Genomic DNA, 72,089 nt, shown 5'->3' on the forward strand with positions numbered 1-72,089 from the left:
TTTGGCTGAGAGCCACTGATATCCCCCTCCATGTGTGGCATAACAATACTTCTAGACAGATTGGTGAGACCTGTGGCAATTTCTTTGCGGTCCATTGGAAGTCTTTTAAATTTCTCCCACTGGACACCATTCAGTTGCTCATTGCAGTCGTAGATCCTCTGCTCATACTTTCCAAGTCATGGCTTGCCATAAAGGCCACTTTTTTTGGGTTCATATTGCTTGGTATACTAGCTGACCCCAAAATAGTTGGGATAAAGCTGGGACAAAGATGATGATAGCCTCGCATTCTACATGATATACTCTTGGCAGCCATGGGCAGAACCATGGTGTAAAGTTGAAGAGGGACTATTTTAAGGTCCATTTAGAACAGACAACAGAAGTCCATGAAGGGTGGACTGCTGTAATCCATAAACACCAAGGAGAGCTATTGTTACTATCGAATGGTAAATTTTGGGGGTCCTCATGTTCGTACCACCTCAGTTTATATTCTAGATGCGAATGCATCTCAACATTGACGCCCCCTAATCTCTTTTGTGTAGCGCTGACACATGCCCTAGTGAGCTCTCCCCCCCCCCCCCCCCCCCCCCCCCCCCAACACCTCCACTTCAAGACTACCATCATTATGTGTGCTGAAAAGCCTGCTAGTTCATGTAGAGGGATGATCAACTTGCCATCCTGGACCTATCGATCTTCCCTACAACCAATACATGAGACAACTGGCTCCCCTAATCCCATTTGCCCATCACGTGATATTCCACCACATATCTTCGATACAATCGAAGGCTGTAGTTTCATGGGATTGTGACACCTGTTCCCCCAACCTTGTCCTCTCATGTTTCCATTCGACCTATTTCTTTGATTGTCACTTGTCAACTAACTCACCCTTCCCCACCTCTCTTGAGTAAAGAGTTGCGCGTGCTACTGTGGGAGGCACCCTCTAGCCATCTCCAATGTCATGTCAATCCCCTGTCACCGAACTCATCACCACCTCCCTCTCATCCACATGTACTCTCCCCTAGGGCTCTACTTTCCCACAATCAATGCAAGTTCTGACCCCCCTCCTTTCCTAAGTAAATCCACCACACCACCTCTCATCCCCCATCTTACCTCTACCATCTCTCATCCTGCATAACAGGATGTCCCCCACCTATTGGCCCCCATTCCGCTTGCAGACCTGAAAAGATCAATCCCACCAACCCAATCACAATTTGCACACCAACCTCCCTACAAAAAAGCATCCAGGACTTATAGGCGTCAAAACACAAGAAAGTGTTTCATACCAGAAGCCTTATCCGCCTTTTATTGATCAAATCCCATTCCCTATCAAATACAAAAAAAGGAGATTGTCGGTCTTTGATGGCACTGGTTCGCCTCAACAGTACGTGGCCCACTGCATGTTCGCATGCCCTCTTTCTCTAACTTCTTTCTCCCGTCCCTCTCTCTCCCTTTCTAAACCCATAAAATCCTTCTCTCTCACTCTCTCAAACTTCTTTCTTCTATCTTTCCTCCCAACCCACCTCTACTTGTCAATGATAAAATTTAGATAATATATATCATCTTATATATTCACGAGGACCATGGGTTTGCATGATTAATACTGTAAAAATATGAACTTCAGAGTAAAAGCATCACAAAGAAGGAAAGGGATAAATGCATAATTTTTTCCACTTTGTTTTTTCAATGCAGTGAGAGTTGAATTCCACGATTTTCCATTTTTCGATGAAATGAGTTGACTTCCAGGATTTTTTAAAGATTGTGCGATGTTGTGAATTTCAAATTTCAGGTATAATATTGTAAACTTTACAAAATAGAAAAATAAATATCAGAAATTTCCTAAGGGCACACAAAAACCACTATTGTTGAATCAAGCAAAGTGGGATAAAAGCCTACTTTTAGTTTTACTTGTTTTTTCTCTTTATCGATTTTTCAGATATTGCGCGATATAGTGAAAGTTTCAGAGATTGTGCGATGTAGTGAGAGTAGAAGGAGAGTATGACGATTTAACAAAGAAGAGAATTGCCAGGTATAAAGTAAAATGGATAAAATGGAGTAAAGAGAATGAGGAAAGAGAGGAAATGAAGGAGACTTGAAAATATCAATATCATACGTTTTATAATATTAGCGGTAGTTATGAGATGTTTATAAATGACATATCTTTTGGTGGAAAGGTATCTTTGTAATATTTTACAAAAAAAGAGGGAGGTGACCCATTCCATAAAAATAGGGCAAGTCCTCTTAAGAAAGAGGGAGATAACGGTGTAGTTTTCTATTTTTAAGGATGGGGAGAAAATGACGTATCTTTGGTGGAAAAGCATCTTTGTGATATCCATAGCTACTAATCTCCCGAAAAAAGAGATGGGGAAGAAATGACATATGTTTTGGTAGAAAGGTATCTTTATGATATTCATAACTACTAATTAAAAAAAAACAAAAAACAAAAACTAAGAGGGAGATGACAATATCATAAAAATAGTGCAGGTTCTCTTCTAGTTTAAGATATAGTAGATAGATAGATGGATAGATAGATAGATAAGGGAAAGGTTTATCGTGACAAGAGTCTTTAAACAATCAAATTGTGCCTCTCTCAAAAATTTTAGTAGAAGAGGTTGTTTTGATGCCCAAGTATCATCAAATTGATCATCTCGAAATTAGACATGAGAAAAAAATAGATTTCAAGTTTTGAAAATAATGTATTTTATAAAGCATTTTTGATAGTCAATTTTCAAGATTTTCATATATTTGTCCATCTACACTATTTTTAAGCTTTAAAAAAAGATGAAAATATTATTTTAAAAATAAAATGACAATTGTCCAATTGAAATACAGCGTTAGGGCCTAGCCGGCATCCAAAGGGGGCATGATGTAGTCGCTGATGCATATTTCTTCTTCCCTATTTTATTCTGACTTGTGAGGATGGAGATGAGCACAAGATTGGGTTTGCATACAATGGAAACAGAAAAAGGGAGGGCAAGCCTTGTATTCAGTCATGGAAGTAGGGAATTTCAAGGGGAGAGAGCAGGAGCAGGTGTCAATTCCTTGCAAAAATTCCATCTCAACTCCACCTCCCAAAGACCATCTCCCTCTATACAAACATCGACCTCCACTCCATTTAATTCTTTCTTCACTGATTCCACGTCGCTTGGCGGTGAGCTTTCTTTTTATTTTCTCTCCTTTCATTCTTTCGGATTCTTGACTACATTTTGATTGTAACTTTTTGTGTTTCCCTCTTTGTTTTTCTCATATCAGATGTTTCTTTTGTTAGGAACATCCTGTTTTATCAAAACTTGTGTGTGATGACCTGATTCATAGGCTTTCTTTTCATTTTGTGTTTTTTCTTTATGATGAACTTATGCGTGGTGAGGATATGATAGATTGGTGACAATGATGGTTGAGGAGGTTCCATTTCTGTTTTTTCTTTATGATGAACTTATGCGTGGTGAGGATATGATAGATTGGTGACAATGATGGCAGAGGAGGTTCCATGAAATGCCCCCAAACAGATAAGAAACCTCGGAACCTGAACACTCTATGTATTCTTCTATGCTGGTTGTGTTCTCATTGTCCTCTTTTATGCCCATGGGGCAATGATACAAATTCAGGACCTGACTGCCGTTACCAATTACACTGATGTTGGAACCTAAATGCTTGTTTTTTTTTATAAAAATGATGTGTTTTCAGTTCTAACAGAATTGTGATGTCAATATAATCAGCATCTCTGCTCTATGCTCTTTTTGATCCGAGATGGGTCGTGTAGACTCTTCCAGGGATAATCTGTCCATGTTTGAGTAGTCACGAAATGAGATGTTAAGAGCGCATTCTGTACCAAGAACTTGTATTTTGACTTGAATTGTTTAATGATGAACTCATTGGTTATTTTTATGATCAATCCATTTGTTTGTGCTTGAATCCTTTTATGTAGGTGCCTGCTACCAGTTATCTCTAGTGCCGGGTTTGCTAGGACTTAGATGCATTTCAGTTGTTTTCTACTAATTAATTTTTATTGTATGAGGTGATTTTATGTGTTGTCTAGGGCTGGAGGCATTGATTGTTCTGGATGACATTCATGGATAATTTATTGTTTTTGATAATTTTTAATTGGGGTGCTTTTATGTTTTTGACGAGAAAAGAGTGTTAAGTGCCATTTGTATTGTCAATCATATGTGCTTTTCTCATTCTAATTCTAAGTATAATTGGGCTCTTTTATAGGCTAGAATGTGAAGTTAATAGCATCGCTTTGAGAGTCAGTAACCATTGAATTTTGTGTCTTGTTATATTGATGATGACTAAGTTTCTTAAGAAGTGAGTCATCATGGTATGTTTTCATTGCCAATGTTTGATATCCATCCTAGATGCTGCAGTAGTGGTGGTACCTGGTAGGTGTAACATTGTTGGAAGCTATTAAGGTTTATCTTTGGCTTTTTCACTTGGATTTTTCTGTTATGCCCCTGCATAGCATAGATTAATGTGGTAGAGCTGGACTGTTAACCTTGTGCTTGAAAGAATTTAATAATTAGCTCCATGGAAATCAACTATTTTTTTTCCCTAAAGGACTCTATAGTAACTACTACCATTTAATCCACTTGTTATTCACAATTTTCAGGCACTAATGACAGCCTCAGCCCTCTATTATTCCTGCATGATTCCCATATAGATGGTATAGTGTGGTCTAGATGGACACTAATAGTGGTGTTTGAAGGAGCTGGATAATTAGCTCTATGGACATCAACTATTTAAAGGAAAAACAAATCTTAAAGGAAATTCCTAGTGCTCTTCAATTACCATATGTGTTTCTTAGTTGGTGGAGACCACCCTGTATTGTTTGCAATTCAATTTAATAGCAACCATTAATTCTTTACAAGGAAACGAACAAAAATTTGAATTACCCTCATGAGTTCCTCCCTTGATATATCTTCTTCGAATAAAAAAATAATAAATTTCTTTCTTTTCTTCCCAAAAATCCTCCCATCTCTCTCTCCCCCCTCCCTCTCTCTCCCCTAGATATCCAACTATATAAGGGATTTAAATTTCAACAATCAATTTCTCTTCTATACTCTTAAATAAAATCTGTCACATATCGGCTCTTATTAAATCTCTTTTAGTCACATTCCCCCTCTCTTTAACTCTTCTTCCATAAAGAGGAACTGAATAATAGTTTCTTTTTTTCTTTGCATACATGTTGCATTATCGTCTCAGTTGCATGTGGATTGATTTATATCAATCCCATATCTTGATACAATAGATAGGGTGGTAAAAAATAATTCACATAAAAGTGCTTAACATGTGCTTTTTGGAATCAATGTAATTGATGGTTTGATAACTTCAATCTAGGTTACATGGATTCTTCTGTTTGGGTACTGCAAGGGTGTCAGAGAAATATTAAGACCCATACCAGCATGGATTATTTGTTAGGTAGATTGCTCGCCTGGTGTGCGCTAGTGGCATACGGTGCAGTTCCTATGGTGGCATTTGGATCAGTGTTTAAAAAATCGTCGACCCAATCCAGAGTCGGGCGATTCGGATCGGGTATCGTTCAGGCCATCCCGGATACACTAATAAAACAGGATCCTGCATTTTTCTACAGTGAATCATCATGATGATGTTATGATTCGGAAATGAATCGCTATTATGACAACATGGTTCGGACACCTCACATGTCCGTACTGTTCTGATGCCATCTCTAAAAGAGTTTTTTATACAAATGGACCCCGAGCATTAAGTGGCTTCCATCCGTAAACACGTGTACTGATCATGAGGGCTTTTTCCTGTTATAGAGCTTCACGCCTTTTAGATTTCCCAATGTGGGATAATTATCCCAAGTCTTCGTGGCACACAACAATCATCTCTCATCCATAAATAAAAATCAATAGCTTCGATGCCCTTCCATACCCCCTTTGTCTCTCTCATCAACCGTCAGTACACTCCAGTCTCCAAACTCCCATCTCTCTTTCTCGCTTCAATATTCATCTTCCTCAGTACACCCATCTCTCTCTTCAATATTTAGATCTCTCTCTCATCAATGCTCATCTCTCTCTACCTCTATTTTACATTGCAGTCAACACTCTTTTCCCCACCCTCTATCTACTCCTATCTTTCTCTCTCTTTAATAAGACTCACATAACCTTTTGGACCCCTTTCTCTCTGTATAAAATTAGCATTCCCCTACATTACAAACTCCACCACCCAAAACCAAATCTCCCAAAAACCCAACCCAAACTAAAGCTGGAAAAACTGATAAAAATGGCCGTAACAGAAGCCCTGCCTTCAAAACCAGATACTCTAAAGAGATTGCTCTCCGTCTCTTTGTAGTAATTTGTAGGCAGATCGATCGATCTTTTTTTTTTTTTTTACCTAGTTTATCCTCTCCCTCTCTCTCCCCCCGTTAGCATCCGTCTCCTTATCTCTCTCTCTCTCTCTTCGTAGCTATTTGGGCCACAAAGTGGCGATTTTGATAACTTAATTTTTTCGGATATACATATTTAATGTCATAACATTAAAATAGGGTGAGCATGAAGGATGGACAAGCTTCGGGGATTTTGGATTATGAGCGCAACAAAACACTAACACTCAGGGAGTTAGGTATAGTCAGGTGCCCACTAATTTGGATGATTCGTTTCTACATCGATTCAATGAATTGTCATGCGAATTCAATCGATGGCACCAGTGTGACCAAGATGAAGAACGACACCGTCTTTCATTTTGATATTAGGTCATATTTTACGAATTGTATGCTTTATTGTAGCCCATGTATGACAATATACTACATCTATGATACTTTTATGCTTCTCCTTTTGTGTGATGTAAATTTAATGGCTAACAGTAGTTCATACAGAGAAAGAACATCTCAATATTTGCAAAAAAAAATGAAAGTTTTTAATGGAGTACCCCCATTTCTTATTGGATTCCCAAAAAACAACATTTATAATGATTTTAATATATTTTTTAATATTCGTTTTTGGATTTTTTCAAGCCGAATCCGATCGATTCGGTCAATTCCTGATCCGAATCGTTGTTTCACCGATTCAAATGGGTTTTTGGGTGCTCGATCCGGGGCACAGATCCGTTTTTTAAACCACTGATCTGGATTATATTTTTTCCAAACCTAATCTTGTCCAGTGTCTAATTTCCATATAACATTTATGCTTAACCCTCGAATGACTTCAAGTGGACCTCCATTGCAATTAATCAAGAATTAGACATGTACTGATGACTCACCCCACACACCCCACTCGCCCCCCACAAAATATAAAAGAAAAGCTTTGAATTGTTTCAAATGGCAGAAGGTCGTTTTCAAATGGCGGAAGGTCGATGTCGCCAACGTCTTCCTCATCGCCACCGTCTTCCCTATTTCTTATGGAATGAAATTTACGCGTTATACCCAATAACCCACCTTCGCACCTCCCACCAGAAGAGACTTTCGCCTCCATCTCTGTCCATCTCTCAGTCCTATGCTCGAGTTGCATCTTCCCCCCCTCCTATTCTACTGGAGAAGAAGCATCAGGAGTCTTCCACCCTTACCGCGTTTTCTCAAATTTCCCCTTTTTTACCTTACTGTATTACCACAATCCGAGAAGAGACTGATAAACTAGTCAGGAAACTTTTAGCATCCTTGGTCAGGAGTTTTTACCCGGGGCGAGATGACTCAACCGGGATCGAGAAGTGGGCCAGAACCCTATGGGGGGAGCCCTATCTTATCAGTAGACGGCTCTCTAATGGAGACTACTCTCCTTCGCCTCTCAGGAACAGGCTAACCACGCCCTACTCAAAGAACCTAACCCTTCCTTCAAAGGTGTTCCCTGCTCTCTGCGCCGTTGGTCTCCTAAAGAAAGTTCCTACGGGAAGCAAAGGGTATGGCTTACCCTTCATCATATCCCATTGCATGCTTGGTATCTAGAAACCTTTAAGAGACTGGCGGCATCCTATGGTAACCTAGTTTCCATCCACTGGATCGTGCTGGAGTCCTTGCCTTTGGGCTCCATTCGCCTCTTGGTCGAGGTCCTGGACACCACAAAGATTCCGAGCACGCTTTGGCTGGATGTCAACGAACTCTTCTACCCTATTTCGATCTCATGGTCCTCTGCTTCGCCTCCCTCCCCCGATTTCCGTCACCAACCTATCGGGGATTCTCTTCCGGCTACCTCTTCTCAGCAGTGGGTGGTGGTGACAAAGAAGAAACACAAACGTTTGAGACCTCGTCGGAGACCCCCAGAAATGCTGCATCAACAAACTTGGCGCCCTCGCCGGTCGAATCATACTCAGAAAACGGCTAGGAAATCCTCTTTGATCCTGGTAAGGGATTCACAGGAAGGCCAAACTCAGTTTGACTCGCTTACCTCTCAGGAATCGGTGATGGACTAGATGGTGTCTCCGAGACCTTTGGAAGACGCGAGTGTTGTCACCGACTTGAATCGATGCCTGGGGAAAGAGGTAATCGTGGACAACATGCCTCAAAACTGTTCGGGGTTAGGCGATCGACCCGGCCCATCGTCCCCCCTTCCCCCTCTTTTGCTTCGCAAGTCTCCGGGTCGTCCCTTCTACCCGACCCATCCTACCTCATTCCCCTCATCTCCCCTTCTCACTTTGCCTCTCTCTCCTCTCTTGAGGCTACCATGTGCCCCACTCCCCCACCTACCCCCTCACATATGTTGCATGCCTTGGAACCCACGCGGCCGCCTCAGCTGACTACCTCCTCTCGTGTGGCATCAGATAGCTCTTCGCAGCAGAGGGAGCAACCCGAGGCCATCCCCTGTCCCTGCTTCAGGCTGCCTCCTCAGCCTCTCTCCCCCAGGTGTCACCTTCCGACAACTCTGACCCCTCACCTACCCCATGTCCTTTCCCCCTTAGTGGCGAGCCTCAGCTCGACCCGCCATCCCTTGCTCTACCCCTCTCTCATCCCCCATAGAAGGGCCCGTTACCCGATGTTATTGCAATGGTCCTCTGTCGCTTGATCCCAGCCAGCTGGCCATCATCCAGCCTTTGTTCGAGAAGGCCCTGTCGAATAGTATTGACGTACCTCCTACGGAGCATTCATCAAGAGGCTCTGTTACTCCACCAATCTCCTCCCTTATATGTCCCTCCTCTCAACCACCTCACCTTGAATCTGGGTCTGTCTCCCTTCATACCTCCATCTCATCCATTGATTCTGGGGTGGTGCAGCACGTCGAATCTAGCCTTGTTTCGCCCCAATCTGCTACCTGGTGGGTTGGTCCTCATCTTCACTCTACCTTCCTCTCTCTTTCTTTCTATCTGCTAAACCTTGACTCCCTCTCTCTCGTGGGCTCCAGACCTTCCCCCGCACAGAAGATGGACAACGATCTCTTCTCAGTTGGCATCGTCACCGCCCAATCGCTGGACCCCTCCCCTCTCGATCTTGCTTCAGTCGCAGACATCCTGGCCCCCCACATTTCCTTTACCCCTCACCTTGTTCATATCCAAAGAACCCAGATCATCCACTATGTGTGGCCCCCAAACTCCCCTTACCCTCTGTCCTCCTACACCTCCATCCAGACTTACCAATTCCTGACCTATATTCCTGCCTTCTCCTTCCTACTGATAATGCCTTCCCCTATCTCGGCTAACCCTACTACTCCTAATGTTCAAGACCTGGAAAACACTCCGGTTGATAACTCTCCACTATACCCCATTCCGAATAGTTCCTCTGGTCAACCTCCCCATCCTTCGGCTCACGACATTGACCCTGTGTTGACCTTCTCTCCTCCCGCTCATACTAGCTCTAGCTCCCCTCCTCTTCCAACCCTACCCTCTGACCTTTACCCGTCGGCCCAGCCCTTCAATTCTTCCTCTGAAAATCTTGTTGAACCTAGGTCCCAGCGTGCCGAGGACGCAGAAGAAAATTTAGAAGATAGGTCTAATCGAGAGGAAGATAGGATGAGAACAATGTACAGGATAATGGGTTTTGAGTACAATGGACCTGAAGGACCAGCACAGGTTCATCACGGCTGACGCAGAAAGCAGAATGTAGGTGAGAATCAAAGGACAAAGAGAGTTAAGCAACTTATTTTCTTCCTTTCTCTTCCCAGGGAAAGTAACTGATTTTAGCCCTTCCCCATCCATTCTTGGTCGCCCGAGGAGGTCCCCCAAACTGTCATCCTCCCCTGCTATCACCTATCACAAATGAAACGGCTAATTTGGAATATCAGAGGCCTTGGTCAGGACTCTAAGAAAGACGCCGTCAAAGCCTTAACCCTGAAACTCTCCCCAACTATTCTTGCCCTTCTCGACCCTGACCTAAAGCTTGTTCGTCAGGTCTGGGGCAGGAGACCTTGCCAATGGGTCTCTCTGCCGTCTATTGGAGCCTCAGGAGGAATATGGGTGATTTGGCATCCATCAGACCTTTCTCTCATCTAACATTTCGTTGGGAATTTTCTATGACTCTCCTCCTTTCTAATAATTCAGATGGAATCCCCTAGAAATTTTTGCCTGTCTATGGCCCGAACTCAAACACCATTAGACAAAGATTGTGGGCTGAGTTGGATCACATTGCCTCCCTTCCACATCCCATTTGGTGTGTTGGGGGAGATTTTAATGTGGTCCGCTGGTCCCACGAGAGGAACTCCTCGTCTTCAATCACCCAAGAAATGAGGGATTTCTTAGAGTTTATTAACCGTAATCAGTTGATAGATATCCCTCTTCAAGGCTGCAAATACACATGGTCCAACCACAACTTAATAAGTTCTTGATTCAGCAAATTGGGAGGAACATTTCCCTAGATTGCTATCTTTGGCCCTACCTAAACCTACTTCGAACCACTGTCCCATCCTTCTCAACACGAATCCTGTAAATAGGGGCACTCGACCTTTCAGATTCGAACTGCATTGGCTCCTAGAGAAGGACCTCCCAGCCCTTGTTAAATCCTGGTGGACTTCCTTCGATTCTCAGGTCTAGGGGAGAGCGGGATTTATCCTCCAAAGGAAAATTCAGCTTCTCAAAGGAGCTCTCAAATCTTAGAGCAAAACCATTCCCGAGAACTTCGCGCAAGTATAGTCCTCTTTACTGGAAACCATCAACAACCTTGATGATATTGAAGAGACCAGACCCTTAGATGTCTCAGAACAGGATCTTAGGTCTAAGACTAAGATGGAGTATCTCGCCACCCTAAAAAAAGAAGAAATCTTTTGGTTCCAGAGATCCAGAGTTTCGTGGTTGAAAGCAGGGGATCATAACACTTGCTTTTTCATCAGATAGAACGCTATCATGACAATAAAAGTCAACAATACTTACCTTACCCAAGCTGGTGATATTCAACAAGCCATCCAACAGTTATTTCAGAACTTATACTCAGCTCCCCCTTAACCCAGACTCAGATTCTCGACCTTAGACTTCCTTTCACTCAATGAAGGCCAAGCAGCTTGGCTAGAGCGACCTTTTTCTGAACCTGAGATTCTTAAAGCGGTCAATGCTTAGCAAGTGACAAGGCCCCTTGGCCTGATGGCTTCCCGATTGCCCCCTTCAAGGAGTATTGGGACGTAGTCAGCCATGACTTCGTCAAATTTTTTGAGGATTTCTTCCATAGGGGCATTTTAAATACAGCCATGACTGCCACTTTCCTAGCCTTGGTGCCCAAAAAAGAAGGAGTTTAGGAAATTAAAGACTTTCGGCGTATCAGTCCCCTCAACTCTTCCTACAAGATCCTGGCAATGGTTTTAGCGTTTAGACAGCAACATGTTTTGCCTTCCATCATCTCTAACCCACAATCTGCCTTTATCAAAGGTAGACAAATTCTGGATGGGGCCCTTGTGGCCCACGGATGTGTCCATTCGAGACACATTTCCAAACAACCAGTCTCATCTTCAAAGACTAGGAGAAGGCATATGATCATGTGGATTGGTCAGTCTTGGATGCGACTATGGCCAGAATGGGTTTTAGGGAGAGATGGAGGAATGGATGAGGGGCTGCTATTCGAACCCTCACTTCTCCATCTTCATCAATGGAACCCCTCTAGGCTACTTCCCCTCTTCTAGGGATCTCAGACAAGGAGACCCCCTTTCCCCCTTCCTTTTTGACATAACTGTTGAAGTCTTTAGCCATTCCATTGCTCGGGTCTACCAAGCAGGCCTTATTATAGGTTTCAAAACTAGTAGACAAGGGCCCACTATCACTCACCTACAGTACGCGGACGACACTTTAGTCTTCCTGGAAGCTACTGCTGCTGAGGCAAAAAATCTAAAAACTTTCCTCAGCTGTTTCCAATTAGCTATTGGGTTCAAGATTAATGTGGAAAATCTTGTATGCTGGGGGTGGCTTTGTCACTTGGTGAGATTAGGGATCTCATTTCAGATTGGGAATGTAAAGTCCAAAACCTGCCTACAACCTACTTGGGCCTTTCCTTGGGTGTTGGTAAGCCAAGAAAGTAGCTTTGGTCCCTAGTACTGGACAAGATCAATCAACGATTGGCCGGGTGGAAGGGTAGATACCTTTTCTTTGCAGGAAGAACTACCTTGATAAAAGCTACCATAGCAAACTCCCCAATCTACCTCATGTCCCTTTACCATATGCCTGCTCATGTGGCGAACCGCCTGAATCAACTCATGAGGAATTTCCTTTGGTCTGGGCAAGAAGACGAGGAGATACCACTTTGTTGCTTGGAACAAGGTTTGCCAACCAAAAGTACAGGGAGGTCTTGGGATAAAGGTACTGCGCAATCACAATGCAGCCTTGCTTGAGAAATGGTGGTGGCGCTTAGCCACTCAGCCAAACGCCCTTTGGGCGCAGCTCTTAAAACTCAAGTATAAGATTCCATCAGAAAATTGGCTCCCGGGAAGAGCCCAAGTCCATAATACCTCAGGGGCCTGGAAGCCGCTTTTAACAGTCTTGTCCTCTTTCAAGATACACATTAGGTTCCACCTGAGAGAAAGGTCGAGAGTTAAATTTTGGCAAGATATATGGCTAGGGACTTCCCCTCTTCGTGAGGCCTTCCCAACTCCCTTCTCTCTCGCACAAAACCAAGATTCTTCTGTGGCCCAGGAACTTAGCACCTTGGGAGGCTGCAGAGTTTGGAATCCTTCCTTTAGAAGGAGCCTAAACGAAGTCAAGACGGCAGATTTCCAGCGACTATTGAACTCCCTGCACTCTCTCTTCTTCATTTCTCAAGGAAGAGATGATATCATTTGGACCTTAACTCCCTCGGGCAAATTATCTGTGGCTTCACTCTACAAAAACCTTTCCTCCTTCCCCTCCCCATCCGAACACTTCTCTAGAATTTGGTCCACTATTGCACCACCCAAAGTACAGGCCTTCAACTGGCTCGCCTTCTCACAAAAAGCTCTCTCAGTTGATCAAGTACAAAGAAGAGGGGTGCCCATTCTGAATAAGTGTGTTTTGTGTGAATGTGAGGAGGAAACAAACTCCCATTTGTTCCTGCTTTGTGCCTTCTCTTCAGACTTATGGGGCAGGGTACAACTTTTTGGCTTACAATGGGTTACCCCACCCTTGGTAAAAGCCCTCCTTACCATCAATTTTGAATCAAGCTGGCCAAAGGTAGGTAGAATCCTGTGGAAAGCGACCTTAGCTGCTACCATTTGGCTCGTATGGATGGAAAGAAACTCCAGATTTTTTCGAGGGACTAAGCTTTCAATTCCGGCCATTTTTCAAAAGGTAACCACCCTGGTGACCTTTTGGGCATCCAACATGAAGTTCTTAGCTGGAATTCCAAGATCCTTCTTCCTTTCCCAATGGGGAAATATCCTTTATCACCAACCAGCAGGGGCAGCTAGGCCAAGTCTCTGGTTACCATCGAACGATGGGTGCTTCTTGAGGAACCCTGGCCCAGCAGGGTCAGGAGGGGTTTTAAGAGACTTTGAAGGCAATATTCTCATCACCTTCTCCGATTACCTCGGCATCAAGGACTCTCACGATGCGGAAGCCTTTAGCCCTCCTCCTTGCTCTAAAAAAATTCAACTCCTCCTAGGGCTCTAGCTTGATAGTGGAAGGTGATGCCAAGCATGTCATCTCATGGGCTAGTAGGACATGTGATCCTCCATGGTACTTGATCCAAGTTTTTAACGAGGTTCAATAAATTTGCAGGGCTATGTACTTCTCATGGCAGCATACCTAGCGGATGTCCAACGACTTCGCGGATTGGTTGGCGAAGGAGGGTGCTAGAAGACAGGGTGAGGCAGTTCAAATTGGGTCCACCTTCTTTTTTGCTTTGGACCAGTGAAGCCCCTTTTTAATTTTTTGGGCCCTTTTATTTTTCCTTGTCATTGTGCATCTGAAGGTGGGGTGGGGGGGGGGGGGGGGGGGGGGGGGGATTTTATAAAGCCCTATCCTAGCCTCTTTTTGTAAACCGCACTTATGGGGGAAATCCTATTACTGTACATGGGTTTTCGATCTTCTTTTTACCGGGTCGTCTAGAGGACTCTCCCCGGAGAGAGAATATACTGTAATTCCCTTTCTCAGCAATACAAATGTTAACATTATAAAAAAAAAAAAATTTGTGGTGTGTAGGTGGTGACGTCTATGTCATAAGTTGGTATTTTGAATATAATAATGGTGGCTTACATCTAGCTGATAGGCTTCTCTTCCCATGTGTCTAAGCATAACCTCATACACCTCTAACTCAATAGTGCCTCTTTCACTTGGTCAAATTACCTCGTCAACCACACCTTAATGAAGCTCGATCCACTTATGTTCAGCGTGGATTGGGAGGCCGCTTTCCAAGGTGTTCACACTAGAACCTTGCGCAAAACTTTAGCAGACAACGCCGCAGTCATCCTAGACTCTGAACCGGTCTTCAATGGACCTTGATCTTTTCGGTTTAGAAACGATGTGGCTGGAGGACAAATGTTTTCATCAATTGATCCCCCAATGGTGGTTGTCTTTTGCGGTTAAAGATGTGCTGATTTTTGGCTTTCTAGAAAACAACAGTGGCTGAAAGAAAGACCATGAATACTTTCGTGAAGTCGATATAAAGAATGAAGCTTTGATGCTTAACATTGAGGATATAGATCTGTTGGTTTCATCATGAAACCAAAGTTCAAGAGTCGTTAGAGAGGACCAAGAGAACCATTGCCAAGCCAATATACAAAATACTAAGCAAGAAATACTTTATTGGCAACGAAGATTGAGATGCAAATTGTAAAAGCAGAGACAACTCCTCTAAATCAAAGACGGGCAGAATTTATGATGACCTTTAGTAGTTATTTCTGAAAGATTTTCTCGGTAGAAGAGGTGGAGCTAATCTCCAGTTCCGAAGAATCACTAACAGTTATGAAGCATGGCTAGAGTGGCCATTTTTGGAGTTTGAAGTACTTAAAGCTATCACAAAGCTTGGCCAAGACAAAGCCCTGGCTTAAGGTATTCCCAATTGCCACTTTTGGGAGTCTTTGGGGCCTGATGTGATGGGGATCTTTACCCCTCTTCATCCTGATGTGATGGAGATGTTTGCCAAATTACACCAAAGAGTTATCATTTACAAAGGCCCTAAACCCCAAGCTTGAAGTTGCTTAAGAAATTTAAACTTCAGACTATAAGCTTATTGAATGATTCCTACAAAAGTCTTAGCCAAGGTTGTTGCATCCAGGCTTCGCCTGCTTAACGAGGTTGTTTCTCCACCCCAAGGTACTTTTGGACAAGGTATGCAAATCTTGGATGCAGCCATCATTGCTAACAAGTGAACTGATAAAAGGCATAAGCCTGGAAGCCGCCTACATTGATATATTAATTGGGCCTTGAAAAGGCAGACGACCATGTTAACTGGGATATGTGGGACCTAGTTATGACAAATATGTTGTTTGATTATGATTGGGGAACATGGATGACTAGTTCCATATCAAGTGTTCATTTCTCATTCCTCATTCCTCATAAATGGATGTCCCCATGAATGTATCCCATCTGTTAGGGGCTTGAGTCAAGGTGACCAAGTGTCATTTTTCCTTCTCAATCATAACCAATGTGTTCAAGAGAGGTGAAGAAGTACAAAAATGTCTCTTAAAAGGAGAGCAATATTGGGCCAAATGTCTACTAGGCTTCGAGTTATATGTTCTCAGTGGGAGTTGTATCTCTCCAACGGCTTTAGGGAAGTGGGTTGGTTTCCTCTATTTAATGGCCTAAGGGTGGTTTTGGTATTTTGATGTTTTCTATTTAAGGTTAGGGTTTGTTGGGAATTGTGGTTAATGGGCTTGGGTTAAGGTTCTCTCTCTGTGGAGGTTTCTTTCTCAAACCCCATGGAGATAGTGTCGAGGCTTCAAATATGTTCTACACGTCGAGCGCTTTCCAATGCAGTGTATTTTGTGGGCATTTTCTTGCAGGAATGTGGTTTATTTTTAGAAAGAAATTGAGATTTTTTAGCATCATGCAATCTTCAAGTTTCATGATCTATGCTCGGTTTTTCGGTGATTTCTCACCATCTGGGAGGAGATTTTCGATGAAATGAATCGGGATTCCACAACTGTTCTTTTCATAAATATCAAGCCACGATCAACCCAGAGATGGGAGGTGATTTTGGGGCCTATCTATGTCTAGCTTTTGGCTTGGACACCTTCAATGACCAATAACTCATCGGGTTTGAGGAGTTTTGGGGTGACTCTTGCTGCAAATCATTGCAGGATCGAGCTCTACAATTCTAGGGCAACAGAATAAAGAAGAAGACATGTATGGAAAGTGGCATGTTGCTGATATTTTGATGTTCATCCATAAAAGACTCAAAATCCCTTCAAAGCTTGAAGTCTTTTATTCAAATTTGTTGCAAAACAATTGTTACGTGACTCTCTACAATTTGGTGGTGTCCAATCATTTGTTTGATAGTAAGTGCCTGTATGGGTATGGGTTAAACCAAGTTTTCCAAGGACAAATATAGATATTCTGGGCATTTTTATGTCAAGAAAATTGCCCTTTTTGCATCATAACGGGACAAAAAGGTGATAATTCAGCCATGTAAGGCCCATACTTTAAATAATCCATCCATGGTTCAAGGCATCTCTATAAAATCCTGGTGGGGACAATGGTTGGAAGCTATTTGCATTGTTTGGACTGTTTACAACAGTTAGAAAACCATCGAAATGGGCCATTTTGCTGTATTTCCTACCTAAAAACAATAGTTGCATGAAATTAACTTTTCAATAGTTTGCTATGACACATTACCTTTAGTAAATGTGGTCAAATGGCGTCGGATTGATGTTAAATTTTAAAGTTATGGGTTTTTAGCCTCGTGCTACTATTTTCGAAAGTCTCGGGCCCGTCAGGTTCCAATTTCTGGTTGTTCTTTTGTAACTTTGCTATCTTTTGTGTGCTTCATAGGCGATGTACTATAGTCTGAGAATAGTTCTCCCTATTTCTCATCATCAAGCATCCTTTTGAGCTGATTTTTAGGGGATATCTTAGGGGTATCTTGGATTAGATTTGAGTCATGCTTTTGTCATGCTCTATTACTGACCATCTGATGATAGATCTGGGTCATAACTGACTTCATAACTCATGGCTTTTATTTGTTGGGCCTTCCATCATCCAAAATGATCCCTTGAATTTAGGCCCAATACGTATCTCTTTGGGGTCCCCTCTACCATCTTTGGTATGTCCGGCTTTTTCCGATGCATACTATCATATTGCTATCAGACTGGACTACCATTAGTTTGTTTGCAATCTGTCGGCTGCCTTAGACTGGGAAACATCATCTACCATACTTCTCAAGGATTTTGGGTACAATGTGGCCTGGATACCCGTCCTCTGGTTTCAAACTGGCATTTTGCTACAGGTTTGCCATGTGTGGTCTACCAGGTGCTATATGGTGTAACAATAGGCTCGAACAAATGTGTGCAAGATTCATTTGATAGGAATAGGTTTCAAAGTGGAGGCTTGGAGAGTGGGCGAAACGAATGAAATAAAGGATATAGGACAATTTTTTGGAACAAATGTATTGGTCTTCACTAATGTGTAGGTAAACCCAATAAAGCTCAATGGCATTGATTATAGGAAGGTCCCAAAGAAGGTCGGCATCATGGAAAAGCTTATTCTTATTCCTGGAAGGTTGTCTTACGCGCATTAAAGCCACCCTTTAAAGCATTCCCATTTTCTACATGTCCTTGATTCATAAGCCTATGAGCATAAACATGAATGACTGATGTGTTAGTTCCTCTGGAGCACGCCTAGAGACCTACATGAATTCCATTTGCTGAACTGGTAAAAGGCTTGCTAACTCAAGGAGCCATTTGGTCAGGGGATCAGGAGGTAAAGAGTGTATCAAGCTAGGGAAATGGTGGTGGTTCACAGTGCACCTTGACCACATTTGGCTTATCCATCATCCAACCATAGTTATGCAACAGAACCTTCATGAAGGTTTCCTAGAAGACCATCTACGTCTCGGACATCAGGCTCATGGAAGGGTATCAATTTTCTTCGCCATTCCTCTACTCATACCATGTTCATTTCATTGCCAAGTCAGGTGGAGAAACCTGATTTTTGAGAGCTTGTAGCTTAACCAACAGACTTGGAGGTCCACTTTCTTTGTAACCCGTGTTGCACATGGTGTGGAACAGTTTTTGTAGGGTGCTGGGGGGTGCTCTGCGGGCATGGGAGGGGGACATAACAAGTTTGAGCTCCTCTCTTTTGTCATAATTGGGATGATGAAGAGGTGAATTTGGAGGCTCTAAGAAGCCATTTCATCCCCTTTAGAGGCGGCTGAGATTATTTGGTGCCCCACCTCAGCAGGTGCCTTCTCTGTATCCTCCTCCTAAAGAGTCCTCACTTCACAGCACTGGCTCGTGAACCATTAATTGTCCGAAGAGTCTGGTCCATCCCTGCCTTGTCAAAGTTGCACGCATTAAATTGGCTTGCTGAATCCAACAATCCTTTGACCATCTGACGCAATAAAAATAGAGGCATCCTGCTTTCAAACTGCTATATCATGTGCATACATGGAGAAACGGTCAACCACCTTCTACTACGTTTCCAGTTTGCCTCACAGGTATGGTCCTTTCTTGGTATTTCCGAGTGGCAATAGGTCACCGCTGTGCCTTTAGAGGGCCTTTTCCAAAGTCGGCTATTGCCACAAGAAAAACAAACCCCTCTCCCCTAAACACAAACACACATAAAAAAAAACAAAGGAAAAAAAGCAAAGAAAAGGAGAAAATTCCTTTCTGGCCTGGGTGTTGCTAGCATGGCATTTCACTTTCCTAGGCATAATTTGCTCTTTACTGGTTGTGCATTCTGTCTTCTATTTGGTGGTCTTATTCAGGATGGAGAGGGGGAAAATCTGTAAGTTTTTCCCAAGGCCTTTGTGCATTTGTGATTGGGTTTGCAGAAGCAAAGTGCTGCTCAGAGGTTTAATGTTTAAACATTTCAGTTAGGCTTCCATTATTGAAAAGGATTGTCTTAATGTCACTAGCCAATCGTGGAGACAAAAAGAAATTCCTAGTGGTTCAAGATGGGCGGTGACCCTTTTACCTTTATGAACAACGCTTGCATTTGTTTTCCAATTGGAATTTTGTTATAGATAAAAAAATCCAATTGAATCATTTTGTCATTTTCATAGTTTGGTCTCATTGATGCTGATGGGGGTGCTTCCATATACCAGCAGTTTTAGGTCATGTAAATTATTTAGCATATGATAGATGTAATCCTAAAATTCCTGAGTCTATTCAGCTCTTGAGAGTGGCTAATTTGGAATTTGAGATGCGTTAGCCATGTCATACTAGATATTCGTTTTGATTGGTGCATGTAGGGCTAGGTTTCTATAGTCAGAATATTGACAAAATGAAGTTTTGTCACGATGATATGCCTTGTTATTCCAGTGCTTCTCTAACACAATCTATGCTTCTCAGTGTTTGATGCATCAGATTTCTCATGTTATTTTTTTTTCGTTATGCCTAGGTCAGAAATTTCAAAGTCTTGAGTACAACACAGACATAAAACTTCTCTTGCTTTGCACTTTCCTTGCCCTTTCTAGGATGTTTATTATTCCTTCAATTTGCATTTATTTCTCTTTTGAATGAATGCCCATTATTCTCTAAAACTTTGTGTTTCTTGTAGTTACTATAGAATAAGTTTCTTTTACTTCTATAAGTGTTTTTCATTTTTCTTTTGAGGGATCAGTATGTACTGAGGCTAAAACTGGATAAGTTATTAATAACATCTTAATATGTAGTCTCTACATTATTCATTGCAGGGTTACATACTGGAAGCAGGAGACCTAGAAGTCTAGTTGCCTTATGTCTTGGAGTTCTTGGCAAACATTTGGAGGATATCATTGTTGATCTATGTGAGGTTTCTTCGATCTTTCCACCAGACATCAAGGTGAGTACTTGATTATCGAAGCCATTTGAATATCCAAGCTTAGATTTTCAAGTTGCACGTCTTTAGCATTCATTCTTCTCATTTTAAGAGGATTCTATTGTGTGAGGTCATCATTCCTTGATAAGTGATATGTCCAATCATTTTCTTTTGTAAATAATTTATGCCTGTGCATTCTTTTTACTTTTCTTTGGTGCATGAAAATAGGAGAGAAATGATTTAAATGATGATAATTCTATGTATTTCCCTAGAATCTATATTTAATAATTTAAAAATCCTTCTTGTCTCTATAAATCTTTCATTGTGTAAAATAATAGATCATATTTTTGTTGTTCAGGGTCTATTATATGTGTGATGGAAAGAGTTTAAGCTGGAAAAAATTGCATTTGTTTTTTTTGATTGACCAGATCAAGTCATGTCACCCCATTGGCTGTTGACAGCATGGGGTCTGCATCCTGCATTTTAAAACACTGCACAAGAGTTGAGAGGAATCTGCTGCTCCCATAGAAGATACTTGACCTGTCCACTTGATGTGCTTTGTGCATCATCATTCTCCTTTGGGTTGAGGAGAACTCACCCTCGACTTGGAACCGTCATCTTCATCTATCCCTAGCCCAAGATACTCAGACAAATCAGTAATGTTGAAGATATCCGAAGTCTCCATATTGAAGGCAAAACGACCTTGTATGCGTTGCTGCCCATCTTCAAACCGTAAACAACCCTATCGTGTGGTAATTCAACTTGTTGTATTTGCCTGTGGGATACCTTTCATCTGCTCAACCAACTCGTCAACAGTAGCATGACCCTTCATTATAAAAAAGAAGAAGCAGTAGCATGTCCCTTCCATTAGTCTAGATAGGAACAAAGTCAAGCTAATGGATTCAGTTCTTCCTATATACCACCTCGAGCGAAATCTTACGAGTTGACTTGCTATGAGCACTGTTATAGGCAAACTTGGCTTGAGGCAATGCTAGATCCCACTGTTTCTTCTTTTTCCTCACAATACTTCGGAGAAGATTTCCAAGATTTGCCAGTTCAGTCTGCCCATTTGTCTGTGCATGATAGGCACTACTGAACGACAATCGAGTATCCAATTTCTTCTACAAAATTCCCCCAAAATGGCTGGGAAACTTAGTATCCTCATATGAAATTATCATTTTCAGAACATTATGCAAACTCACTACCTTTCTGAAGTATAAATTTGCAATATGTGTGGCATCCAAGGTCTTCTTGCATGCTATAAAATGAGTCACAAATATAGAATCCATACCTTGTTGAGAACCGTGGAAGTCCTAGCATGAAATCCATGCCAACATTTTCCTAAGATGCATTGGGAATTGGAAGTGGAGAATAAAGCCCTAGCCCGCTGCCCTTTGTGTGAGAGTGATATATTTTATTGTTGCCCCTAAATGAGCTGATACGTATGACATTTTCTTGACAAACTGCATAATATCCCTCTTCAATTTTGGCAACTAATACTTGACTCCAATGCTTTGGCTTCATTTTAACTAAAATGTCCGTCAATACCTCCTTCATGAAGTTCTATTGCAAGGGTCTCTCTAGGGGAACTTGCAACTATAATCCTTTAAAGAGAGATTTGTCTTAGAATAAGAAAATCCCCACTAACTCTATCATGGCACCAAACGAATATCTCCTTGAAGTTAACACAGTAATAGCATCCGGCATGGTAGCCGACTAGGCCGATTTTCTACTCAAGGTGCCTGCCACTCTGTTTTGATTCCCTGCCTTATGCTGAATGACGAAAGTAAACTCCTGCAAATAGGCTACCCACTGAGCATGTTATTGATTTAGTTTATGTTGCCCACTAATATATTTCAGCACTTCATGATCTAAGAAAAAAAGAAGTTCCCTTTGGATCACATATTGGTACCAATGTCTTGAGGCTTGAATAGTAGCATAAAACTCCACGTCATATGCGGAATATCGGTGCTGGGTGTCATTGAAGAAGGCAATAGGACTCCCCTTTGAACTTAACATTGCACCAACTGAAAACTCTTCTTGGCCTTATCAATTGATGCAAACACCCCCTTCTTAAGCAATCTGTGATAATTTCTATGATTGAACTGAAGCCCCTGACGAACCTCTTGTATAAAGTAGCCAATCCATGAAAACTGCGAACATCAAGCACTGCAGTAGGCTAATCCTTGATGGCTGCTACCTTTTTCTTTTCAACTTTAATGCCCTTAACCGAGACAACATAACCAAGAAATATTAAGTTGTTTGTCATTAACTCGCACTTTTTAAGATTCGCCTACATTTGCTTTTCCCGTAACAAGTCAAATGCCAATCGCAAGTGCTCCGTATGCACTTGCTCACTTATGCTGTATACTAGAATATCATCAAAGTAGACCACCGCAAATTTACCGATTAGAGGTTTGAAGACCTTTAATCACCGTCATAAAAATACTAGAAGCGTTGGAGAGGCCAAGTGGCATCACCAACCACTTGTAAAGGCTCTCTCATGTTTTGAACACTGTCTTCCATGCATCCCCTGGACAAGTACGGTTCTGATGGTATCCACTTCTCAAATCTTCATTCGAAAGCATAGTAACACCAGCTAGCATATCCGAGATATTTTTGAGATGCAGAATTGAGGCGGTACTTGAGTGTTATCTTGTTAATAGACTTACTGTCCACATGCATGTGCCAAGTCCCATCCTCTTGAGGTGTCAATGAGGCTGGGATAGTGCATGGACTCATGCTCTCTCGAATGAACCCCTTCTATTGAAGCTTTTTGACTTGTCTCTACAATTTTTCATGCTCCTTTAATCTCATTCTGTATGCAGCCTTGTTCAGTAGGCTAGACCTTGTTCAAGGTCTATGTGATATTGGATGTCCCTCATAGGTTGTAATCCCTAAGGAAGCTCATTGGGGATGACATCACAAAAATCTCTCATAAATGGCTGCAACCCTTCTACTTAGACCACTGCATAAAAACATCTTGGACTCCTCCAATCCATCCACATCCTGAACCAAGCCATCTTGTATGGCTTTGGGTGGTTTTCCATCTTCAATTTCAACTTTCACCATCTCTTAAGACATATTTTTTTCACAATGCCCCCTGCCAATCATGATTACAAACCTTCCCATAGGTGGTGCATCAGGTGTGAAAGATATTAGTGCGCAACCAATTTGCCTCCTCTACTTCTTGGGGTAGAATCATACTACCCTGGATCACCAAAGCTTCCCCTTGATCTCTAAATGTCACTTCAAGCTCTTCTTTCTCTAGGCTACTAGAACTTAAATAATGTTGGTTTTTGGGCTATTTAGGCTACTAGAACTGCCCCCAACACTCGCAATATCCTAATGTTTGGATGAACTAACACGCTGTGAGGTCTGTCGAGCTACCAAATTCCCACTCTTTTCTCTACATTCGCTTATGCTGGCAGTTGTACTGCCTAGGCTGCAGCCCACTTTAGCTGCAAGGTTGTAAGCTTCATCTAAAGTCCAGTAACATTATATGACCACCACATCTTGTATAGGTGTTCTTTGCCCCTCCTACTTAATGAGCTAGGACTGTTCCTCTTTTTCAACCACGTCACTTCGAGCCATCAACTGATGAAATTCATTGTTGTACTCTTCTATACTCTTTTCTCCTTGACGAAGGTTATTCGTCTTATGATAAAGGGATTGTAGATGATTTTCATGTAGGTATTTTTCCTTTAATTTCTTTTTCATCATCTCCTTGGCATTAATTTTTGGCTTTGCCATTCTTTCCCTTCTAGACCTAAGTTTTTTCCTACCATGCCAAGGCACCCTTCTTCAATTTTATAGTAACAATTTTTACTTTTTTATTTTTGAGAACTTCCTTGTAATCAAGAACCCTTCTTACAGTATTTAACCAATCTATAAACCCCTTGGGTTGAGGATTACTGTCAAAATCAGGAATATCAACCTTCATGTCGAAACCGTAGATTGGTGCCTCCCTGGTGTCTAGGCCTTCCATTGCTGTCTGTATCACTTGACTTCACTCCAGGAGCGGGATGGTGAAAGAGATTAAATTTGGCTTCTTCGTGGGCAAATAAATCCCATCTTGCCCATGAGTGATGTCCGCACACTTCTGTGTAAGCTGCTGGACTTGCCTTTTGAGGTCTTCAATTGCCTCTTCTTTGGGGTCATGGGCAACATCTAGGAGAGCTCCCTTTCCTTAGTGCCTTTTCGCGGCTATGGGTTCACCGAAATCACAAGCCTAGATAATCAATGTTATCTAGCAGAAATCAACAAGTTATAGGCAAAATTTGGCAAACCTTGGGATGAGATCAGTAAACTTTTGGATGAAATTAACAAAACATGGCCCAAAATCAACAAAACACCCTAGACTTGGTTATAGTTCTCTGGTCTTGTTGTTGAAGAAACTTGGGCTCCCACACGAAATTGATGTGGGAAACTTTTTAGAGAACAACAATATCAGCAAATTTCAGGCCAAGCACAAGCATCAAAATAGGAGCCTAGGGTTTCTTATTAAAGCACAATTAGAGCTCCCAAAAGCCCAAGCTTTCTGTCTTTTTCATTCTGAAAAGTCACGTGAATGGCTGTCCATAGCCCCACACACCTCTTAAATATTATTACTTAATGATCAGACATTAAATGTCCATAGAATAAATGAAATAACCCAAAAGTCCTAAACTTAAGTGATTTTTAAAATAAATGACCTTGCAAATAAACTGAAAATCCCCAACTGGTTCAGAAAATAAAAACCGTTAAAATAATTTGAAAATCATCCTAAGCAATTCTTGCCCTTATTGTTCTTCGTAGTAGCTTTACATCCCCCAAATTATACACAAGAGTTAGGAGGAATCTGCTGCTCCCATGGAAGATACATGCCACCCTGTCCACTTGATGCACTTTGTGCATCATCACATATAATGATATGTCACCTTCTTATCATGCTTTCTATCATCTTTTGCCTACCGTTAGCATTCCATCCCATGTAACAGAGGCTCTATCACAACCTCAATTGAAGGCTGTAATGTGGGAGGTACGGCAAGTTCTTGAAAAGAGCAATACTTGGGAGATCCGTAAGCTTCATAAAGGAAAGGTGTTAGGATGCAAATGGGTGTTTATAGTGAAATACGAGGCGGATGACATGATTTACGGATACAATGCTAGGTTGGTTGCAAAAGGTTTTACTCATGGTATAGATTACAAAGAGATTTTTGCCCCTGTGGCGAAGTTAAATACTGTTTAGAATCATGCACTTATTGGCTGCAAAAAAATCTTGGTCCTTGCATCAGCTAGATATGAAAAATGCCTTTTTATGTAGGGATCGTCATGAGGAAGAGTGTATGCCCATGCCTTTAGGTTTTCAACTTCAATTGGAGATAGGAAGGGTGTGCAGATTGAAAAAGGCAATATGTGGACTTAAACTATCATTGAGAGTTTGGTTTTGACGAATACAATTAAGCCTTAGTAAAAATTGTATTTAGAAGGAGTCAAGTTGATCATACACTATTTGTGAGGAGAATAATGTTGGGATTATAACACTCATATTGTAAATAATATTTTAGTGACGGGATAGCTTGGCACTCATCAAAAAACTTAAATGTTATCTAAGTGTTTGAAATAAAAGATTCGGGTCCACTGAGATATTTTTTGGATATTGAAATGTTAAGATCAACGAAGGGAATAACTATTTCCTGGAGGAAGTATGTGCTAAATCTGTTACAACAAACTGGAATGTTGGGTGCCAAATCAATGGATACACCTATGCGAACCAATCATAGACTTCATGAACAGATGGGAGAGTTACTGAAGGATTCTTGTCAATAGCAAAGGTTACTGGGCGTTACATGTCTCACAATTATGCAGCCAGATATATCTTATGCGGTTTATGTAGTTAGTATTCATGCATGCCCCTCAAAAACCTTATTTAGATGTCTACTATATCCTAAAGTATCTAAAGTCATCTACTAGTAGAGGGTTGTTGTTTATTACTCATGGTCATATGGGTGTTGCAATCTACACTGAGGCAGATTGGGCTGGTTCACAGATTGATAAGAGGCCAATTACAGGCTATTGTACCTTGTTGATAGGAATTTTGGTTTCATGGAAGAGTAAAAAAACTAAATGTGGCCAAACCAAGTGTTGAAGTTGAATATAGAGCTATAGCACATGGAACATGTGAAGTCATGTGGGTGGAAACTATCTTGGCTGATCCGGGAGTTGAAGTTCAGTTACCTGTGACCCTTTATTTTGACAATGAAGCAGTTATTCACATTGTTAAGAACCTTGTTTTTCATGATAGAACAAAGCGTATTGAGGTATATTATTTTTTCACAAGGGAAAAACTTGCAGCCAGAATTATTTGTACTCATGTGAAAAATCAAGAGATCATTTGGAAGATATCTTCAACAAAATAGTTGTCTGTGACAGACTGCAAAATAGTGTTCTCAAGCTGGGCATAATTGATGTCTGTGCTCCATATTGAGGGGAAGTGTCGAAAGTACAGCAGTAAGGTAGGGATCTAAATAGAATAATTGATTCTATATGTCATGTATTCAATGTACAATTGTAAGTTAGGGACATAAATGGAATAATTGATTCAATAGGGTTATGTGTGATTTATAAAGTCACACCAAGATACCATGTGTAATCTTTAATAATATAAACATATGGTGGATTCCAAAAAAATGGGTCATGTCATTCTCCTCTCTCTCTCTCTCACACACACCTCTGTTTCTTTCTTCACTTCATTCCCCTTCCACCATCAAATACTTGTTGATGAGTGTAGATTTAATATTTTATATTTTTCAACTAGAGCTTTATAGCCTCATAGGGGTTTTGTTCACGAGCCAATTTGCAGGTTGGGAAGCACCCAGCTGTATAAATTTGCTTGTGTGAATGAAAGCACCATATTTGTGACTCGTTGTGCCTAGTCACTTTTTTATGTGGTAGAAATACAAAAGCCAGGTATGGTGTATGTTGCCAATTATTCTCATATTTTTTCTGTGTAGATCTGGGCAATATGAAAACAAAATGAAGCATGATGGCAAAGCCAATATGTAGTACTTTTTCAAGGAGATCAACAAGGTAATACCTTTAATGCTGATGAAAGAGTGTAAGTTTTTATTGCGAAGCCAGAAAAGAAGCCAACATGTGCCTTGATTACTTGCCAGTCATTTTATGAAAAGTTAAAGCTGGCCACTCTGCTCCACCAGGAAGTTAAAGATGCCTATGGCATACAGACAGTTGAGCAGTAGCCCTAATTTCATCTCACTTGTGGGTAGTGGACTATCACTACAAGGCATTTATCTTTTGGTCATGACTAATTTGGACTTAAAAAGAAGTCGCGCTTTCTTTAATAAATATATTACATGTAGAGGCCCTCAAACTTTTATAGTAAGGTTGGCACATTAGTGGGAATTTAGTTTGAGCAGAAACACCATGTTTTCGTGTGTCAGACTGCCCTTAAACCAACATATGAGGAACAAGTAACGTGACAACGTACTCAAGATTCTGTGAAAGAAATGGAGAGATGACGTTACTCTCCAAAAAAATAGAAATGGACAGTTGAAGTTTATCCCTCATACATACAAGTTTACACCCACCCAACAGAAATAAGAAAAAGAAAGAAAAGAGGGAAAAATAGAATATTCTTCCCAATGATTTTCTGTATCTGTTGAAGATCTAGGTTATGTATGCTTCATGAGGTTCTTGCTTTGTGGGGTTTTGTTTGTCCCTGCCGTGCAATCATTGCGTATAGTTGTGGGGTTTTGTTTGTCCCTGCAGTGCAATCATTGCGTATATGGTTCCTTTATTTTCGAGAAACACTTCTGATTGTCTTGCAACTGTGGTTTATTCCTTCGATGAGTACCTTGCAGTAGGAGTTATTGCCTTGTATTTGCTCCTTTAATGAGACTTGTAACTGTGTTTTAACTGTTTGAATAGTTACTTTATGGGAGTTTTGTTGGTCACTGCAATGCAATTATGGCATATATGATTACTTTATTTTCGAGAAGCACTTCTGATTGTCTTGTAACTGTGTTTTGTTCCTTTGATGAGTATGGGCTTGTGTTTGGAATCATAGCCTTGCGTTTTGTTCGTTTGATGAGTCATGTAATTGTGTTTTTATTGTTTGCTGGAGTCTCTTTCTATCTTGCAACTCGCTATGATTCTGGTTTATAAAATGATATATTTGTGTTTCTTGTAAACAAGTAAACATCTGGAATGTGCTTCTGGTCTTCTAAATTTATTTGTGGCTTAAAAATCACAACCTCATCTTGTTTGATGTCTCATGAACTGCAGATGGCAATATTGAGCATCTTAAGGAGAAGGAAGTTACTAGATGATTACAGCCTCATTGCCCTAGCAGACACCTCATGGGAGCTATTGGATATTTCGGGGTCTGCTGTCAGCAATGTTGGCTTGGAAAGGGTCCCAGGCATCTGTCCCAATCTGAAAGCTCTCGATATAAGGTTTGGAACAGGAAACCAGATCTCAGAATAATGAGACCTTTATTTATTTTTATTTTGATAAATAAAATAATTTTTATAGATAACAGATAAAAACATGAAGAAAGAATAATGTTTACTGACAAAAAAATAAATGCAAAAATGAATTGCAAAGAGAAAATAAGCTTAGTGCTTAATCATGTAAGGAAATATTTTTTGGCCCAAATGGACACATCAGAGTACAACACAGTCTGACTCTAAAATGGGATCAAACCTGTTGGCTGGGATTTTGTCTCCATTACTAAGTTCCTCAGATCCACAACTGAGGAGGATGCTCTAAAGACCAACCATTCTGTTGTGTTAGCCACCCAAAGTCTTGGATCACATGATCAATGTGCTTTCTGGGTGCCCTGAAAAGGGGGAAACTGTAGGTATTCAATGTAACACTTCTAGACTAACCACCAGGAGGAGGATAGACCTACACTCATGATCTATGAAAATAATTACTTGCCTCTTCCATCAAAGCACCCTAACTACTTGGCTAACGAGTGTAAGGGAACATGTTATCCCAAGTAATATAGAGTTACTGCTAGAAATCAGCAAACTGAGCAAAAGAGAAGGGGCTAAAATCAGTTATAAAAACCCAAAATCAAATTAGAAATAAAACCCTAAACCAACAGCAAACCAGCTAAACCAACCCCACCCCTGGCCCCGGCTCCCGCCCCCCCTCCCAAAAAAAATCCTAAACTAGAAAAATCAACAATAAAAGAGAAATGCCCTAAATTAAAAACACAAAATATTAATAGAGGTGAGAGAGAGCGAGAGCTTGGCAAGCGGCTCTTTTGGGGATTCATATTCCACCTTTTTTTGAGGAGGTGTGGTCTCATTTTTGGCCCCAAAATAAGGAGACGCTTCTCTCAGCGAGATGTATCTCTGCTGCATTTTTGTGAGCCAAACGTCTGAGATCGCTAATCATCTTGGAGAGGCATCTCCTGGTGCCCAAACAGACCCTTAGTTTCTTTAGTAAGGAGCTTTCTAAAGCACTCCAGAGCGATGAGAAATAAGTAGGGAAAGAGTGTGTTGTCTTGTCCTGTTCCATTCTTGCCTTTGGAAGCTCCAAATGAGTCATTGATGATAACAGAAAATCCAGGGGAGGTGAAACACATTCGTATGCAATTGTTAAAGGTTTCTCCAAAGAAAGACATCAGTTTAGGTAATTGAAGGATTTTCAATTACCTTCGTCCTTTTGAAGATCTATCTTAAAACAAAACGCATTCTCTAGTTGTTCATTGCACAGGCTGTGAACAATTTCATGGCCAACAATAGCTTGCTTGAATATGCCTCTGTTTTAGCAAAGGCATCTTGTATTGATTGATGATCAATCTAGCTTTTGCGCTGATATAACTAATTAGCAATGATTTTGAAAATCTTCTAAAGCAGATTACGAAGGTCTATCGGTTTAGAAGCAATCACAGAAATTGCACCTATTTTCTTTAGAATGAAGGTGATAAATGTTGATCTAAGAGATCTCATGATGGAGTTAAGATGGAGAGCGCTATGATGGATTGATGGTTAGCCATATTTCATCACTCATTATATGCCACGGTTTGTGGAAAAATTGGGTTGGGAACTATTTGAGTGGGGAGATTTATTTGTGCTGAGGTTCATGAGGGTAGAGGCAATCTCCTCATTGCTGACTTTCCTCCCTAATTACAATTTTCTATTTAATTATTTTGGTGTCACTAGGTGTGGGAGGTGTGACGGAAATTGGCTGAATGGTGCCGGGCGATTCCTCGAAAAACAAAAAAAGTTAATTTCATTGATGATCTCTTGTTTTTGTGAAGTGATGGATCCATCTGAATCGTTTAAGTTTGGATATGGTTGTACTAGACTTGGGGGCCATGGTTCTGTAAAGGAGAGAACTTGGTGCAAGAATCGCCTTGCCAGTTTGGCCTTGAGGCAAGAATCCCCAAATGAAAGAGGAAATGAAGGTTGAGGATGCAAAGGGCTAGAATTCCATGAGATGGTGAGGCAAGTGTCGTGCTCCAAGGGATAAGTCGGCTTCGACTTGCTTCAATGTTGGAAGACTGGCCACATATGAAAAGAAAACTGAGTTCAAACCCACAATTTAATGATGACTAGGATGTCATAAAAATGGACAAAAGATGAAAAGAAAATTAGTAGGATTTATATTTCAATCATTATCATCAATTTCTTCATAATCATTGGCTTTATCCCTATCTCCTCCATCCGATTCCAAACCATCATTAGAATCATCATCATCTTCAACATAATGGTCCTCCTCAGTTTCTTGTGAATTGGCCTCCTCTTCCTCACCTCTCTTTCCTCCTCCTTTGTGTACTAGTAGTGGTGGTCATTAGCCCTCCTATGGGTGGAAGCTGGTCCTAAACTTCCTCGACCATATCCCAGGTCAACCCTCACTAAGGATCTTCAACCAACCACGCTTTTGGCATCATCCAAGTCTTTGGATGAAATGGGATCTCTCTTTGGGATCTTAAAAATGCTCATCTATAGCATCAGATTATGCTTGACAAAGACTAAATTATTGAGCCTCTTTTTCTCAAGCTGGTTCCTTCTTTTGTGTGGAACTGTAGTAAAATATATGAGCCATAATTCAGACTTATAAAACTAAGATAATACCCTAATAATATGAATCACTAAATCTATGATAGTCTTAAATTTTTACCATATCAAAGGAACTCCAAATTTAATATCTAAATTCATATGAAACCATGCAAAATTAATAAATACTAAGGAAATTACCTACATTTGATTTAGTCCTTGGTCTCACCACCATTTCCTTCACAAATGATTTCAAAGTACACTTATACAAAAGTAACTCGTTAGCATATATCTTATCTTGGATATCATTGTGTAGATCTAGCCTCTCAAGACATTCATTAACGGCAAAGCCTTCCATAATTGCATCCTTTTTCTCAATACGTAAGTTTGTGCAGAAGAACTTCAGGTTCAAAACCTCAAATAGTACAATTTCAGGTAATGACTGATGAAGCTGCCTAAGAAAAAGGGTCGGTTGGCTAAATATGCCACTCCTGCCCTTCGAAGTTGGGTGCTGTATGGATATCAAGGCATATGGGCGACACAATTTCTGGGCTGATGAAGCTGCCTATCCCATTTTGTAATCTATTATCTCCCATATTGAGCAATACGTACTCTCATCATTGACGAAAGCCTTTGCTACCTCCATCTAGTGCATCATATTTAGAGCCCATAATGGGCTTCACGTCACCATTAACCTATTTTTAAAATTCACTAAGGGTAGAAAGACTTTAACCGAGTAGACTACCCACTTGACAAACTCTTAAACACACTGTCACATGCCCTTTCCCCTTTAGCACATCTAGGCCACTTACGTCTAGATAACTCTTCTAAAGTTAACATCAAACTCAATTGCTTTCTCTTCTGCAATATTCTTTGTAAACTTAGAAAAGAAGTGGCAAATCCGGTTACCCCAGCCCTTGCTATATTGCTCTTCTAAGCGATCTTGTGCATCATGCTTAAGGCAATGGTGTGACTATATATGAACATTGTCACGACTGTAGCCTTAGGAAGTGTACCTGATACCCTAGGCAGTTCACTAATAGCGTTAAGCATGGGTCTATGCACTTTGCTAAACATGGAGTTCAAAAGTTACAAGGCCGCTTTTAGTCCAATAAATTAGGAATAACCATATTTGCTGCAGCATTATCAATTACCACTTGAATACCATTCTCTTCCCCAACCTCATTGAACTTGTCAATTAAAGTAAAAAGGAATTGTGCATCCTGTACATTATCAAACGCATCAACAAAATTTAGAATTCGTGTGCTTGAAGGACAATTCACCTTTATGTTCATTACACTTCTGTTAACATCACTCCATGTAGCTGTCATAATCATGATCCTGTGATCCTGTATTGGATGCTCGCATCCTTGTGGGTTTGGGGCACTCCTTTGTGAGTTGTACCTCCTTATGTTATTGTTTGAAAAAACAGCCTTCCCAGTGCCTAGGAGGCTGTCTCGCCTAGGCCTGGGCAGGCCTTCCCGAGCGGAAGTTCTTAGGCGTCCGCCCTAGCAAGCTAGGTGGGTGCTTAGGAACATTCATAAAAACGGCATTTTTTTTTTGCATGTTTGGGGCCATTTTGGGTCATTTTGACCCATGAAAGGGGGTATTCTAACGCCTTAAAGTAAAAAGAAAAAAAGAAAAAAAAAGAAAAGAAAGTCGTACCAGTGTTTCAAAGTGCGCTAGGTGGGTCCCAGGTGGCCTGAGAGGTCCAGGCCACCCAGTGCCTAGGCAAGCACCTAGAACCTGGGCAGCCCAGTTGAATCCAAAAAGGATTCTACAGTTATATATTGTATAAAATATAAGAATTAGGTATTTGGGGCACATCAGAATTCAAAGTATAGTACACATTAGCACACACTCCATAAGCATAACCATAAGTCGGTCCATAATCCATATCCAATTAAAACTTAAAATTTACCATTCATAGTTCAATCAAAGTTCAAAGTTTAATAATTATTCAACATTCATCATTCATCATCAGAAAAATTAGGGTCAGCTGCATTGGTATCATATTCATCGGAGTTGTCATCCTCGTCGACATATTGGTCGTCCTCATCTATCTCTTATGAATCTGCCTTTTCTTCCTCCACCCTCGTTCACTGTGCAGAAGATCTAGTGGCCCTAGGAAGGTCAGCTGATGTCCCTGAAGCATCTATAACCATGTCCCATGTCAATCCTTCATACCTCTCGACCTCATCATCATCAACTAGCCCCTCCATAGCGTTGTCCATATTTTTTTATTTAATGGGGTCTCTCTTAGCAAATATGTCCTTCAAGAATCGATTACACTTGACATAGACTAGGTCATTAAACCTCTTTGATTCAAGCTTGTTCCTTCTCTTTGTATGAATCTAACAAAATCAAATGAAACTAATTAAAGTCTATGGTTCATGTATTATTAATACAATTATGCAAATTTCCTTTACAACCTTACCCCTTCAAAAGCACTCCAATTGCGCTGACAACCAGATGAGGAAGTGGTTAGGTTTAAGATCTGAATGATCAACTTTTGTAAATTTGGAGAACTACACCCATGTTGGCTCCACCAATTGGCTGCAAAGATATAGAATAAAATCATAAATAAATAATAGAATTATAAAAATGAAACTTGATTACGTGAACTTGATGAGCTTAAGAATATTATTACTGCTTGGATCAATTTTGGTCCTTTACCTCATTGCCATTGGACTCCCAAAAGACTTTAATGAGCACTTGTAATTTATCAGCTCATCAGCGCATATAATATCTTGGATATCAGCATCAAGGACTAGCACATCTACAGACTTATTAAATCCAATCATAATTGTGTCATTTGTGTGTATATCTTTGTCAACATAAAACAAAGCTGGGTTCAAATAATAACCAGCTGCATGCAATGGCCAATGTAGCTACGTATCTCACTTCTCATCAATAATCTCCCAAACAGGGTTATAGCAGTTCTCATCATCATCAAAATTTTGAGCTCTCTTTCTTGCATTTCTCCATAGCCTCATATATATAGCCCATATAAGGCTTGTCACTATCAACCATGCGAAGGACTTTGACAAGAGGAAAAAATACCTTAAGAGCGGCCCTTCACCTCTCGCCAAAAAGCCTTAGAAAGGATAATATCTCTCACCTTTTTCCCAACTTGATCCTTGGACCACTTGCATGCTCTCCAGTCATCCGAGGTAAACATCTGCCTTAACTGCACTCTCCTCGAATGTATGCTATCTAGGCATAAGTACCAGGTCGCAAAACTTGTGACCCCAGGCTTCACAATCTCTTTCTTCCTTGTAAATCTACGCATCATGCTGAGGATGGGATGGTGGCAATAAATGAAATTTGTAATTGACTTTGCCTTCTTCACTGCACCTGATATCTCGGTTAAACTGCCAAGAGCCTCAAGCATGAGGTCTATATAATGTGCTGCACATATTGTCTAAAAGATTTTAGGATAAGCTATGCGCAACAAATTAGCTGCAACAACATTAGGAGCAACATTGTCTTGACAACCTGTACAACATGATGCTCCCCAACCTCCTTCATTCCCTTCTCGAAGACTTGGAATATGTAATGAGCATCATGGATATGATCAGAGGCATCAATAGACCTCAAAAAAACAGTCCCTAAAGGACAATTCATAAGCTAATTCATCTGATTTCTTCTCTGAAAGTTGGGGTTGGGGGTTTCATCCCAGGCCCAAATTGGCCAATTGCCTCTACCGCGGCATAGAAGTTGCTTAAGCGAGCGGTATTGAAAGGAATGCTCTCCTCATAAAATCATGTAGCAAGATAATAAGTAGCTCTCTCTCACTCTTCCTTTGTCATTCTATTTTCAATGGTGGTTTGCTTCTTTGTTTTCTCTCTTGCAACCTCAAGGTCAGACCAAGGCTAAAAACTATCCATAGGGCCCATAACCCGAGGCTTCTTACTCCCAGAACCCGAACCAGAAAAAATTACGACTCCCTTTCCCTTTCCACTAAATGATTGTTCGACTTCTACCTCTTGACATTCCTCCCCAATCCCATCCTCATCACTATCATCATCATCATCATAATTGACCCAAGCCCCAGACCTAATCTCTGCTATGGAGGCAAATCTCTCATCTTTTTTCATTTTTACCATATTAAAAAATTGGTTATTTCTTCTTTAACAACATCAGCAGTCTTTTTACATGGGGCAACATCCCCCCTGGTACTAGCAAGATGTTTCTTGAACCAGTTTATGCCCCCTTTTGTATCCTTCTCAAAAAAATTGCATCTTATGCAATTTTTATCATTAGGATCTAGGTTGTAGCCATATTTCCAACCGGGATCGCCACTCTTATGAGATCCCGAAGAAGACATCTCAAAATAATGCAATTTATACAAGCAATAAAAAAAAAATCACTTACTTTGAGTTTGATTGCTCAATCTTCAAACTTCCACCTCAAAGATGCTTCTAAGGACTCAAAATCTTCTAAAAAACCCCCCAATAGATTTATAAAACATCAAAAATTAAGTCTAATATCAATGGGTGATGTTTTGATCAATTTCTCATAACTTTGAGAAACCCTTCGATCTCAAAGAAATCACGAAAAACTAGTTTTTTGGGGGCTTTCTCTCTCTTAAATGGGCTCCAGTAAGTTTTAGGTTTCAAATGGACCTAAAACCCATAAAAAAAAAATGGACAAAAAATACCAACACCGAAAGCAATTTCCGCCTCTGGGCGGGGCGCTGGACCTTGGCTCCGCCCAAGTCTTGGGCCTAGGCGGCCGCCTTGGCGGTTTTCTGGGCTCGTAGGCTGACGCCCAAGGACCACCGCTTTTTTTGGGCACCTAGGCTTGGGTGATGTGCAAAGGCTCCCAGATCCACCTAGGCAGTTGCCCAAGTGGGTGGTTTGCTTTTTGGAACACTGAGCCGTACCATATCTTAATGTGACTTTTTTGGAAATGCGATTTTTTTTGGATTTTGTTGGATTTTGCTATGTTTTGGGAATGCAAAATTTTGAAATATATTATTGCAATAAATTTTAAGGTCCAAATGAAGTTCTTACAAAGATCTTTGGGGTAATTCTGAGCTTGTTAGACAATAAAAAAATTGAGCATAAAACATCGAAAATATTGAATAATTAGAGATCTCTTTCTTTTCATTTGCAAGCCATTTTTTTTACAGCATCATTTTGTATTGGTATTTGGTCTCATTGGACACTTGGAGTCCATAAGCATGATTGTTTGAAATATGGACTGCTGAGTATGCTGCATGGACACTAAAGGACTAGTACATCATGTACTTGTTTTGTTTCTTCTTCTTTTGTTCACTTTTTTAATTATTTAGGCAAAAGTTTTAGTGATTTGAAAGTGTCAACATTCACACACAAATTTGCATAAAAAAGGTGGTTAGAATAGTTATAAATGTATAAATACGCATAGGCATATATGTGCGTTTAGAGAGCACATATATGCATATATGTGCATGTTTCAAACCTCTGGGCACCTGAGGTTCTAGGTAGCTCGCTTGGGTGCTGGGCACTCGAGACAACCCCCCCCCCCCTGCAGGGCGCCTTGGGACCGCCTAGTGTTTTTCTAAACCTTGCTTATGAAGCAATGGCTTCTTAAGCTTATGAGGATTGGGCCCTTCAACCCTGGTCCAAAATTGCTTCCAATATTGTATAAAAGCTACTTAAGTGAGATGCATTAAGGGCAATACCTGTCTGATAAACAACCGATCAATATAGTAAACTTCTGTCTTGAACCTATTTTTGATCGTAACTTGCTTTTTCTATTTCTCAACTGCATCGTTGGGATTGGGGGGCAAAGGCATCCATTGGCTCCTTCATACAAGGCTTCTTCATCTACAAGCCTCTCCTCTTTTGCTTCCTTCTTCCCTTTTTCGGCATCCATATTCTCAAGAATATCCTTCCTAACTTCTCTGAGGACCTCCTTACATGGGGCAATATCCCCCTTAGTACTAATGAAGTGTTATTTAAATTAATTACAACAAAAATTGCAATGGATTTTGTTGTCATTTTGTCCTGAGCAAAAACCATATTTCCATCCTGAATCTCCACTCCAATTAGAACCTGTTGTAGACTTTTGGAGAAATTAAGAAATATCAAATGTAGAGATAAGAACGAACCTTGTGCGATCTTCGATCTGCAATGTTTTGGATGAGTATGAACCTTTAAATCACCTTAAAATAACCCTTATTACTTTTTTGTGTTCCACAATGCTTCATATAAAAGAGACAAAGTTTGAGATGATTCAAGCTTGGAAAAATTCTTTGATAAAAAAAAAATCCAAAATTTATGGTTGTTTTTCTAAATTTTTGGGTTTCAATGCCTCTAAAATTATTTTAAGGTAATATTCAAAAGAAAAAAATTACTTAAGGGAGGTTGGAAACACACCTAAGCCTCTTTTCTTCCCTTATTAAGGAGGAATTTTTGTGGAAATGCTCGAGGGCATTTTCTACCGTTGGGCAAGGGCAAAACCTAGGCGGACGCCCTGGTCTAGGCATTGGGAGCTCGCTTAGGCGACGTCCAATCTGCTTGGGGCGGCGCCAAGGCCTCCCAGGGGCACCCCACCTTGATAGATTGGCTGTTTTCTCTTTCCTTGGTTGATTGCTTCAAGAGATTTACGTTGGAGGTTTGAGATTCAGTCAAGGAAAATAAGTAAAGTTCTTAGAAGTGATCGGGGATACAAATACACCCTTAACTGTTTGGTAAGTCCAATGCGGATCAAGGGATAGGTTCCGTAAGAAACGATATCCTATGCTCAGCATCAAAATGGTATCGCAAAAGGTAGGAATTTTTTCCTAATTTACAAGGGAGTTCCATGATGGCAGAAACACATATCGTATTGACCTTTTGTTTGGGAGATGCTTTGTTGACTGTTATGTACATTTTTACTAGAATTCCTTCAAAACCTGTGCCTAAAATCTCTTATGAGTTGTGGACTAGTAGAAAACTTGGTCTATCACATCCCATAGGACTAGTAATCTAGATTAAAGGTCCATGGAATGTCCTTTCATATGATATGTTACTTCAAAGGTATATCCTAATCTATGATTTTGAAATGGGTGGAATCTCATGATGTGAACTTCATTTTGTCGAAGTACTTAAGCACTGAGAGGTCTGTGGGATCTTAAATAGGGAATGGTGAAGCGATTCCTCTACTAAAGGGCTATAGTGTGAGTATTCCTATAGTCGTCAAGAATAGTGGGAATGAACCGCCATTCATTCTCAAGCATCAAAGGAGTGCAAGTGACAGAGTTCCCCATAGACATTTTGAGATTGAAGGGGAATGCCTGACATGCATCTCCATTAATGAGGATGAATCAGGTCTATATCAGGAAAGCACTGCAATTCTTTGTTGTAGCCAATTGGATTGCCACAATGTCCCAAGAGATTAGTTCCATGGCTATGGTCGCTCAAGGATATTTTTTCACGCTTGGAGTGGGAGCGCTTTTCCGGTATAATAAGAAGCAGACGTGTTTGCTATTGACGTCCTTAGAGGCGATGGACATTGCTTATTGTGTAGCATTTGCTGGAGGGCTGATGGCCTAGGAGGTTCTTGCAATGTTAGGGTTCGGATCAAGTGCTAGAGAGCCTGTTGCCGTGTGTTGTACCAACTCGACAACACTAGCTTCTATAAAGAATGCAAAGTATCACAATAAGTGAAAGCACTTGGAGATAAAAAATTATCTTGTGTGAAATGTTATTGAGAAGAAATAGGTTTTCTTGACATAAATTCCCCTGCGTAGGGTGGTAATAGACTCTCTGTTGTGCATCAACACGCTCCATTTAGCATCCCACTTGATGCATTGCTTGCGACAAGACGCATGAATGTGACTGAATTGAGACATGTTTGGTGAAATCTGATATAGTATCTTGTATTATTTATCATTTACATCATGTAGTTCGACTCATAGTGTGACATGAGTCACACTTGCCGTTATTAGTCATATTGAGGTGCATACGATATTCCCTGCCTCTTGTTATACCGTCGATAATTGCCCGTCACCAAGTGACCTTGAGTGCCTTCATAGATCTGGTGACTAGGTTAAGAATTGGAGACTTGATTGTGCTACTTTAGCATGTCTTCCCTATTTGTTATTTGGGGTTCTCACCCCATAGGTAGGACCTCACCACGGTGACCATTCACCACCTAGTGGCTATTCACCATGGTGGAACAAAACTCCCATATAACTGGGCCCTACAGTGGCCAATTGACCTCGATATTTAGTTAGGAGTCGCTGAGATCAAAATTAGGGGATTTGGAGGCATGAGTGAACTTGTTTTCTTTGGAGTGTTAAATGCCCCGTCTCGGTAAAATTTCGAAGCGCAACGGTTCCGACTAGTACAACTCCAGAATACATCTAGAACAAATATAATATTTTTGAGTCTCTGAGTTGCACACTCAAGGCCCGTACAATATATATATATATATATATATATATATAAGGTTAGCCCACTAGCTAACAGCTATAGTGTTAGCTCAACGACCCATATTGAATCTGGGCCGATCTGATTATCACAACCTCATTTTATAATATAATTTTAATATTTTTCTACAAATCCAAATCACATAAAATTTGAGGTGTCCATTCTTCTCTGTAAGGTGCACTTAATAAAAATATTAAAAAATAATTAGCAAAATATAAATTGATCAAAATACCCCTAAAAGTTTTTGGGGATTTTGGTCAATTTATTTTTTGCGAATTGCTTTTTTGATGTTTTTATTTGATTCTTCTATTTTTAAAGAATAGACGCTCATAATTTCAAGTGATTTGGATTAGTAGAAAAAAAATTAAAATTCAAGTACAAAATGTAATTGGATTGTCCTAGATTCAATATGGGCCATCGGGCTTACGCTGTAGTGTTATAATGACCCTTTTCTTTGTAATTCCAACATATTCTTAGGTCTTTCTTTTTGTTTTTGGATTTTTTAGATTTAAAATTTTTGTTTTTCTTACGGAATTATTTGACTTTATGTTAATGATATTTTTTATGATCTCTAACCAGTAATTTCACCCGTAAGACATCGATTGGGCATGAAATGCAGGAATAAATTTACTTTGATCGGATCAATGGATGATACAAGAAATGATCCAATTAAATGTGTATTGATCAATGGATGATATAAGAAAGGTCTTGAACATTCCCGCACAAAATAGAGTACCAAATATGTGTATTTTTTCCTCATCTCTCTTGATTTTCTCTAATTGCTCATTCTCTCTTTAAATATCAAAAGTTACATACTCAATGGAGATGGATTATTAGAGACAGAGAAATTCCGTCAAGCCCAATGCCATAGTCTGTCTCTCCTATCCGTTCTTCTCTGCATCTTGTGCTTGTTGTATATTTCCAACAAGAGAGGTAAACGAGACAATGTCCAGAAACAAAAGAGAAAGAGTTTTTCTCATATTGTTGAGAGAGAGGGAGAGAGTAAAATAGCCCCTTTCTTAATGCCCCCATAATTAAAGAATTATAAAAAGCTTTCACCCCACTTGGGTAAGGGAGAGAAAAAGATGAGTAATAAAATAACAAATATTAAAGAGGAAATGCCACATCAAAAGAAGGTAGTGAGCATGCTCTTCTTTAATAGATGGAAGACCATTACAGCTATTAAACCACATGAGAATAAAAACAAAGAAGTAATGTATTACATAAAGTAGAGGGGAAAACATGGCTCACATGATAAGAGGTTAAAAAGGGGGAGCTCCATTTAACGAAGGTAGGAAATCACAGTGAAAGAAAAGAATGAGTGCACCAAGTGAGAGAGAAAAAGATTTATGGTCCATAAATTATCATCAGAACCTTTTCCCGACTATTTGGGGTTGGCTATACGAATCTTGGTTAGCCATTCTGTTCTATCAACGATCATACCCTTAATGAGGCTATAAGTCCCCATATCTTTTCTCACTACTTCCAACCATGCCCTTTTAGACCTACCCGTTGTCGTATTTTAGCCTTCCACTTGAACCGACTTGCACCTCCTAACAGGTGTTGTACTGGGTCTACGCTGTACATGACTAGCCCACAAAGTCTACTCTCTCTTTCATCTTATCGCCTGTTGGAGCAACACATAAGTTCTCTCTAATCGTCATCATCATAGTCTTTTCTTAATTAATTGGGGTCAGCTGCACGAATCATGTCCGCGAGTCTGCTCTACTAAAGGCCATACACTCAGTGAGGCCATAAATCCCCATATCTTTTTGGATTACTTCCAACCACGTTATTTTCGGACTACCCCTTGCCCTTTTTAGCCCTTCCACATGAGCTAGCTCACACCTCCTAACAGGTATTGTACTTGGTCAGTGCCACACTAGCCAGCCCATTTAGGTTCTCCCTAATGTATTTATTTTGAATTCTATCCCTTCCTGTCTTGCCAATTATCCATCTCAACATCTTCATCTCAGCTACATTCATCCTATGGATATGTTGTTTCTTGACCGCCAAACATTTTGTCCCATAAAGCAAAGCTGGTATCACAACTGTTCTATAGAACTATGCGGTGATCGCATAAAACTCTGGTTACATATCTCCACTTTGCCCACCTAATTCTAATTTTATGTGCGGCATCTTCCTCTGAAAAAGGAATCCTATAAGATTAGGATAGTTATTTTCTGGATAGCATATTTTGAGAGAATCTTGTTTGAATTGAAAATATGAATCTAGATCTTGGATTTGGATGGATTTCTAGGTTGAAAAGATAACTATCCAGAGTAGGGAATCTTGAAAGGGGGCGTCTCTATATTAGAGAGTTTAGAAAGAGAGGAGATTCTTTTTTATAGAGATCACTTACCAGCCAAAGTGGTACACCCGTCTCTAGGTCCCTCATTCTACCGCCCCATCAAACCACCTTTTTCCCACTTTTCTCTATAGGAAAAAAGAAATTTAACCTTACAATTTTGCAAGAACTCTCGAGCCATCTCCATTGAGGGCCGTGACTTGCTTTGTGAGGTAACCCTGTTGGTTTTTGTAATCAAGGAGGTTGACTGGAGGTTGCGAGCATCAAACTCTCGACCCTTAAAAAGGAGTAGCCACAAGAGCAAAAAGTAAGAGGTCCACAAAAGGGCGATTGGACTTCCAAAGGTATGTAATTTTATCTGATTCTCATTTTTTTTTAATCTTTTTGTGTTTCTGCTGCATTGGGACTTGCCCACAGTTTCCAACCAACATGGGGTAATAATACAAGTGGTAAGGCCTTAAAAGGCCGCAAGACCCAAAAGACAAGCCAACCAGCTCATTCCTCCTACAAACTCAAAAGTATTTTATGCTAGGTTGCAGATTTTGTTTGCCTGCAAAAGATTAATGGCGGCAAAATCACATCCCATGTTCCAAGGGGGAATCTGTCTCTTTCTGGTAAACCAATCTAACATCTTCTTTGTGATTCCTAGATTTCTTGGTGCATATATTGTTGAAGGAAGCCACAATAGTCCAATTTCCCATAGATGGGTGCCAAAAACCTTCTCTTTGTCACCCATCCTAAACCTTGATGACCTTTAGTTATGCATTTGCCATCTCAATATAACATGTTAATCATTTCCAGTCCCTCCTAGAAGTGAGGCTGGAGTTGTAAACAAAATGGTGCAAAAGAAGACTGGTCTGGGAACAATATCTCATGTATTTGTTAAATGGTTGTATGTTGATTTTGCTTTTGGAAATTACCATGAACTATTATTATTCTTTGATTTTCTAATGCCAAATTTATTACAATTGGATTACAGCTTTCAGTTTATTAGGGCAGAGTTCCAGAGTCACCTTTGACTTGGGTTGTTGTTACTTTAGTTTTTTCTTTTTCATTTGTGCAGTCAATGTGACAAAATAACTGCAGATGCTGTTTCACACCTTCTGTTCCAGTGCCATAGATTGGAGATATTGCGTTGTGGGTATGTACTCATCAAAACTTCTTTGTTATGTTACTATTATCGTTGCTCCAGGTTTCAATTCATGAGTAGCAAAATCCTTTAAGGTCCGATATGAAACTGTTGGTAACTGTCAAGTATGGGAGGCTGTTATGGGCCTTGACAAATGACATTCTTGAATCCAGTTTCTGAGATTGAAATATCACATATTTATCTGCAAACACATTTTCAGACATCTTGGTGGTGCTGATTGTTTCACTTTCTTTCATTTTCTTAATTTCTAATGGTAGGTTGTAGCTCATTCAATTAACTTAGTTAACCTTACTGTGAGAATTGCAGAGGCAGTCACAGAAGTGATTTTACAGCATGGAGATGCTTGAAGTTTTTAAAGCCAAGTTTGGAGGTTCTAGAGGAGGAATCATGGGAAGAACTGGATAGCAGTGTTCTAGCCAAAGGTGCCCAGTCTCTACGCTGGTTGATATGGGTATGAGCTTATCATTTCTTTCACATTAGATTCCATTTTTCATATCAGTCATCTGCAAGCATAGAAGATAATCGTTCATGCCCCCTCATTAATCATTAGTTACCTATTATGATCTCATGGCAGATTGCCATATTATGACTGCTTGTTTATCCTAAGAAATTAAATAATATATCAGATTTTTTTGATTAATTGTATTTCCAATGGAATATGTAAATTCCGGTAACCATGAAGGCACCTGATCGTGATTCCATCAAGCTTAACTTTGACGGTTGCTCCCTAGGCAACCCTGGTCCAGCTGGAATAGGCGGTCTGTTCAGGAACCATGAAGGCACTATTCTTGCCTCCTTCTCTAAACCTATTGGTGACTTTGACTTCCACTCGGATGAGGCCCGGGCCCTCCTATAAGGCCTCAAACTCTTCGATCGCAATTGGTCTTCAACCTTTGTAATCGAAGGTGACTCAAAGAATGTAATTTGCTGGGCCTTTGGCACTGCTGCGTACCCTTGGTCCCTAGCGCTCAATTTTGAAGAAATCTCTTGCCTATGTTTGGGTCTCATTGTGTCATGGTGACATGTTTGGTGTAAATGCAACTCTCAGGCAGACTCCTTCGCTAAACAAGGAGCTACAAATTTAGGGGACTAAGTGATTTTTTGTAGCATTGGTCCTTCCGTGCTGCGAGTGGATCACCCCTCTTCTCTCTACCCCTCTGGTCTTTATACACCGTCCCTTTAGGGGAGCCTTTTTTTTTGTTGTATATAGCTCTTGATCTCTTGGGTTGCAATTTTGTACTTTCTTTGTTCTTCAATACAAAATAAACATTTAAAAGAAAAATATGTAAGTTCTATAGGACAATTGTGAGACCAGCTTTGCTCAATGGAGCGGACTGTTGGGCAGTCAAAAACAATATACCCATAGAATGAGCGTAGTAGGGATGAAGATGTTGAGATGGATGAGTAGGAAGACAAGAAGGTATTGAATTCGAAATATATACATTGAGAAAATTTAGGTGTGGCACCAATAATCGATAAGATGAGATAGACTAGACTTAGGTTGTTTGGTCATGTGTGGTGCAGATCCAGTACAACACCTATTAGGAAGTTCAAGTTTGTTAAAGTGGAAGGCTCAAAAAGGGCAAGGGATAGGCCTAAAAGGATATGGTTAGAAGTAATGAGAAAAAATATTGAGATTTATAGCCCCACAGAGGATATGACACTTAATAGAGTAAAATGGTGTATCAGGATTCGTGTAGCCCCGACCCCAATTGGTTGGAAAAAGACTTTGACGATGATGATGATGATGGTCGTCATGTATTTAGGAAGGAGGCAGATTGGCCAGTGCCTTTTCAATGATCCACCCAATGATCTGCTCATTGTTATTTTAATTTGTGATCCAAAAAGATGGGTGACAATACCGATAATCTAGATCTCCTGCGATCACCATTATAATGTTGGATAGATTATTTAAACCCGTAGTTGACTAAGAATAAGGCTTGGAATTTTTCTCTGAGGTACCATGGCACAAGTGCTTTCAAAAACTAATTAAAGGCCTTGGATTGATGTGATGTGTAATGTGGTAGTTGTAAATGCAAGGCCCACTTCAACAATTCTTAAATCATGCTATTTGTGGTATTCAACTGGGTAGTTTGATCTATAGTTGCTATTGTTTAGGTGGTTTTTGTACTCCTCTAAACATTATTTGTAAGGGACTGTTTCATTATAAAATTTTGTCAAATGGAAATTTTCAATTTGTAACTGACCAAATGTCAACTTGGTCAATTATATGTTTGCTCTATCATCGTCATCATCATCATCCAAGCCTTATCTCAACTATTTAGAGTCAGCTATTATGAAAAGGTGTAGCAAAGTTTTATGTTGGCTGCCTTACCTAACACAACCACTTTCCTTTATCTGGGCTTGGGATTGGAATGACCAGCTTGGGACCTCTTTTATCCTTTAATTTTAAAATTGGAATAACAAGTAGTTTTTATGTGGTTTGATAGTGGTGGTGGTGATAGTGATGGTGTGATGGTAGCTGTATAGTGTGGCAGTGATGATGGTGGAGATGCAATGGTGGTGGTGGTTGTGTTGGAGTGTGTAGTAGTGGTGGTGGTGGTGTCCCCGGGTAAGCATTGGAGTGGTGGTAGTGGAGTGACAGTGGTGTTGGTGGTGGCGGCAGAGGGATGGTGGTGGAGTGATGGTGGTGTTGTGGTTATGGTGGTGGCAGGTAGGCAGTGGTAGTGGAGGTATGATGATGGGGGTGGTAGTGTGGTGGTGGCAATGGTGATGTTGGTGGTGGGCGGAGAGCATATGATGATGGGTTGGTAGTGTGGTACTGGCAAAGGTGATGGTGGTGGTGGGTGGAGAGTGACAAAGTGAGGGAGAGAGAGAGAAAGAACCAAGTTGATTTTTGTTGCAAAACAAAAGTTGGTTTTGCAAAAAATTCAATTTGGGGTTTAATTGCAATTGGTAATCAATTCAAATTCGCAAATCATACATTCTTTGAGGCCAAATTGTTGGGAGAAATTTTCAAGTAGGCCCAAATTGCAATTTGTCTACGAAATAAGATGGTACCCAATTGTGTTTCATATACATGTTGTAGATATGTCATGAGAGATGAGTTTCTGTAACACAAAGTCATCATATTATGGCATTGCAAATGCTACATGTGCAAATACGATGTGCATGTTTCCCAATGTTATCGGAACTTGCCCGTACAATGCATATGTTACGAATTGAGATCCTTAAATTTTTGGGCTCTCAATCCCACCTTTTGGGGATCTCCATACTGCCTTTTGGGATCTCAATCTCAACTTTATAGGGGATCTTGCTCCTGAGCTTAAAATAGAATTTCTTTATTTATAGCCAGTAAGCAATGCATAGATATTAAAAGCATAATTGCAATGCTAGTTGGCTATAAATAAAACAAATAATCACTTTGGAGATTGGGTTCCCTAATAACGGGGATCGAGATTCCAAAATTTAAAAATTGAGATCCCATTAAGATTCCTTTCCCAGAGCACCGGAGCAATATTCCAGAGCAGGATCACGACTTGGGTTGGAAGATCCCAACAACTATGGCTTGGAGTAGCCACAATTGCCCATGAGAAAATGTTCGCATTATGCAGATGCCTTAAGTGGTTAGTGTCTAACATGACTCATGGTTCTGACATATAGCCTATCTCTAAAATAGCATATGCCCAATATGGCTCATGTCTTTCACAGATCACTAATATTTTATAAACTGTTCTATCTTGTGACTATCATGATTGCATCCATGGCACACTTTACAAGGCCTATGGGAAACAGCTTATGAGTGTACATGGAAAACTCTCGTCCATATACTGTGACACTGACCTAAATGAGATATCAAGTCAATGATTTGATGCTACCTAAAGGCAACATCACGTCAGCGACTTAACGCTTCATCAAGTCAGCTCTTGCCAGTATCCATTGTTAGAGGAGGTACTTGGATGAAATGTTGAGTTGGAAGACCAGAGTCCCCATGAAAGAAGGAATAGCAGCTAAGATGTGGGAAGTAGCCAAGGAGCACACTTTCCCGAGGACACGTACCCTAATTCTAAAAGTCAAGCACACAGCCCACTTCATCCGGGTTTATATGGTCTCAATAAACTGCCTTTATCCATTCACTACGACAACACCTGTTCGCATTGAGCAACTGTCTCCATTAAGAACCATATCATTGAGCAACTGTCTCCATTAAGAGACCATTGAGCAACTGTCTCCATTAAGAGCCTTACCATTGAGCAACTGTTTCCATTAAGAGCCATACTCTTGAGAATCTATATTGGTGCCTAAGGAAGCTTCATGTGAGGACAATTTGAGTGACAAAGTAGGAGTGAATAAAAGGGAGAAAGAAAAGGAGACAAAGGAGGTGCCTTTTTGCTGAGTAAGGTATAAGGATAATATATATAATGTATTATCTACCACAATTCCATTCGTCTTTTCTTTTAATTACTCTCTCTCTCTCCATTCTAACAATGAAGTCAATTAAACAGAGGTTCTTTGATAGAATGTTGTTTTGGATTTAAAATAAACAGGGTGTCTACTGGTGCCCAAGAACTCTAATCCCAAGAATCCAAATAACAAAAATAATAATAATAATAATAAATCTGTTTTGGTCATATGTGTTTGTATCATTGCAAAAGTTGATGCATATTTTGAGCAAACAGCCAGGTAATAGTATGGGGACGGGGATGGGAATACAGTATAGGTGTCGGTGTGCGAGGGTGAAAAAAGTGTTGGTTACAATACCGGTGTTGGCATGGCTTCTAGAGATGTTACGAGTTCTACATAATTGATGCGTATATGCTGGCAAGTCTAAGAAATGGTTAGCAATAACATTAACAGGTACATAGGTGGCCAAAAAATACACATGAAATGATAGATTATTTACTATTAATTTTTGAAATTATGGTGTAAATACAACTCGCACCTCCTAAATTTGGCCAGAAGTCATCATATTTTTTTTTATTACCTCTAACTATGTTCTTTTGGGCCTACACTTTGCCTTTTTTGAGCCTTCCACGTGAACTAACTCGCACTTCCTAACGGGTGTTGTACTGGGTTTGCGCTATACATGGTCAGTCTGCTTAAGTCTACTCTCTCTCTCATCTTATCGCCTATTGGTGCCACACCTAAAGTTTTTTTGATGTATCCATTACGAATTATATCCCTTCTTGTCTTGCCACTCATCAATCTCATCATCTTTATTTCCGCTACACTCATTCTATAGGTATATTATTTTTCGAGTGCCCCACATTCTGCCCCATAAAGGAAAGTTGATCTCAAAGCTTCATTGGTGTGCAGCGATCACATAAAATTCTAGTTGCACATCTCCATTTCGCCCACCCAGTTCTAATTCTATGTGCGGCATCTTTTCAAATCTCTCCATTTTCTTGGATTATCCACTCAAGATATCGAAAGTTAGCTCTTTTAAGTATTTCTTGGTGGTCAAGCTTAACTACTTCGTTTCTACTCTTATTATTATTAAACTTGCATTTCGTATACTTTGTTTTAGTCCTGCTTTAAAACCTTTAGATTCTAGAGCATCTCTAAGCATACCTAAAAAGATTTTGATTGGGACTGGTATGATTGGTACACGAGATGCTTGGCCCAAAGCATACCTATGTACCAATCAATGGTTTGATCATCATAGTTTTCTAAGATGAGAGATTATGTATATTATTGTTTTATATGAAAGCTTAAACTCTTTAACAGCAAAGTAGGTTATTCAGGATAACCCTTCAGTATTAAACCTTATTGACTGCTTCTCTTTCGTTTTTGCAGGCAAAAATCGATGAAGATTCATTAGACATGCTGAATACAGACTGCCCACGAATTCTGGTTAACCCCGTGCCATCGCAGTTGGGGTTGCGAGGAATACAGGTTCCAAGGGAAGCTCTACCAAATGTAGTCCTGGATGATCCAGTTGTCATTGATGTTGATCCAAGTGCATGGGCAGTTGCTGCAGCCCAAAAAGTGAGGTTTGATGCACGGAGTTCTGATGTTCCAGAGTTGTCACTGGCCGAGAGGTTCAGGATGGCTTTTGTAGAGCGAGATGCACGCCTTGCCCCAAAGAGGGCAAAGAACGCAAGACAACACCAGAGGCGAGCTGAGAGAGAGCGTCTCGTGATGGACATGGGCGCAAAATCTCTTGCCCTTGCATCAAAGCTGAACCGATTCCCTCACAACCGCAGCTAATTGTATATTTTTGTTGGCTTGAAATTGTTGTAATTTAGTTCTTTTTTTGGCTTGTAATTTTCTGTAATTTAGTTGTTTTTATTTCTTCTTTAATGTTTTTTTCTACGTGAATCATTTTTTCTAGGTGAATCGCACATGTTATTAAGGGTCATTTGGGTACCTGAAAATCTATTACAGTAAACATATTACAAGGAAATACGAGATTTATCATATTCGGGTACACGAGATTTAGCATGTTTGGCTACACTTTAACTATAAGAAAATAAAAATAAATTATACAAGATTTCTCCAAAATGTGTAAAATCTATTACGCGCATAATGGTTGTGAAATCTAATTCGTGCATAATGCATAATCTAATCCAACACTCGTCTTTTACCAAAAAATTTATCTATTTCCAACAAAATTTATCTATTTCCTCCAAAAAAAAAACCCTCTTATCTTCGGTCCATCCACTCTCCTGTTATTTTCCCTCTCTTGCGCATATTCATTTCTACTTTTTCTATCTAAATAAACTCCACTTATAAGAAATACATTTCTTCCATTTTTACAATCCAGTATACATCCATTTCTATATCCCTCTATCTTCAATTCAATTTGGGTTGTAGCCCAAGCTGAAGTCATTACTTCTCATATAAAAACAAGAATAATAAAAATAATAATTGGTAATCAATGAGAAATCACACAACATAATTTTCATAAAAAATTAGTAAAAGCTCAATTGAAATAAGATACTTATCGAGTCTCCTCCGATATTTTAAAATTTTTTACAATTACCAAACTTTGTAGTTTCCTAATCAAACTTTTTTTCATTTTTAACTTGTAATATAAAGATTTTGAATTTAGTATCATAAATTTATTGTTTATTTGAAATTATATGGAGGGACATTTGAAAGACTTCTATAAAAAATAAATAAAAATAAAGTTTATCACAATAAAATCATATTATTCCAATCGTATTATTCCAATGACTTATCATATTGAAACCATAGTCAAGCAAAGGCATACAAAATAGGTAAGAAATGATGTTATTATAATTTTAGAATGGTACAAGTTATTATTAGAAAATTTTTTTGGAATGGTGATAATGTTATTATTAGAAAATCTTTTCGGAATGGTGTGATAATGATTTTAATTCTGTATTTGAATGGAATTTTATGGTAAAAAAAAAAAAGAAATGATAGTTTATAAGGAGTGCTGGTAAAATGTTGGTAATGCATTTCTCATATTTATTCCAAACATAACGAAACAGTAGCAATATATTTCCTAAGTTGTATCTAAATATTACTTAAACAGTAACAATCCACTTACAAGTAATGTATTACGCAGTAATGTATTACACCAATAATATATTTCACGGAGCCTTGAATGGCTATAATAAAGAAAAACATCTTAATCTCGTCACTAAGACTAGTTACTTTCTAGAGTGAGCATCCACTTTACTGGAGATCCCTTGAATAACGGCTATAGTGTTCTTAAAACTAGATTGGTTATCAAACCAGCGTAGAGGCTAGTGTGGTTCAACTTGTTCTGACCGGTAGTTTGAACGAAAATCTCTCTCTCTTGCTTTAGGTTTTGCACAGCTGTCTCGCTATTTCATATAGTTGGCAAAGTTAAAAAGTTGGGGGCCTTTTTACGAGTTCTCCTCAATGATTGCAGTCTCTGATGAAGCAGACGATTGGGAAGAGAGGGTTTATTCAAGCAATGAAGTTGTATCACGGTTAGCAAAAAAAAAAAAAAAAAAAAAAAAAAAAAAAAAAAAAAAAAAGAATGAATGAAGAAGAAGAAGCTAGCATGATCGAATCATCAATAAACCTAAGTTTTAGTATTCGTAAAAAGCATTATGGCATCCTGTAGAGAATATATATATATATATATATATATATATATATATATATATATATATATATATATATATATATATATATATATATATATATATATATATATATATATAATTAGGATTTTATTGTTTATTTTTTAACTCAAGAACATGATGTGCACAGGGATAGGTGGGCAAGAGTTGTGCAGGAATAGGTGGGCATGCGTTGTGAGTGAATTGATGTTGATCAGTTAGTTGGAAAAGCTTTCTATGTTCCCCCTACAGCATAGAAGTTCTATCCTCCCTCTTATCCAACCGTCCATTTTTTAATGGACGGCTAAGATTGTCCCAATCACAATATCATGTCTCTACACTATTTTATTTTTAATTTTTTTTTATAAACTATTTTGACACCAAATTTAGATGTCCATTCCTCTCTTAGTTGTAGGGAAAGGTAGAACTTTATGTTGTAGGGGAAACATAGAAAACTTTCCCCAGTTAGTTTAAAAATATAATTAGAATAAAGTTAAATCGGGTTAGTTTAAGAGCATAAATAGAATAATGTTAAATTTAGAGGGTTTATTTTTGGCAACGTGGCTACCTATTGAAGTCGGTAGATTATGGGTAAAACATGGCTATCTATTGAAGACGGTAGATTATGGGTAAAACGTGGCTATCTATTGAAGACGGTAGATTATGGGTAAAACGTGGCTATCTATTGAAGACAGTAGATTATGGGTAAAATGTGGCTATTTATTGAAGGAGAAGGTTTGGATAAAAGGTAGTTAGGTTAAAAAAGAGAAAATAGGAGAGAGATAAAATAAGAAAGTCTGTTGTTTATCTTATTTTTTAATTTTTTTTAGTATATTTGAAAGGAGATAAAAAAAGTCCATTGTAAAAAAGTTAAAGAGTTAATAAATTTTGATATCGTGTAGATTCTCTTATAGACTTTAAGATAAGGTATATTATCTCAACCATTTTTTTTACTTTTTTATTTTTTTTCCTACATCACCATCGATTTAAAGAAGAGAGAGAGTGTCATGGGAGAAGCAGAGGCTATAGAGAGAAACTGAAAGAGAAGAAGGAGAAGAGACAACCAGCTGAAAACCTGCGTAACAATTGTACGTCCATTATCTTCTACAGCAATAATATAAGTATCCTTCATAATTATTGGAACGTATTTACAGTTAGCCATTGTAAAAAAATCATTCACTCCAATGGCCGGATGTTACAAATTGAGACAAAGTCAAAGCCCATTATAGTATAATCCCTAAACCTTCTATAGCATGAACCCTGGATATGTGGGTTATGCAGAGGCGACGCCCTCTGCAAATCCAGGAAACATGGTGCTCGTAAATCATGTTAATAGAAATCCCTTAACAATTGGTACCAATCTCTCTTAAAACTCAAGCCAACAATCTCAGGCGCACAACGCCAGGTACTCATTGTAAACCCGCCTGTCATAAACCCGAATTTGCTTGCCTATCGAATTTCAGGCCATCACCAAGACGATCAATGGAGGAAATAGGGCAATGAACCCACCCTTCTCCAAGCAACTGATCCTCCCCAAATCGTAAATATGAACAGTTCAGCCTCAACCTCTCATTTCCAACCTGTTCAGGAAATCACGATTTCTCAGATGGGTATTTGAATAGCACCCATGGCGTCTGATCAAACATAACAAGGGGTTCACTCTTTGAGTCTTTTTTCCCAACAAACATCGAATGGCATTCGAATGGCCGTGGATTATCTCATAGAATGAAACAGGGGACTGTGGACTCTGTTTCATCAAATTTACAGGGGGTTCCGATGGGATAAAAATATTTAAAGGCGACTCAAGAGCTTCTTGATAAGGTTGATAGTGTAGGGAAGGGCATTAAGACTTAAAAGGAAGAGTTGGGGAGATTCACAGGGGAGAGAGAAACACGCCAAGTGGACTTAAAAGGCGCACTTGGGGAGATTCACGGGGTAGGGAGAAACACGCGAAGTGAAGAGAGAGAAGGGATTTAGAAGAAAAAAAAAAAAGTTTTTTTTTTTTTTTTAAAAAAAAGTTTGAGCTATAAAAGATAGGAGGAAGGTGGGTAAAGTTCATCTAAGTGGTTAAAAGATGGGGTGCAGGTGGCATACGGATCCATCCGTACTTGTAGTGGTTAAAAGATGGGGTGCAGGTGGCATACGGATCCATCCGTACTTGTAGAGGTAAAGTGCGCTTTTTAATTTTATCATGGTATATAATTTTGATGTAAAATGTTTTTAGGATTATTTTAAAATTTATTTTTATATTTAATTATAAAATTTTAAAATTTAAAAATGGTTAAAATCAAGTAGATCTATAAACATATGAAAATCTTAAAAGTGGACGGTGCAGATAATATGATATAAAATGCACTATTTTTTAGATTGAAAATCTTTTTATTTTTCATAGTCATACATCTCGATGCGCCCAACGGTGTTGAGAGAGAGAAAGTAGAAGTGGAGTTGAGAGAGAAAGTAGAAATGGATATGCTCAAGAGGGAAGGAAAATGAAAGGAGAATGGATGTACATAGGAGAGCGAATGGCAAGAGATAGTGGATTTGTTTTAGGCAAGTAACGTGCATAGATTACCCACACGTAATGGATTTCACAGCCATTTTGCTCGTAATAGATTTCACGTATTCCCTTAAAGAGTGTGAACTCTTTACACAGCTTTTTACAATAGCGAACTCTCACTCTCTGATGCATTTAGTGAATTGGGTTCACAGAATTTGATGAGCCAAAAGTATTTTCAGAATTACATGACCTGCTAGAACTACCACCCTCTTTGTTCCTCTTCACAATGCTTGCTGCTACTCTCAAGCTTCTCAACCAACCCTTCTTTCTCTTCAAACCCTCTATAGAAATGCGAGACTCAACAAGATCTCGTCGCATGAAATGTTGCACAAATGGAGAGCGCCCAATGTCTCTATGAAATTCGTCGATGGTGACCAAATGATCAGAGCCTACTCTTCTCAGCCTGCTTAAAACTCGATTGCCACTTGGGTTATTGATGACGAATTCAGTGCCATTATCCAAGTTTCTTATTTTGCAAACCATATTTTCTCTATCATCATCAACTGAATTTATCTCTTCCAAGCCCCTACTCATGAGTGAAGATCTACTTGACGAGAAATTGATTTCAAAATTAGAGTTCATTAGATCTGCCCCACTGTTCTCTTTTAACCTTTCAACGCTTGGTAGTTTGAGTAAAGTAATTAGAGATACTACGGTAGTAAACGTGTCATATAAAATGCGTTAAACATTATAGTAGTTAAAGTACTATATAAAATGTAAACATTACAGTACTTAAAGTACCGTATAAAATACGCTAAATATTGCGGTAATTGAAGTACCGTATAAAATGCGTTAAACATTACGGTACTTAAAGTACCGTAATATTTTTCACGATAATACGACTACCATGAAGGTCATTTTGATAATAAAAAAAAACCAAAAATAAGAAAAAAAAAAAAAAAAGTGTAGACGAGATTTACGAAAGTTGGGAATTTTTTTCCAATTAAATTATAATTAAATCATATTTCTGATAATTTCTCAAAAATAAATTAGACCTCAATAATGTTTAAAGAGGTATACCGGTTCATTCTACCACTAACCCATTGGATCTGATTCCACTCCCGACTCATTGTGGTGAATGAGCGAGCTGGCAAAACTTTCAGCATCATGCAAGTGAGAAAACCTCACCTTCACTAGGGTTTGCATACACCAAGTTCCTCTCCCATAAAAATTCCGCCTCTCCTAAAGCACTCAACTTCCCCCATCAAACTTCACATTTTCTAGGGTTTAGCATCTACAAAGGCCTAGGACAAAAACCACATCCATTGAAAGGCCTCAGTGAGAGTAGAGGGAACATTTAAATAATGTCTAGAATGGCAGTTTCAATATTGGAAATTTTTGTCTTTAAAATATGTTTTCATTTTTAATTATAAAATTTAAAGCTTAAAAAAGAATATAGATCGAGCAAATCTATGAAAACTTGAAAATTGACGGTCCAAAAATGCATTACAAGACGTGCCATTTTCATAATTTGAAATCCATTTTTTTTCTCATGTCTATGTATCTGATGTCGAGATAATCAATTTGAGTATATTTGGGCATCAAAACAACATCTTCTAGTGACATATTTGATGTAATTTCATTGTTTAGAGCCTCAATTCTATATAAACTTTTTTCATATATATATATATATATATCAAAAATACTACGCAACGCCTATAGGCTAAAATGAACAGTGATTTCGCCTATCTCCATCACCATCCAAAATTCATCACGCGATCACGATTATCCGGTAATGTTTTCTTTTTAAGTTTTTTTCTACTAATTATAATGAACTGAAATTTGGAGCGTATATTTATCAAATATAGGGGAACCTTCGAAAATTATAAAAAAAAAATTTACAAGAAAAAACTTGACCAAAATACCCCCAAAACGTTTCTAGGGTATTTTGGTCAATTTTGTTTTCGTGGATAATGTTTTTTATATTTTTATTAGATGAGCCTCAGTAAGATGTACATACCTTAAAAATTTCAGGTCATTCCAATTTGTATAAAAAAAATAAAAAATAAAACACTACCGGACAATCGTGACCGCGTGATGAAATTTGGACGGTGATGTGGGTAGGCGAAATCACACTTCATTTTCGCCTATAGGCGTTGAAAAGACTCTTCCATATATATATATATATATATATATATATATATATATATATATATATATATATATATATATATATATATATATATATGGCAATGATTTTATGCGACGGTTGTATCATAGTATAATGCAACGACATTACTAGAAAACCATGTTTGTGGTATTTGTCTGACCCAAAATTTTGCACACACACACTCTTTATCTCAATAATCAATCTCAAAAAAAAAAAAGTTCAATTTGAATCCAAGATTTGGTAAAAAAGAGTCCCCTCCAACAACGAATCTAGACCATTCATTTGGTGAATTTTAAGATCTTAGCCTTACTAATTCAAAATCATTTTTAACATCATTCATCTAATCATAATAAAGCCATCTAAAAGATTTGGTAAAGAAAAAAATCCTTCTAAGGCCTATATTTAAGTATCTCACCAAAATGGATGGCCTATATTAATTGGGCTAAAAAAATATTTTCTAGGTTATGTATTCAAATTCTTCTTTTTTGTGATTGTTCATTAGAAAGAAAATAGTGTATATTTCAAAATTTAGATCAAACAAATAGCCCTAACATGATTTTTGAAGGTTGTTGCATCATATTACTATACAACTGTAGCATGAAAATCACTGCCCATATATATATATATAAAGAGAGAAAGAGAGCAATGATCCAATGCAACAGTTATATCATAGTACAATGCAATGACACTTCTCGAAAAGCATGTTTGTGGTATTTGTATTACCTCAAATTTTGCACACACACTCTCTTCATCCCAGTAATCAATCTCCTCAAAAAACAAATTCAATTTGAATCCTAGATATGATCAAAATGAGTCCCCTCCAAAAATGAATCTAGACCATTCATTTTGTGACTTTCAAGATCTTGGCATTTATAAACTCAAAATTATTTTTTTGTTTTTTAACATTGTTCATCTAATGATAATAAAGCCATCCAGAAAATTTGGAAATGAAAAAATTCTTTTAAAGCTTAGATCTAAACATCCCACCAAAATGAACAGCCTATGTTAATTGGGCTAAAAAAAATACTTTATAGGTTGTGTTTTCATTTTTTTGTGATTGTTCATTAGAATGAAAAGAGAGTATATTTCAAAATTTGGATTAAACAAATAGTCATAAGATAGTTTTTTAATGTTGTTGCATCGTATTACAATACAATATATATATATATATATATATATATATATATATATATATATATATATATATATATATATATATATATATAATACTACAAAATACCTATAGGCGAAAATGAACAGTGATTTCGCCTACCCTCATCAATAGCCAAACTTCATCGCACAGTCACAGTTGTCCGGTCATGTTTTAATTTTTTTTTTTTTCCTCATCGAAATGATCTGAAATTTGGAGCGTGTGTGCATCTTAGTGAGGAGCACCTAATAAAAATATGAAAAAAATAATTCACAAAGTATAAATTGATCAAAATACCCCTATAACTTTTTGGAGGTATTTTGATCAATTTATATTTTACGAATTATTTTTTTTCATATTTTTATTAGGTACACCTCACTAAGATGTACACACGCTCTAATTTCAAGTAATTTAGATTTGTCGAAAACAAAAATGAAAATTAAAACACTATCAGACAACTGTGACTGTGTGATGAAGTTTGGATGTTGATGAGGGTAAACAAAATCACTCTTCATGTTTGTCAATAGGCGTTGGGAAGAGTTTTCCTACGGGCCGGATACACATGACTACATATGCTGTCCACAAATTATAAAGCATCCATCTTTAAGAAGGATGCAAGTAGGTGCTCCATCTAAAATAATGAAAATTAATGGTCCAAATGTTTTCTTACTACAATTATTATTTTTAGTTTTTAAAATATACTTATTTTTTTATATTCATCTCCTATCCTTAAAAATTTAGTCTAAAAATTCATCTAAAAAATGAATAGTATATAGGGTAAACCTTACAATAGCTATCGAGCTATAATGAATAATATATAGGTAGAATGTGAGCCGTCAGATCTTCATCATGCGTTTCAGAATACATATTACTATTTCAATTTTAAGATTTTTTTATATAAATCTGATTAAAATAAAATTTTGGGTGTATATACCTAACATTATTGCGCACCATATAAAAATATTTTAAAAAATTATTTTCAATAATTTAAATGACCAAAATGCCCCTATTACTTTTCAGGGGTATTTCGATCATTTTATATCCTGAGAAATATTTTTTATTTATGCACCCTATTTTTTGGTGCACATGTCCGAAATTTATTATGATCTGATTAATAAAAAATAATTAAAATTAAAATAGTGACATGCATTCTGAACCGTATGATGAAAATCTAATGGTTCCCATTTCACTTATAATACTATTCATTATAGCTGGCCAGTTATTGTTATCTTTTTTCATATATATATATATATATATATATATATATGAAAATACTATGCAATACCTATAGGCGAAAATGAACAGTGATTTCGCCTACTCCCATCACCGTCCAAAGTTCATCCTGCGGTCATGATTATCTGGTAGCGTTTCATTTTTTATTTGTTTTCTACAAATCAAAATGACTTGAAATTTGGAGTAGGTATTTATAAAAAACAGGGGAATGTTCGAAAATTATATAAAAGAATACTTTACATAAAAATAATTGACCAAAATACCCTCGAAAGGTTTCGAAGGTATTTTGGTCAATTTAGTTTTTGTAATTAATTTGTTTTATATTTTTATTAGATGTGCATCAGTAATATGTACATACCCACCAAATTTCAGGTCATTCCGATTTGTAAAAAAAATGAAAAATAAAATACTACCGAACAATCGTGACCGCGCGATGAAATTTGGACGGTGATGAGGGTCGGCGAAATCACTATTTATTTTCATCTATAAGCGTTGGAAAGACTTTTCCATATATATATATATATATATATATATATATATATATATATATATATATATATAAAGGTTTCTATACTTCCCCTACAATATAGAAGAACTATCTTCCCCTAACCATCCAGCCATGCAATTTTGATCAAGAGAGCCACTCACCGTTTGATCTTAGATCCGACGTCACAAAGTATTTTATTTTTAGTTTTTTTTATACAAATTTTATGAATATGAAATTAGGTATGTGTCAACTTCTCAAATGGGGTGCACCTATAAAAAAAATTAAAAATAAATTTTAGATAAAATATAATGACCAAAATATCGCTTGAAAATTTCAGGGGTTATTGGGTCATTTTATTTTATTAAAATATTTTTTTTATATTTTTCGCTAGTGCAAGTTTAATAGAGGATTGAATGCTCAAAATTTGGTGTCAAAATAGTTTATAGAAAAAAAAATTTTAAAAAAATAGTGTAAGAACGTGACATTGTGATTGGGGCAATCTTAGCCCTCCATTCATAATGGCGGGTTGAATAAGGGGAAGGATATAACTTTTATATTGTAGGGGAAGCATAGACAGCTTGTCATATATATATATATATATATATATATATATATATATATATATATATATATATATATATATATATATATATATAAGTTACTACAAAATGCTACAAAACGCTTATGGGCAAAAATGAAAAGTGATTTCGCTTACCCTCATCACTATCCAAACTTCAACACACGGCCATAGTTTTCCCGTAGTACTTCAATTTTCATATATTTTTTTACTAATGGGATAATCTGAAATTTAGAACGTATATACATATTAATAAATCGAACCTAATAAAAATATGAAAAAACTAATTCGTAGAATGTAAATTGACTAAAATAACCCTGAAGCTCCAAATTTCAAGTAATTTGGATTTGTAGAAAAAAAATGAAAATTGAAATACTACCGGACAATTGTGACCGTGCGATGAAGTTTTGACGATGATGAAGGTAGGTAAAATCACTGTTCATTTTTTCCTATAGGCGTTGCGTGGTGTTTTCCTACTTATATATAAGCAAAAATGAACAGTGATTTTGCCTATGCTCATCACCGTCCAAAGTTCATCGCACTATCACAGTTGTTTGATAGTGTTTCATTTTATTTTTTTTTTACAAATCGAAATGATTTGAATTTTAAAGCTTGTGTTCATCAAAAATAGGAGAATCTAATAAAAATATCAAAAGAATAAGATGAAAAATATAAATTGAAAAAATACCCTTGAAAATTTATGGGGGTATTTTGGTCAATTTCTATTTTACAAAATATTTTTCATATTTTTATTAGATGCGCCTCACTAAGATATATAACACGCTCTAAATTTCAGATCATTCCAATTTATAAAAAAAAAATGAAAAATGAAACATTATTGGACAATCGTGGTCGTGCAATGAACTTTGGACACTGATGAGCAAGACGAAATCACTGTTCATTTTCGCCTATATATATATATATATATATATATATATGGGATAGGATTCTATGCTTCCCCTACATCATAGAAGTTCTATCCTCCCCCTACTATCCAACCGTCCAAGTTTGATCAAAAGAGCCACTCACCGTTTGATCTTATATCTGACGTCTCAAGGTATTTTATTTTTTCTTTTTTTAATACAAAGTGTATGAATATGAAATTTGGTATGTGCCATCTTCTCATTAGGTTGCACCTATAAAAAATATTAAAAATAATTTTTCAATAAAAAATAATGATCAAAATACCCCTTGAAGCTTTCAGGGGTATTTGGTTATTTTATTTTATTGAAGATATTTTTTTATATTTTTTGCTAGTGCGAGTTTAATAGAGTATTGAACGCCCAAAATTTGGTGTGAAAATCGTTTATAGGAAAAAATAAAAAATAAAATAGTGTAGAGACGTGACATTGTGATTGGGGCAATCTTATCCCTCTAGTCAAAATGGAGGGTTGGATAAGGGGAATATAAGTTTTATGTTGTAGAGTTTTATGTTATAGAGAAAGCATAGAAAGCTTGCTCATATATATATACTACAAAACGCTTATAGGCGAAAATGAACAGTGATTTTGCTTACCCTCATCACCATCCAAACTTTATCGGACGGTCACAGTTGTCCAGTACTGTTTCAATTTTCATATTTTTTTTACGAATCGGAATAAATTGAAATTTGGAACGTGTGTACATCTTAATAAAGCGCACCTAATAAAAATATAAAAAAAATAATTCGGAAAATATAAATTGACCAAAATAACCCCGAAGTACTAAATTTCATGTATTTTGAATTTGTAGAAAAAAAAATGAAAATTGAAATACTACTGGATAATTGTGACCGTGCGATGAAGTTTGGAAGATGATGGTGGTAGACAAAATCATTGTTTATTTTCACCTATAGGCGTTACGTGGTATTTTCCTCTATGTATATATATAGAAGAAAATGAACAGTGATTTTGCCTATGCTCATCACCGTCCAAAGTTCATGACATTATCACAGTTGTCTGGTAGTGTTTCATTTTTCAATTTTTTTTTACAAATCGAAATGATTTAAAATTTGGAGCTTGTGTTCATCAAAAAAACAAGAATCTAAAAAAAAATATAAATAAAATAATTTGAAAAATATAAATTGACAAAATACCCCTGAAATTTATAAGGGTATTTTGGTCAATTTATATTTTACCAAATATTTTTCATATTTTTATTAGATACCCCTCACTAATGCTCCAATATTCAGATCATTCCAATTTATAGAAAAAAATGAAAAATGAAACACTATCGGACATTCGTGACCGTGAGATGAACTTTGGACAGTGATAAGCATAGGCAAATCACTATTCATTTTCATCTATAGGCGTTGAGAAGACTTATATATATATATATATATATATATATATATATATATATATATATGAGAAAGGTTTCTATGCTTCCCGTACAACATAGAAGTTCTATCCTCCCCCTATTATCCAGCCGTCCAATTTTGATCAAGAGAGCCACTCACCGTTTGATCTTAGATCCGACATCACAAGGTATTTTATTTTTAGTTTTTTTAATACAAATTGTATGAATATGAAATTTGATATGTGCTAACTTCGCATTGAGGCGCACTTATAAAAAATATTAAAACTAATTTTTCGATAAAAAATAATGACCAAAATACCCCTTTAAACTTTCAGGGGTATTTGGTCATTTTATTTTATTGAAATTATTTTTTTATATCTTTTGCTAGTGCGAGTTTAATAGAGGATTGAACGCTCAAAATTTGGTGTCAAAATAGTTTACAGAAAAAAAAAATTAAAAATAAAATAGTGTAGAGACATGACATTGCGATTGGGGCAATCTTAACCGTCCAATCAAAATGAAGGGTTGGATAAGGGGAAGTATATAAGTTTTATCTTGTAGGGGAAGCATAGGAAGCTTGACCATATATATATATATATATATATATATATATATATATATATATATATATATATATATATATATATATATATATATATACATATATATATATACTACAAAATGCCTAAAAGGGAAAATGAACAGTGATTTTGTTTTATCCTCATCACCATCCGAACTTCATTGCACGGTCACAGTTGTCTAGTAGTATTTAAATTTTCATTTTTTTTACTAATTAGAATAATCTGAAATTTGGAACGTGTGTACATCTTAGTAAAACGCACCTAATAAAAATATGAAAAAAATAATTTTTAAAATATAAATTGACCAAAATAACCCGGAAGTTCCAAATTTCAAGTAATTTGGATTTGTAGAAAAAAAATAAAAATTGAAATATTACAGTAATTGTGACCGTGCGATGAAGTTTGGACGATGATGAGGGTAGGCGAAATCATTATTCAATTTTGCCTATTGGCGTTGCATTGTGTTTTTCTAGATATATATTTGGCAAAAATGAATAGTGATTTTGCCTATGCTCATCACCGTCTAAAGTTCATCGCACTATCATAGTTGTCTGGTAGTATTTTATTTTTCATTTTTTTTTACAAATCAAAATGATTTGAAATTTGAAAGTTGTGTTCATCAAAAATAGGAGAATCTAATAAAAATATACAAAAATAATAATTCGAAAAATATAAATTGACAAAATACCCCTGAAAATTTTATGGGGGTAATTTCATCAATTTATATTTTACAAAATATTTTTCATATTTTTATTAGATGCGCCTCACTAAGTTATACACACGCTCTAAATTTCAAATCATTCCAAATTATAGAAAAACAATGAAAAATGAAACACTATTAGACAATCGTGACCGTACGATGAACTTTGGACAGTAATGAGCATAGACGAAATCACTATTCATTTTCGCCTATAGGCGTTGGGAAGACTTTTCCATATATATATATATATATATATATATATATATATATATATATATATATATATATATATATATATATATATATATATGATAAAGGTTTATACGCTTCCCCTACAACATAGAAGTTCTATCCTCCCCCTATATCTAGTCGTCCAATTTTGATCAACAGAGCCACTCACCATTTGATCTTAGATCCGACGTCTCAAGGTATTTTATTTTTAGTTTTTTTTTAATACAAATTGTATGAATATGAAATTTGGTATGTGCCATCTTCTCATTGCGGCGCACCTATAAAAAAATATTAAAAATAATTTTTCAATAAAAAATAATGATCAAAATACCCCTTGAAACTTTCAGGGGTATTTGGTAATTTTATTTTATTGAAAATATTTTTTTATATTTTTTACTAGTGCTAGTTTAATAGAGGATTGAATGCTCAAAATTTGGTGCAAAAATAGTTTATAGAAAACAAATTAAAAATAAAATAGTGTAGTGACGTGACATTGTGATTGAGCCAATCTTAACCCTCCATTTAGAATGGAGGGTTGGATAAGGGGAAGTATATAAGTTTTTTCTTGTTGGGGAAGCATAGAAATCTTGCCCATATATATATATATATATATATATATATATATATATATATATATAAACAAATACTACAAAACGCCTATAGGCAAAAATGAACAGTGATTTGGTCTACCTTATCACCATCCAAACTTTATCGTACGGTCACAGTTGTCCAGTAGTGTTTCAATTTTCATATTTTTTTTACAAATCGAAATAATCTAAAATTTGGAACGTGTGTACATCTTAGTAAAACGCGCCTAATAAAAATATTAAAAAAATAATTCATAAAATATAAATTGACCAAAATAACCCCAAAGCTGTAAATTTCAAGTAATTTGAATTTGTAAAAAAAAAAAATTGAAATACTACCAGACAATTGTGACCGTACGATGAAGTTTGGATGATGATGAGGGCAAGCGAAATCACTGTTCATTGTCTCATATTGGCGTTGCGTGGTGTTTTCCTATATATATATATATATATATATATATATATATATATATATATATATATATCGGCAAAAATGAATAATGATTTTGCATATGCTCATCACCATGTAAAGTTCATCAGACTATCACAGTTGTCTGACAGTGTTTCACTTTTTCATTTTTTTTTATAAATCAACATGATTTGAAATTTGGAGCTTGTATTCATAAAAACTAAGAGAATCTAAAATATATATATATATAAAAAATAAATCGAAAAATATAAATTGACAAAATACCCCTGAAAATTTATAAGGGTATTTTGGTTATTTTATATTTTACAAAATATCTTTCATATTTTTATTAGATACGCCTCAATAAGATATACACATGTGCCAAATTTCATATCACTCCAATTTATAGAAAAAAATTGAAAAATGGCACAGTATTGAACAATTGTGACCATACGATAAACTTTGGACGGTTATGAGCATAGGCGAAGTCATTATTCATTTTCGCCTATAGGCGTTGGGAAGATATATATATATATATATATATATATATATATATATATATGGGAAATGTTTTTATGCTTCCCCTACAACATAGAAGTTCTATCCTCCCCCTATTATCCAGCCGCCCAATTTTGATCAAGAGAGCCACTCACCATTTGATCTTAGATCCAATGTCTCAAGGTATTTTATTTTTAATTTTTTTAATACAAATTGTATGAATATGAAATTTGGTATGTGCCATCTTCTCATTGGGGGGCACCTATAAAAGTACTAAATATAATTTTTTGAATAAAAAATAATAATCAAAATACCCCTTTAAAATTTTAGGGGTATTTGGTCATTTTATTTTATTGAAAATATTTTTTTATATTTTTTGTTAGTGCGAGTTTAATAGAGGAATGGACGTCCAAAATTTGGTGTCAAAATAGTTTATAGAAAATTTTTTAAAAATAAAACAGTGTAGAGACGTGACATTGTGATTGAGGCAATCTTAGCCCTCCATTCAGAATGGATGGTTGAATAAAGGAAAAGATAGAACTTCTATGCTGTAGGGGAAGCATAGAAAGCTTACCGCACACACACACACACACACACACACACACACACACACACACACACACACACACACACACACACACACACATATATATATATATATATATATATATATATATTTCTTCTCTATTATTTACTCATAGAGTATTATTACTAAAACTATCAGAAGCTGTTCTATTCGATAGTGTTCTAAACAACTTTGCCATTTTATCTTAATGTTCTTTCCCTGAGTCAACCGGAAATAGTCCCTGCACCTTATGGCCTTCCAGGCTCGCGGTGGTCTTTGGGTCACAGCGACTTTAGGTATGTTAACCAGATAAATGTACAAATTAGTTCAGTTTTCTACTGAATAAACTCGGCTCCGATACCATAAATAGCAGAAGCATAAACATAATAAGAAAGAGTAACATTCATAAGAATAATCATAAATAAGAAAGAGTAACATTCATAAGAGTAACATTCATATATAATAACCTTGAACAGAAGTATAAAACCAGAACAGAGATAGGCACTTACATGAAAGCTCGAAGTAGAGGTAAGAGGCAGAAAACAAAATGAAAGCTCAAAATAGGGGTGAGAGGTAGAAAACAAACTTGAAGTACTCCTAGTAAGTACTCAGGCTTACAACAATCACTCAGAAATTATAATCACTCAAACTTACAACAATCACTCAGAATACTAAAACCCTAGCTATGATATTCAGAAGGAAATCCCGAGGTGTCTTCCTTCTGAGGCATGATCCTCCTTTTATAAAAGAGGGGAGGGCAGACTTCAAACGTTCTTAAGTCTGCATCGAAAAGGTAGATGCTTTTCTTTCATGTCAAAGCAAAAGCAAACATTCTTGTCGCTTTTTACTGTAGCAACAGTGTCGGCAATAATGCTTCTTTTATTGTAGCAATAGTGATTGATGTTTACTGTAGCAACAGTGTCGACAATAATGCTTCTTTTACCATCGTTTTTTAGGGACACATGCCCTGAATGGTGATGGAGTCATACTGTCCCTGATATTTTATCTAATTTAGTTGGAAAAATATCCCCATACAATCATCTTCATTTGGAGGGTCCAGATATTCAGTTTTTGTATCATTTGAGGAAGTTAGGATTTTAACTTCTACTTCTTCTTCCAGGGCAAAAAGTAATTTTTTCTTGAGCTCTGCTTTCGACAGAATTGGATTTTTCTGTTGCATTAGAGCAATGTAGTCGAAGAATCTCACATCTGATTCTTGTGAAGAATTTGGAATTGCCTTCATATAGATTTTTTTGGGATCTAGAAAATCATTCTTATAGTTGTCCCACCATTTAATTGAAATTTGTATTTGTAGTTCTGGAATATAATCCCACCGGTCTAAATCATCGTCAGAAATCTGGTAGAACCATTTTAAAATCTAGGGCACCTGATATAGGGCCATGAAATATATGTGATAGTCTCGTTTTAGACTAGCTTTTATTATATTCAGAGAATTTTCTCTGAGATATTTGGAATTTTTCTGGAAGTATTTGGCTTAATGATCCCCATAGCAAGAACCAACTTTTAAACCAATTTGGAAATTCTGTTGGATCAGTTCTTTTAAACTGCACATACTAGCTGTGTATATTTTTTGCATTCTGATAGGCAAAGACTTGGTCCCATGCCTTAATGTATTCAAAATAATGATAGGATTTGATTTTAAATCCTTTGGTAATTAATGCCCTTGAATTTAAGGGCTTCAGGCCCCAGTTATTATAAGAGATAACCTTATGTAAACTCAAAAGGCATTACATTCCATTTAAAATGCCCGAAAGGAACATTAAATGATGTTTTATATTTATCTTTCTCCAAAATTTGAATTTGCCAATATCCTGATTTTAAATCAAACTTTGAAAAAATAAAGGCATTGACTAATCTACCAAGAAGAACCCTTTTATTTGGAATAGGGTAGCGAATCCATCTCAAAACCTTATTCAAGGGTTTGACATAAATAGCGGAAGCATAAACATAAATAATTATACAAATTTATTCCTACAGACTATAGGGAAACTGACTAATAGAATAGAAAACGTTTTAAATAAAATAAAACCTCAAGAAAAGAAAGAAGATAAAGAAAAGAGTGTAGTTTTATTCAAACCGCCTCCAAATATTACTGCAGGAAAATTTAACCTGCAAGGAGTTAAAAGAAAAAAAGATAATAAAGAATTGGTAGATGAGCTAATTTGCAAAATTAGATATTAAAAGAAAATCAAGTAACGTCCAAATACTTCAACAAGACAAAAAAATTTCTGATCTTGAAATATCTAAAATAGAAGAAGCTTTTAAATCAGAAAGCTTGGAACTTAATATATGACTATATGAAAAAGATTAGCCATGTAGCCTCAACAAGAATGTATTATCCTATGCCCACTCCTGTAGATCTACAAATAGAAGATGACCTCATTACTACCTCAGTCTCCTATTCAGGACAATCTATAGTAAATTGGAATATAGATGGGATGTCTGAAACTCAAATTCTCGTTCTCATGAAACATATGACTATATATGCCACCACTTGTAAAGAAAGTGGAAATCAAGACCACGAAATTGCTAAAACCATTATATGCGGTTTTACTAGATGGCTTAGAGGACGGTGGGATTTTCATATGAACGAAGAAGCAAAAAATCAAATATTAAATGCTACTAAGTAATGGGCTGTTAAAAGTGAGGTAGGACCATGACAGGTTCTTGAGAACATAGTTACTGATGGAGATACAGTAAATACTCTAATATATATCATCACACTTCACTTTGTGGGGAGTACAGCTCTTTTATCAGTTAGATCTGAGGATCTACTTTCAAATCTTCGTAGTCCAACTCTCTCACATTTCAAATGGTATAAAGATGTATTTTATTCCAGACAGCTATCTAAAGAAGATAGGAAAGCTGACCATTGGAAAGAAAAAATCATTGTTGGTCTTCCTCATTTGTTTGGAGAAAAGGTTAAGATATGATTGAAAAATAAGCATGGAGGAATTATTCCTTATTCTTTGTACACTCTAGAAGAATTTTCAGTAGAAATATGTGCTGAAGGTCATGCTTTATGCACAGACTTAAAATTAAAAAGACAATTGGAGAAACAAAGAATAATTGGCAAAAAGGAATTGGGATATTTTTGTAAGCAATTCGGCTTTAATACAATACCTACTTCCAAGCCCTCTCACAGACAGAAATTTAAAGACTCTAAAGATTCTAGAAAGACAAAGTCTAGATATTCAAAAAGAAAGAAGAATATATTTCCTAAGAAATTCTTACAAGATCACTCCTTTAAACAAAAAGGAAAAAAGGAAAATACTAGTTTGCTATAACTGTGGAAAAGTAAGACACTATAAAAATAAATAACGTGTGAAAAAGAAAATAAATGCTTTGGAAATAGACCTTTAAATCAAAAAACAATTGTTTGATATCCTCTTAATTAAAAGAGATGACTCTGAAGAATCTTCTGACTCTGATGAAGAAATGTTCATTGGAGAAATAAATAATGAAGAATTAATTTTCTCCAGTTCAAATTCTGAAACAGACTTTGAAGATATTAATTTTTGGTGCACTTTTTTGAAATACCTAAAACTTAAATACTCTGACTAAGGAAGAAAAACTCATAATTGACCTAATTGATAAAATAAATGACCCTAAGGCTAAAAGAGAAACCTTAATTCATTATATCAACATGGCCAAAGATCCTCAAGTTCTCTTGCTTCTAGACCAACTCTTGTTCCCACTAATGAAGATTACAGCTTTAGTGATATTTTGAAAAGAGTTCAAAATATGACTTAACACAAAAAAGAACCTACAATTCGTGATCTAAAAAATGAAATAAATGAGGTTCGAAATGAACTGATAACTCTAAAAACTATAGTACAAATTCTTGAAGTAGCAGCCACTAGAAATGAAAATGGAAATGATGATGAAAATCCTGAAGAAGAATTTAATAATCTAATGCATGATTATAATCACAATTTGTTACCACCCAAAATGGAAGATATACTCCCAAAAGTAATAGGCGATCCACAAACTTCCAATAACTGTAATATGTTAAGAAAAATACAAGATTATAAATATGTAAACCTCCTGGATAAAGTGATAACCCAAAGGTGGTTTACCATCATAAAAATAGTGGTACAAAAGGAATTCACTTTCAAACTACTGCTCTTATCGATTTAGGAGCCGATCTAAATTGTATAAATGAAAGACTAGTTCCAACTAAATATTTCAGCAAAACAACCCAGGTTTTGAATACTGTTGATGGTAGTAAAATGATAATAAAATATAAGTTATCTGATGCAGCAGTTTGCAATAATGGTGCATGCTTTAAATTTCTTTTTATAATAGTTAAAGGATTAAGTCAGTCTGTGATACTTGGATCTCCTTTCTTAAACATGCTCTATCCCATTAGAATTGAAAATACTGGGATAAAAGCGAATATTGAAGGATATGAATTAAAATTTGACTTCATTGATAAACCAAGAATTCATGAAATAAATAGCATCAAAAATAAGATTTCTACGAAAGAAAGATTTCTTTTTCATTTTAAAGAAGAAGTTAAGTATAAAACTATTGATGAAAAATTAACATCTCCACAAATACAAAATAAAATCAATAACTTCAAAACGGTATTGGAAAAAGAAGTTTGTGCAGAAACCCCTAACACTTTTTGGAATAGAAAGCAACACATTGTGGAACTTCCTTATGAACCAGGCTTTAACGAATAGAAAATTCCAACTAAAGCCAGACCAATACAAATGAATAGCATACTCCTAGAAATGCTCGAAAGGAACATTAAAACTGAATTAGCCGTTTGATTTATGGTATCAGAGCCAAGTTTATTCAGTAGAAAACTGAACTAATTTGTACATTTATCTGGTTAACATACCTAAAGTCGCTATGACCCAAAGACCATCGCGAGCCAGGGTGGCCATCAAGTGCATGGATTATTTCTGGTTGACTCGGGAAAAGAACACTAAGATAAAATGGCAAATTTGTTTAGAACACTATCGAATTGAACAGCTTCTGGTAGTTCTAGTAATAATAATAGTCTACGAGTAAATAATAGAGACAAAATAATAATAGAAAATATTGAGAAACAATTATAAAACTAGAATATCCCAAAGGTCCCTATAAATGATATTTATAAAAGGGGAACATTTGAGTTTAAAAACAGTTTTTCAATAAAAACAATTGAAGAAACTCTCTCAGTTATGGAAAATCAAGATAGCTTTCAACTCCTTTCAACTAAAATGATTGCAGATCGTATCAAAAAGGGTTATAACTATCTTCATATAGGTCTTGTACAAATAACAGTAAAACCATTAACCAGAGAATGATTAAATAATTCGGTTTTACTTTGTTTGAAAGATGGTAGACATATAAGATTCAGTGATTCTCTTTTAGGGATTGTTGAGTCGAGTGTCTGCAATGGACCTATATATTTCAACTGTTTTTCAAATTTTTCTGTATCCTTATCCGATCCAAATTTATTAAAAGTGCTAACCCTTAACCTTAAAACTCAAGGTTTTGACATGGACCCTCGATCCTAGAATTTGGATTTTGTTTATAGAATTTGTTATAAGGTCATGAATACTACTTGTCCTAATGCAAGATTAATGGATAAAAAGGGACAAACCATATTTTTTTCAAACTAATATGGAAAAATCCAATCTTGTCACGCCTAAAGCTATATGCTCAAAGCAGGTAAACTTACCTGAAAATTGGTCTCTACAAACTGAGACTCGTTTACTTATTCCCTAAAATAAGAGTCTGAACAAATTATTGAATATCCAAATGGAGAAATCGAAATTCAATTTCCATCCCTTAAAAGAATCAGATTGAGTATTCCAAATACTGTTTTAGCTCCTAAGCTGCATGTCAAGAATATTGTACCTTCAACTTATATTCTTTCTATAAGTTCGACTTCTTCAGTGCCTCAATCAAATTATGAAGAAGCACATGATGAAAAAATCATTTTAGAAGGATTAAGAAAAAATGAAAAATAGGTACAACATCCAGTTTATACTGTAAATACTCCCAACTCTTCTCAGATTGAGCCTGATGAGCCAACCATGTCTGAGTTCGATTTCGAAGTTCTGACAATTCAAACCCAATATAAGTTTGTCATAGATAAAGAATGGGTAAAAAAAGATTTTTTGTCTAAAGAAAATAAACAAATAAAGAAATGGTTCATCAAAGAATTTAACGAAAGACTGAAAAAACTCTTTCATAGTAAATTCAATAAGTTCATGATGCAACATAAAACAAATATAAAATTTTTTAAATGGCTTAGGTATATCCTTAAAAAGAAATGAATAAAATACCCAGAACTTCAGGATAATACTATCCAGAATATTAATACTGTCCAAAACACCTTTCAAACCTTTCATATAGTTAAAGGAGAAAGCATTGAAGCTATCCATCCTTCTGAAACTAGTTTAAACCTAAAGGGAAAAAAACAAGATATAAAAGCTTCACCTTTCAAAATTGGACCAAAAGAATATGATAACCAGATGGCTAAAATTAAAGTCATTCCTCATATAATAGAACAAAATAATTATACAAATTTATTCCTACAGACTATAGGAAAACAGACTAATAGAATAGAAAACGTCTTAAATAAAATAAACCCTCAAGAGAAGAAGATAAAGAAAAGACTGCAGTTTTATTCAAACTGCCTCCAAATATTGCCGCAAGAAAATTTAACCTGCAAGGAGTTAAAAAAAAAAGAAGATAATAAAGAATTGGTAGATGAGCTGATGAAAAGATTTGAAAAATTAGAAATTAAAAGAAAATCAGGTAATGTCCAAGTACTTCAACAAAACAAAAAATTTTCTGATCTTGAAATATCTAAAATATAAGAAGCTTTTAAACCAAAAAACTTGAAACTTAGTAGGATTGACTATGGAAAAGAGATTGGGCCTGTAACCCCAACAAGAATGTATTATCCTAAGCCCACTCTTGTAGATCTACAAATAGAAGATGACCTCATTACTATCTTAGTCTCCTATTCAATACGAT

The 72,089-nt window shown here is 37.2% G+C and overlaps 1 protein-coding gene and 1 non-coding gene across 2 annotated transcripts; both read left to right on the forward strand.

Annotated features, from left to right (window-relative positions):
* Positions 1-2,796: 2,796 nt before the first annotated feature.
* LOC18448495 (uncharacterized) lies at positions 2,797-49,489 on the forward strand. The gene is made up of 6 exons (XM_088856664.1): positions 2,797-3,145; positions 20,117-20,244; positions 28,507-28,676; positions 43,012-43,089; positions 43,405-43,549; positions 48,856-49,489. Exons 1-6 carry the CDS (start codon positions 2,914-2,916, stop codon positions 49,267-49,269), a joined length of 1,167 nt encoding a protein of 388 aa, XP_088712790.1. The 5' UTR covers positions 2,797-2,913; the 3' UTR covers positions 49,270-49,489.
* Positions 31,696-31,823, forward strand: LOC148779099 (U11 spliceosomal RNA). The gene has a single exon (XR_016048693.1). It is a non-coding gene; the product is annotated as a U11 spliceosomal RNA (small nuclear RNA).
* Positions 49,490-72,089: the final 22,600 nt, after the last annotated feature.

This window comes from Amborella trichopoda, chromosome 13, assembly GCF_054954075.1.
Source record: "Amborella trichopoda isolate Santa Cruz 75 chromosome 13, AtrichopodaSantaCruz75HAP2 v2.0, whole genome shotgun sequence".
Taxonomy (NCBI): Eukaryota; Viridiplantae; Streptophyta; class Magnoliopsida; order Amborellales; family Amborellaceae; genus Amborella; species Amborella trichopoda.

Bases quoted from the DNA above. Each gene is read 5' to 3' on its own strand.
- LOC18448495 (XM_088856664.1), top strand. From the start codon at position 2,914: ATGGAGATGAGCACAAGATTGGGTTTGCATACAATGGAAACAGAAAAA. The intron at 20,245-28,506 runs GTGAGTACTTGA...CATGAACTGCAG, and splicing joins TCTTTCCACCAGACATCAAG to ATGGCAATATTGAGCATCTT. The intron at 43,550-48,855 runs GTATGAGCTTAT...TCGTTTTTGCAG, and splicing joins CTCTACGCTGGTTGATATGG to GCAAAAATCGATGAAGATTC.